The 72,089-nt window shown below is 42.1% G+C and overlaps 2 protein-coding genes and 1 pseudogene across 5 annotated transcripts in view; 2 read left to right on the top strand and 1 right to left on the bottom strand.

The window, feature by feature from the left end:
• Window positions 1–1,498, bottom strand: part of Ccdc73 (coiled-coil domain containing 73) — a 141,818-nt gene extending 140,320 nt beyond the window's left edge. For all 3 annotated transcript variants that reach the window (XM_063284942.1, XM_006234667.5, XM_063284943.1), the window contains exon 1: window positions 1,271–1,498. The gene's annotated coding sequence lies outside the window, so the exon portion shown is untranslated. The remainder of the gene's footprint in view (window positions 1–1,270) is intronic.
• Window positions 16,622–17,248, top strand: Rpl17-ps17 (ribosomal protein L17, pseudogene 17; annotated as a pseudogene).
• Prrg4 (proline rich and Gla domain 4) lies at window positions 41,064–69,761 on the top strand. 2 transcript variants are annotated; one of them, NM_001109203.1, is made up of 6 exons: window positions 41,064–41,360; window positions 41,714–41,834; window positions 49,994–50,157; window positions 51,587–51,635; window positions 54,652–54,784; window positions 64,583–65,696. In NM_001109203.1, the coding sequence occupies exons 2-6, from the start codon at window positions 41,732–41,734 to the stop codon at window positions 64,812–64,814; spliced, it is 681 nt and encodes a 226-aa protein (NP_001102673.1). In that variant the 5' UTR covers window positions 41,064–41,360; window positions 41,714–41,731; the 3' UTR covers window positions 64,815–65,696. The 2 variants fall into 2 exon arrangements, with proteins under 2 accessions (NP_001102673.1, XP_006234717.1); XM_006234655.4 differs by having other exon boundaries at window positions 41,111–41,515; window positions 64,583–69,761.
• Window positions 69,762–72,089: the final 2,328 nt, after the last annotated feature.

Genomic DNA, 72,089 nt, shown 5'->3' with positions numbered 1-72,089 from the left:
CAGCATCAGTCTGCTCATGAAGCGCTGAGCTCAAGAAACTGAAAACACCATGCTGCCGCCTGGTGGACGCTATGATTTAAAAACCAACACAGTAATTACACAGACTCTCGAGTCATGAAAACACACCTCAAAAGTCATCCAATTATATAATTGATTTTCCAAAAATACATTAACAACCTCAGACCAACCCATAAACCAAGGAGTATTGTCAATAGTCAAACTGGCTGAAGAGCTGTTATGGATTAGAGAGTATGTTCTACTATACAACACAATGTTTGCTGATTTTGAGGCTCATGTTTCTTTTCTCCTTAAGATATAAAGCAAAGGTAGTCATAGACATTTGTCACAACTATGACAAAAGAGGAAATAGTCAAATATTATCGAAGTCCAATCCCTCTCTATATGGATGACTCTTAATGGACTCCACATGGTCAAAACAGAAGGCAATTAATACGAGTTCCCTTAAACTCTTTGACAGTTCACTCACTTTTTCTTAAAAATTCAACGTAAGGTAGAAGATCGAGATAATGTATGAATAATTTAAACCCAAAATTCAATTTGGCATCATAGGGATTAAGAAAGCAGTTTTATTTGTTTGTTTGTTTTGTTTTGTTGTGACTTTTTTTTTGGTTTCGGGTTGGGGGGTGTTGTTTTTCTTTGTTGTTGTTTGAGATAGGATCTCTGGATAGCCTTGGCTGTCCTTGAACTACCCTGTAGACCAGGCCTCGAACATACATCTACCTGCCTTTGCCTCCTGAGCGCTGGGATTAAAGATGTGCGCCACCACTGCGGGGCCGAAGACAGAAATTTTATTCCCAGCAGATTTCCATTTAAATCTGTCTTTAAAAAGCACACGTGAAGAATGAATAATATTGTCAAATCCCTGCATTCCGAAGCTAAGCAGGAGGATAAAAGAGTTGGACGTCCTCCTGCACTACAAATCAAGACCTTGTCTGAAAACTCAAAATCTAACAGAATAAAATTACCAGAGGAATAATGGAAAATCTAAAAATTTCCTTGAATATTTACATACTTCCATGACTTGAAGTTATAATTTTTGCCCTATGCTCGAACTGTTCTGTAAATACCCACCAATTCACTGGGTTTTTTAAATGTGACAAAATTCTGACCAGCCGACTTCATTAAAACTTTTGACAAGTGTGTCCAACACTATAACGCTGTGTTCATAATGTAAAAATGGGTTCAAACAAAACCAAACACCCTAAAGCACACAACCCTATTAAGAAAACGCAAGAATCATATTACCAACCAGTAAACCTGATGGGTGGTGCGTCTCGTGGCGGAAGATTCTAGGAACACCTGACAGGAGACTCAAGGACGACCAGGCCCGGAGAAGTCAGCATGAGGATTTGGTGGGACACCTGAGCTCCAGGGCAACCTTTATAATAACACTGGGTGGAAGTGTTAGAGCGACTTCCTAAACAGCGCTCAGCACGGAAGTTGAGTTACCTCAGGGAAGACCGCTTAGTACTCAGCATTTCCGGGTCATCTTTTCCTACCCAAAGGTGCTTCCGGTTTTCAGTCTGCAATTGAGCCGCCACCTTTAAGGACTTGGAGAGGACTATATTAGCCCTTTGTTTGTTTGTTGTTTTTCTTTGTAGCCCTGTATCCCTGGCTGTTGTGGAACTCACTCTGTAAGCCAGGCTGCCCTCAAAAACAGAGATCTGCCTGCCTCTGCCTCCCGAGTACTGGGAATAAATTATGTGTCACAACTGCCCCCAGTATTATTTGGGGGCAGAGAACGGGGTAGGACAGTGTCTTACTATGTAGCCTTGGCTGGCCTGAAACTCACAGAGATGCTCCTACCTATCCCTGCATCCAAAGTGCTGGAATTAAATAACTATGCTGCCATGCCCTGCTATATCATTTTAAACAGTCTTCGGGACGATTTAAAAACAAACAAGCAAAAAACAGTTATTTATTAGGAACAATGAACGCTGTGAGAATAGGAAAGGGGTGCCTAGCCGTTTAATACCTTATGACTTGGGATGCTTTATGTGTTTGATGTGCATAAACGTGTTATTCCTCGAGAAGACAATGTTGTTTTTTATTTGTTTTTTAAGTGAAATACTAAATAGGAGGAGAAATGTAGGTAGCAACATGATGGCTTTGCGGGTGAAGTCACCTGCTGCCAGACCTGATGACCTCTTAGAAATCTATTACAAGTTGTCCTCTTACCTCTTCCTGTGCCTGGGAGAACAAGACAGGAAACAATGATGGGGAAGAAGAAAAGAAGGGATAAGAAAGGGAGAAAGAGAAGGAAGGAGGGAGGGAGGGACATAGATAATTTTTAACTTTAAAGAAAAAGAAATTCTAATCATACTGATGATTGCACCTCTTTTCTATTCTGAACCTAACAATATAATTCACTGTTGAGAATTTATTCCATACAACTATTAATAAAGTATGTTCCAGGCCTACAGAGCTTGTCCATTCTACCAAAATCTGAAAGAACTCTGATCTTAAATGTCTAACCATACTATTACTAAAACATATTTAGGAGTCAGAAAAAAATGACTCAGTGGTTAAGGGCACATACTACTTTTGCAGATCTGACTTCAATTCCACATGCAGTGGCTTGCAAGCAGCTGTAATTTGAGTGCCCGGGAGATTCCATGTTTCTGGCCTTCCCAGGCACTTGCCCTAATTTGCATACATATGCACACATAATTAAAAATAAAAACAAATATTGAAGCTGGAGTGTTGGCTCAGGTGGTTAAGAGCACTGTTGCTCTTGCAGAGAACCAGAGTTCAATTCCCAGCATCCACATAGCAGCCCAAAGTTGTCTGTTAACTCCTCCAATCCCAGGACATCCACACTTCTAACTTCAGTGGACATCAGACATGCACAGGGTACACAAATATATATACAGGTCAAAACACTCGTATACACAAAATAATGCCAAAAACACTAGGGCTAGAGTTACCGGTGGTTTAAGTCATCCAACATGGGCACTGGAAGTTGACCTTGAATCCTCTGGAAGGGTACGGCATTCTTTTTAATGCTAAGCCTTCTCTCTGGCCTATGAGATTATCTATCTTTAGTGGTAGCTCCCTGTTGGTATCTGGAGTTGGTTCCTTTCTGGTAACCTTGCAACACCCCCAAACTGAGCCAATTCCTCTGGGATAAACTCTGGATTTTTTCTCCTGCTTTGTAAAATTCTGTTTCATATTGCTATCAAATGTAGAAATGTCTGACTACTCCCATCGCTTCTAATAACTTCTATCCATGTTTCTCCAGACTATTTCCAAGATACCATGTCTGAGTGCTGTAAGCTAGCTTCCTGCTCTCCAAACTTTAAATTCTCAACTTATGACTATTTGTACTTGCCTTAAACCATGTTTGAATTTTTTCTTTTATATTCAATGAGTGAACACAGAAGACAGATGTCCTTATAGCTTCTCAGGGAATAACAAATCAAACTTAACAAGTTATAACATGGGATAAACTGTATTTTCTCAGTCAATAATTGTGACAAATGAGCACAATTATTCCTGCTGCAAAGAATATTTAAATAGCTTGATGTTAGCTTAGCAATGCCAACAAAGAAGCTTGCTAGTCTTTGTTATAACAATTCTGCTTTATTCTTGTTTGTATCTCATAAAACTATCCAAGTTGAGAGGCAAGCTAAAACTTCAATCAAATAACTCAAGGCTGAAGAGATGGCTCAGTGGTTAAGAGCACTCACTACTCTTTCAGAGGTCCTGAGTTCAAATCCCAGCAACCACATGGTGGCTCACAACCATCCATAACTCCAGTTCCAAGGATCCTCCTACCCCCTTGTCTTAGTAAGGGTTACTATTGCGATCATGAAACACCATGACCAAACATAAGTTGGGAAGAAAAGGGTGTATTTGACTTACACTTTTACATCATTGTTTACATTGAAGGAAGTCAGGGCAGGAACATATTTTTGGTGTCCACAAAGCCATCCAGATCAAAGCCTAATTAGGCTTGTTGGTACAAACCTATAATCCCAGCACTGAGAAGACTGAGTTAGAAGGATCTAGTCTGTATAGCAAGACCTTATTTCATAAAAAGAATCGAAGAGATAGGTGAGTTGTCTTATCAGGTAATGATCCCCTATCTAAAGGTAGGAGATAGCTTACTCCAAAAATCTGTTCTCTGATGTCTATATTGGGCTCACATATATATCAGTTATACACACACACACACACACACACACACACACACACCACTAAAATCTTCAAGACACAGCATCTTGCTATGTGTCTTGGCTGATGTATATAGATCACTATATAGATCAGGCTGGCCTCAAACTCACAGAGATCCACCTTCCTTTATCTCCTGAGTGTTGAGACTAAAGGCTATATGCCACTGTGCCCAGTTAATAAATACAAAATATTTTTAACTCTACCTAAACCCACATCCAGATGATGAGAGTTCTTCATCGTTTTGGTGTCCTTCCCTCTTTGTTTCCTGTCCTGTTTTACCTAATCAAATTAATGAAGTCTTACATATATGCAATTAAGAGCTTTCTTTTTTTTTTTTTTTTTTTTTTTTGGTTCTTTTTTTTTTTCGGAGCTGGGGACCGAACCCAGGGCTTTGCGCTTCCTAGGTAAGCGCTCTACCACTGAGCTAAATCCCCAGCCCCAATTAAGAGCTTTCTTAATGGCAAAATGGATTTTTTTTACAAATACAGAGTGAATATTGGTTATAATGCGGGCTTATTTTTGCACTTGGTATAGATTAAAGTCTCACACTACCTTAATCTAGTTCTTACCATAATTGTCAAAGGATGAAGTATGTTGCTTTTATTTGATGTAATAAAGGGAGTGATCATATTTATATGTCTCCCAAACTAGTTAGTCTCTCTCAGATCACAGTTTTCACATCCTACATAGTTAGAATGTGTTGTGAATAAACACAATGACTCCCTAAGAAAATAACAAGAGATAGTATCTATACAAAGTAAAGGAACAGGTTTCTACAGCCTACCTACACATGGCAGTGAAAACATGTACTGAAGCTTGTTACAATTACACAACTGTAACACCCTTCATTATAATTACTTATGTTTATGCTTGTAGACCAAGTTCAATTTTTCTCTCTCCTCTCTTTCTTTTTCTTTCTTTCTTTCTTTTCTTTGCTTTTCTTTTCTTTTTTTTTTCTTGGTAGAGTTGGGGATGGTCCTTGCATATTGTCAATAATAGAAATAAATACCTAGTTCCAATTAATCATCTTACCTCAGGCTCCTAAGTTGCTGCGACTATAGGCACACACCTCCAAGCCTGGCAATCAGAGATTGAGTCTCAGTAATTTTGTGTCTATAACACAGCCCAGTGCTTGACACATAACTCCTGTTTAATAAATACTTATAGATAAGGAACTGAAGTAAAAGTTACTTATAATTCACAACCTTTCATGTAACAACTAGTATCAACTGTGGTTGAAATCTCTCCAAAAATCAAAAAACTAAATTTGTTGACATTTCACTCTGATGTATCTAACATGTCATCATACCATGGAGATACCATGGAGGAATCTAAGACATTATCTAAATTATGAGCTATATATGAAAGAGGTTCTACTGTGAATGTATAATTTATTGATTACATATATATTATTCATGAAAAAAACATGAAAAGTGGGGCTAAAGATGCTTCAGCAGGTAAGAGCATCCATATTGGGTAGTCAACTACCACCTGTAATTCTAACACTCTGGCCTCCTTAGAAACCTGTATTTGTGTGCACATGCACACATGAATATGCACATAATTAAATTTTTTAACTCTCTTAAGAATATCAAAATGTGGTGGTGTGGATAAGAATGGACCCCTGTAGTCATATATTTGATTGTTTAGTTACCAAGGAGTGGAACTTGATTGAAAGGATTAGAAGGATTAGGAGGCGTGGCCTTGTTGGAGGACATAAGTCACTGGGTGTAGAATGATGTCATTATGCAGCAAGGAAGGTCCAGAATAAGGCAAAGCCTATCATTAGATGAGAAGGAAGGGTAGGCGGGAAAGTCTAGGAAGGAGAGAGGAGGAGGGAAAGAAAAAAAATCAAGATGGAGATGACAGAACAGGATGATCCAGATCCAGGTGGACTAGGTCAATTTTATCCTGTCTAGGTGGGTGGTTTCTATCTTTTTAATTGGCAGTGAATTTATTGTGTGGATGTATTGTGGATTGAGAATTTAACATATAAATCTAACTATTAAATTACAAGTTTCTAGAGCTTTGATTTTACTGGGCTACAGGGCATGTGAGCAAAGTTTCCAGCAGGCAGAGACAACCTGTCTCAGTTCTGGAAGCTGTGCTAGGCTATAGAATGCTAGCTAGAATGGCCCATGGAACACAACGTGTACGTCAGGCATGGTAACAACCGTCAAGGGGACAGTGTGTGAAAGCAGCAGGCAGAGAAACAGCTGAAGTGAGAACTCATGGGAACCAGTTCCACCATTTTTTTATTTTTATCGCAACAACTGGGGTAGGCTTTGAGGTTCCAAAAGTCCATACTAGATTCATGCCTGCTCTCTCTGCTTGTGGATCAGGACATAGCTCTCAGCTACTCCTCCAGTACTGTGTCTGCCTGCTGTCACGATGATATGGTGATGATGATGATGATGATGATGATGATGATGATGATGATGATGATGATGAGTTTCAGAGAAACTCCAAGAAAGCCCAGTTAAATGATTTCTTTTATAAGAGTTGCCTTGGCTATGTTGCCTCTTCATAGCAATAGAATAATGACTAAGACAGAATTGTTCTTCATATTACTTTACTCTTCTAGATCCTTCCTCAGACTTTGGCTTTTTCCCCTTAGCATAATGATCCATCTTTGTTGGTGTTCTATTTGCTTGAACTTCTAAGTCAAAGTTAACAAAGGAGCAACGAGAAGACTCACTGCATAAAGTGCCAGCCACCAACATTAACAACGGAAGTTTGATCCCAGGGACCCACATGATATAAGGCGGGAACTGACTTCTTCATGCACACACATACACTTCTACGAGCATACAGACACATACACACAAGAAACAAAGAAGTAAAGAGAATAAATTCTAATGAAAATTAACAAGTATATAGAAAAGTAGCAACAATTTTCTGAACTAAACCCTCATTCTGACTTCCTTACTGGTGTTTTAATAACAACATCAATCTTCCAGTTAACCAGAAAACGTCACAGTGATAAGACAGGTCTCTCTCTTAGGCATCCCCAAGTTTCAGGTCTTCCTCATAGATTTTGGATGGAGTAAGTAAAGGAAAGTGAAATAATGGGTTCTAAGATGGCTTGGTGGGGTTTCCATTTAATGAAGTAAAAAAAACTTTAATTCAACATTTTAGGGGTGAAATTTTAATTATTATTAGGGTGTTTTTGTCTTTACTACAGATAGCAGAAAAACTCTATCTAAGTTGAGTTAATCAATTAGGAAATATATTGCTTCAGGCCACAGGAAGGCAGACAGTAGACTCCAGATGTTGCATGTTTACATGCAGCAGAGCAGTCATACATGGAATAAATAAAAACTAAAGGTTAAAAATGATAATAATAATAATAATAATAATAATAATAAAATAATAAGAATCAGAAAATCGTAACTACCGGATATTGCCATGATGAAGCAGTGTACATGAATTAATCAGCCTAGGTAATATAATGAGGCATGATGCCATGGAGTTTTATATTTGAAAATTAAACAGCTAAACAAGACTGCCTCTCATAATTCTAATATGTGACCCTAAGCTTGTGGTCTTGTTGGATTAAAGACTGACATTTCCAGTACCTTTCCCTTTATGCTCAGGAGTTTTCTTTACTAATTAGAACTGGTTAGAACACCAGGGAAGGGCTGGAGAGATGGCTCAGTGGTTAAGAGCACTGGCTGCTCTTCCAGATGACCCAGCTTCTATTCCCAGCATCCACATGGCAATTTTCAGTCACTGTAACTACAGTTCCTGGGGGAGCTAACACCTTCTTCTGGTCTCTAAGGTTACCAGGCACACATGTGGCCCCCCAGACATATATTCAAACAAAGCACTCATATGCATGAAACAAAATAACAGTAGCAATATTGATGGTGATGATGATGGTGGTGGTGGTGGTGGTGGTGGTGGTGGTGATGATGATGATAATTTAAAAAGAAATACTAGGGAGGGCTGGGGGTTGGAATTAGCTCTATCTGCATTCACATCCTGTTGATCCTACCTTTTGCCTGGGTGTTCAAATACTGAATTATCATGCTGTTCACTTAGTTACAGATTTTCCCAGAAAGGGCACAGCTTGTACTGAACCTCCCATATTCTCTCCCTCTTTCCCTTCATCATACTTCAAATAAAGAGATAGACCACAACCTCAAAAGCAAGGCCTTTACTTGAGCCCTGTCTGAATATCTTTGATGAATGGAGTGAGGATATTCATTTCCTACTAGATACTTGCTTTCACACGAAAAAGAGCCTCCACTTAGACTAACGCATGCAACACTCATGGGTGCTCACCCCTGGCCAGATGATCTCTTCTTCCTTGAATATTAGTTACATAATGTAGATGAAGCACCTGATTGATTTAGGAGGCTCGCCCTCTCCCCATTGCTCCAACTGTTGAAGAGAGGAGTGGATACAGTAAAAAGCATCAAAGAACAAAACCACCCAGAAAAAAAAAAAGGCGGTTCTATCATTGGTATCGAGACACAGCAGTGCAAATATGCGGAAGCTTTTTTTTCCATTTTATTTTCTGTTGTTGGATGTTTTGCCTGCATGTATGCATGCACACGACATATACCTTTGGCACCCAGGAAGGCCAGAGGAGGGTATCAGCTCCCTTGAGAGGGACTGGAGTTATAGGTAGTTCTGTGCTGTCATGTGAGTGTTGGGAGTCAAACCCAGATCAAGGAAAGTGAGCAGTCAGTGCTCTTTTTTTTTTTTTTTTTTTCTTTTTCTTTTTTTCGGAGCTGGGGACCGAACCCAGGGCCTTGCGCTCTACCGCTGAGCTAAATCCCCAACCCCGCAGCCAGTGCTCTTAACCACCGAACCATCCATCTCTCCAGCCCCATACAGAGCCTTTTTTTTTTTTTTTTTTTTTTTAGTACTTTTTTTTCCCCGGAGCTGGGGACCGAACCCAGGGCCTTGCGCTTCCTAGGCAAGCGCTCTACCACTGAGCTAAATCCCCAGCCCCCATACAGAGCCTTTTATGGGGGAAAAAAAAAAGGTGATCCTCTTCCTCAGCCTGAGTAGAGTGAGGAAATATCTCCTCAACACTTTATTTGTTTGTCTTCGAATGATTTTAACTCCTACATGATGTTTATAAAAATGCAGTACCATTTTACAGCAAAGCACTACTCACCGACTGTTCAAGGACAGACTCTCTTTCAGCCACAATAAATCTCTGTGACATTAGTAGGAATTACACATGAGAAGGAAAAGGTTGAAAGACCCCTTAAAACTTACACTGCTCTAAAGTGCCTGGAATATTTGCCGGCTCCTCTGTTCCCGGGGTTCGGTAGGTCAAATCAGGTGCGGGAAACTAAATCCAAAGTGCGAGTCTCACTTAAGCACAACACATAAGTACAAAGCCACTGTGAGGTAGTTTATCAAGCCTGATTCATGTAGCATGCAAAATCAGATTCTAGCTGAATGGAATGTAAAACACCTGATGGGGACCCTGGAATGTCACCTAGAACACACGCTAGCACACACATGCACACAACCATATCACACAAACATACACACAATAACAGTAACAATAATTTAAAACACCCATCAGGAGTAAGTTAGCAGCTTCACTCCAGGACGTAGCAAGGAAGTCCTGGAACACAATGGAGAAAAACCATAGCATCGCTTCTCATTTCCCACCTTCTCGTACTTTCCACCTTACCCCTGGCTACCTGTGCCACCAAGTACCAATCGGTTGGAGTCAGGAGACCTGACCAGCGTCAGGCTCATGATCTGCACTCAACTGTAACACCAAAGATTTTAGAGTCAGAAGGAAACAAAATCTCAGTTCAAACTCCTATACCACAGCCAAAAGGGAGAATAAAGAATATAAACTCAGTGTATATAAGAAATACTCAAGTTAATAAAAAAAAAAAAAAAGAATATAAACTCAGAAGGTCACAATGTTCAAACACCCTTCCCAGAGTCAAATAAGCTCATTGGAAATGTACAACGTCCATCTGTGCTTGCTCACGGTTGGATTACTGATTAAACCTAACACAATAAATGTTCACATCATGTTGCCCTCTATAAATCCCCTGACTGCTGTGTATAGTATCCATGCTGTGAGGATGACATCAGAAAGAGTTTTTAAATGCAAGCTTATTTCTACAACTAATTGTAGATGTGTTTATTGCACTAAAACCTCTTAAAATAACATTTTGTTTCTGATCCGTTTGCTAACATAGAGGAGTAACAAGTAGAAACAAAAACCTCTAGTCTTCTAAGGAGACTTTTCCAAATTAATTAACTGCACAAAGTCCAAGTCACAGAGCTGCCCAGAAAGTCTGAAAAGTGAGTGAATTTCCTGGAGGTCACGGATAGGCCAACCAGAGCCCAAGAGGAACAGGTGTGAGGCTTGAGAATTCTCACGTGGTAGGTCTAGCATGGGAGGGTCCAGACAGGGAAAATTGTAAAAAGGCACCATTCAATCCTGGTACTTACCCCTGTAATAAAGAATGATATGCAAAGAAGAAAGTCTCCTTGGAGCTGGAGGAAGGACTATAACTGGTCAGCTCCCATTTCCTGTAACTCCAGCTCCAGGGGATGTGATGCCCTCTTCTGGCCTCTGCAGGAACCTACACTCACATGTACACACCCACACAAATATGCACATAGAGGCATAGAATGTAAAATAAAAATATAATATTTTTAAAAGAAAAATTGGGACTGGAAAGTTGGCTCAGTGGTTAAGAGCACTGACTGCTGCTTTTCCAGGCATCCCGAGTTCAATTCCCAGCAACCACATGGTGGCTTACAACCATCTGTAATGGATGCCCTCTTTTGGTGTATCTGAAGACAGCTACATAAAATAACTAAATATATCTCTAAGAGCAAGAGAGAACAAGTGTGTGTGTGTGTGTGTGTGTGTGTGTGTGTGTGAGAGAGAGAGAGAGAGAGAGAGAGAGAGAGAGAGAGAGAGAGAGAGAGAGAATTTCTCAGGCCGAAGATGCAGCTCAAAAGGCAGAGTTCTTGGGATGCACAAGCCCAGGTCCAATTCCCAATATTTTTTAAAGACAGGTATTTTGGTGCCTGCCTACAATCCTACCACTTAGGAGGTAAAAGCAGGTCATTTAAGGAGTTTAAGGTTATCCCCAGTTACATATGGAGTTCGAGGCTAATATATAAAAGCATTCTGAAGCTCAAGAATGAGAGACATCGAGGACAGGAGAAATTGGCTAGACTCTGCAGGGAAGTTCTGCATGGTCAGAAGCAGGAAATGTCCCTGCTTCTCTGGCCAGGAATGCCAGAGGGAGCTGTAATTTCTTCTCTCCTCCTGAATGAGTCCTAGAACTATAAATGAGGGTAGGACTGAAACTCAGCCCTGACACTGATCTTGTCTGATAAACAGCATTGAGATTATATCACTGGATTTTCAAGGTGGAGATGGATTATATCTATTCACTAGTTTCAGCCCATCTCCCAAATGATTTTAGAATCTCCATGCTTAGAGGAAAATGTTACAGTAGTCATACAGGGCATTGAGGTTATCAAGAATCTGTTGAGGATATTTCCTCTTGGTCAACTGAATGGAATCTACATTTGACCTTGGGTGGAGACTGGACATTCTGATCTGCCCTAAAGATTAGAACGTTTCCTGCTGTTGGTTCCTCCCTGAAGAGTTAATCAGGTTGAGCATGTCAATCACCTGGCCAAGAGACCACCCCTTAGGAAAGCTGATTCCTCTGAAGCCATGCAGAAGAATGGGAGGAATAATTATTCACTTAATGAGATAATGTACTTGTCCTTTTCAGAAACCCCAACCTTCCTTACAGCGCCTTTGCTACACAGCTAAGCCTGCTGGATGCTCTGAATTTCTCTTTCCTTCAGAAACTGGCCAGATGCAGCCTGAACCCGTTCTTTCTGACACTTTGGAAGTTTCTCCCAGTCCTGTGAGATAGCCCATGCCTATCTCAAAAGGCACTATTTTTTCTCTTCTCTGTCTCCCTCCTGATGGCTGTCAATGCTCTAACTTGCCTGTCCTGTTATTTTGGTTTTTGATTTGTTTTTGGCTTTGTTTTGTTTTGGTTTGGTTTGGTTTGTTTTGGTTTGGTTTGGTTTGGTTTGGTTTTTAACTCTAATAAAATTGCCCTTGAGCTTCCTCCTGGGTTCACTCTTAAATTATTTTATTAAAAAGACATGGAACCCACAGAGAGGTCCTCAATTTTCCCAGTAAACATGTAGAATCCCAAGTAGGGCTCCCCAGTTTTTGATAACAAACACACAGGAGGCAACAATGTTTTAGGTTTTTTTTTTATTATTTTTTTTAAAGATTTATTTTTATTTATTATATATCTAAGTACACCGTAGCTGTCTTCAGATACACCAGAAGAGGGCATCAGATCTCTTTACAGATGGTTGTGAGCCACCATGTGGTTGCTGGGAATTGAACTCATGACCTCTGGAAGAGCAGTTGGGTGCTCTTAACCACTGAGCCATCTCTCCAGCCCAATGTTTTAGGTTTTTGTTTGGGGGGGCTGTGTTTGTGAGATTTTGTTGTTTATTTTTGTTTTCTTTTGGGGGTGTGGTTGGTTTGTTTCATTTCGTTGTTTGTTTTTGCTTTGTTGGTTGGTGGTTTCTTTTCTTTCTAGTTCTTTTTTTCTAAAATAGGACTTTTTATTTGTCATATTAAACCCTAGACTTTAAACAGACTCTTGCACTGGTGGTTTTTATCTACCAGCTCCTTCAGCTGTCTCACCCGCAGGCGGTTTTCCACAGCTACTCCCTTCAGCATGGAGCTCCGTGAGTTTTCTGAGCCCTAACTTGGGTCTCTTCAGTATTTTTACTTTTCTACGGAAGATGTGGAGAGGACAAAGGGACTGGCAAACCTTTCCTCTCTCTCCTGGTGCTGTCTGAACTCAGTTCATCCACTTTCATCGGGTCCTTGGTCTACATTTCCAACATCCTCTCTGGGTTCTGGCGGACCTGCTAGTGCTGGGCATTGGGCATCTTCTGGATGTGATTGTTGTGGGTTTTTTTAGTGAAACCAACACAGAACAGACGGAGCAAAGAACCAGCAGCTGTCTTGACATCAGCATGAGCCTCAGTCACAATTGGCCAACTTTTAACTGTAGAACACATTTGGTCTGAGTAAGATCCATGTCATGGAAGTTATACAGACAGTATTTGGATTTTTTTTTTTTTTTGAGGTAATGTCTCTCTGTGATACTCAGGCTGGCCTGGAACTCTTGCCACAAGCAATTTCTTCTACTTTAAGGAGCAGGGACACTCCAGGTCAGGAAGTGAAACGATGTAAAAACCACCATGCTTGTCAACCTGATTCCCAGGAACCACATAGTGAATGGAGTGTGCATAATTCAATCCAATTTTGGCCCAGAAAAGCAAAAAAGAGATGTATTAAAAGAATATTGGGGGGCTGGGGATTTAGCTCAGTGGTAGAGCGCTTACCTAGGAAGCGCAAGGCCCTGGGTTCAGTCCCCAGCTCCGAAAAAAAGAACCAAAAAAAAAAAAAAAAAGATATTGGGAAATTCACAAAAATGATATGAAATCTGGAGGAGATTTAGAAAATGGCATAAGCCGAGGCAGCCTAAGAATCATGGCCAAAATCCAGAAGACCTTACCAGAAAGACAGATTGGAAGGGATAGGGACAGAGAGTGGGGTGATAGGATAGGTCATGCTGGAACATATGACAGACATGACAGACAGCACATAGCCCACACTGCTGTAGACTCTTGCTGCCTTTACCAGTACAAGTGATTCCTAAATCCTCTCTGTCTTGGAGCTGGGCTGGATGTCGAACCCTTAGCACCTAAGCACCTATGTTTAAGACAGCACTTTGGTTGCCTAAACCTGAAAGAAGTCACCTCTCCCTGGTTTAAGGTTCTACATTGTATTTAACAGGCAACTGCCCTTAGTAGGAGAGAAAACAAGGGGAGGATATATACTTCAGTGGCGTCCATCTTCACACTCACAAGAAATTGCTATAGTATCATGGCCTGATATTTCACTTTTTGGTTTTTTTGTTTGTTTGTTTGTTTTTTGTTTTTTGGTTTTTTTTCGGAGCTGGGGACCGAACCCAGGGCCTTGTGCTTCCTAGGCAAACGCTCTACCACTGAGCTAAATCCCCAACCCCTGATATTTCACTTTTTAAAATTATTTTATTATTACATTTTTATATATGTATCTGTGAGAGGGGAGCACGTGAGCACCATGGGGAATGAGTGGAGGTCAGAGGACAATTAAAAGACCTTCCGCCATGTGCTTTCCAGGGGACCAAACTTGCTGGCGAGTACCTTTACCTACTGAGCCATTTTGCTGGCTCCATTTTTTTTTTAAAGGTTTGGGGTTTTTTTTTTTTTTTGTTGTTGTTGTTGTTTTGTTTTGTTTTGGTTTTTTTTTTTTTTTTTGGTTCTTTTTTTTTTCGGAGCTGGGGACCGAACCCAGGGCCTTGCGCTTCCTAGGCAAGCGCTCTACCACTGAGCTAAATCCCCAACCCCTCCATTTTTTTTTTTCAGGGCAGGATTTCTCTGTGTAGCCCTGACTGTCTTGGAACTCACTCTATTGACCAGATCGGCCTTGAGCTCAGAGATCCAACTACCTCTGGCCTCTGAGTGCTGGGATTAAAGGTGTGTACCACCACGTTTTTTCAAGGCTCATGAAGCATAGGCTGACCTCAAGCTCTCTTAGTAGCTGAAAATGATCTTGAACTTCTGAGCCCCCTGCCTCCACCTCCCAAGTACTAGGAATACAGGTAGCACGACTACATTTGTTTTATGCAGTGCTGGGGATTGAACCCAGGGCTTCATGCTTGTGAGGTGAGCCCTCTACCATCTGATCTACGACTTCATTCCAATCATTTGTTAGGGTGGGGGGATGCATGCTCATGTGTGTACCTCAGTGTAGAAGCCAGAGGTCAACATTTCCTCAGTCTTCTTCCCCATATTTTTAAAGAGTCTCTCACTATATCTGGAGTCCTCCAATTTCAGGAGGTTGACTGGCCATAGAGCTTGAAGAGTTCACCTGTTTCTGTCTCCTCGGGGCTAGGATTATAGGCCTGGTTTTTGTTTGTTTGTTTGTTTGTTTGTTTGTTTTTGTTTTTTTATGTGGATGCCAGAGATTCTAATCCAGGTCCTTGTGTTTTCATGGCAAGCACTTTACCAACTAAGCCATCTCCCCTTCCTCCAATAGTTTAGCCTTTTAAATAATGAGAACCACACCGGCTTTGCTTAATATGTTTTGAAGATAAAATAACTTACTCTTTGTAAACTACAGCAAACAGTTTTGAAAAAGAAAGCATGATGGATACAATTTACACTAACTGGGGAGGCTTTAATTAGCAAAGATTGTAATGGTTGCTGTGCTTCAGACACAAGAAGTCACCAATACATTTTACGGAGTCAGACATCAGGAAAACTAAGAATATTTTGCCCTAAGTATGTTACTATGAAGCATGCTTGAGTTTTAAAATTTGGTTAATTTTCAGTTAACTTTTAAAACTTTGTTTATACAATGGAAGAGACTCAAATCTTTAGATTGGACCAAGAAGAAAGACTGGTTCAGTTGTTTGGATCTGTTACATTAATTTCTCAGTCTGTGAAGGGGTGGCTTGCTCCTCGAATGGTAATGGGAAATTAGTTTCTTTATTTCTTCATTAAGACCGTGGGAGGAAAATTAATACTGTCTCCAGCTTTTCCAAATTAATAGAATATATCTTTATTAAAATGATGAATGGATGTGACTTTTGGGGGATGGGGGTGTTGAGAGGCTTTTTAACACAGTGATGATTCAACTCCAAGCTGAGCCTTAGCAAGCATCATGTCTAAAAGCTCAAGTTCAGTGAGGCCTCCTTAGGTATTCAAGGTCAAATAATCAAGGACACAATCAAACAGGAGGCTGGGTCTGACTTTTTTTTTTTTTCATTTTTTTGTCTTTTGGGGTGTGTGTGTGTGTGTGTGTGTATGTGTGTGTGTGTGTGGTTTTTGCACATGCTTCTTTATGAGTACATGGGTGGGGAAAAGGCCAGAGGAGGACACTAGGTGTCCTGTTCTATCATTTTCTACCCTATTCCCTTGAGAAAGAGTCTCTCACTGGACCTGGAGCTGGACTGGCAGCCAGGAAACCCCAGCCATCCTCCTTCCTCCGCCTCCCACTGTCCTGGGGTTCCAGTCATGTGCAGCTTTTTATACGAATGCTAAGGATTCAACGTCAGGACCTCCCGTTTGTGCAGCAAACATTTTTTTTTAAGATTGTAATGATCTGATTATTTTTTATACTAGGCGGGGGCGGGGGGCACAAAGCAATCCTCTTTAATAATGTTATTAGTTTCAATTAGAAGATTTTAGTAATGCACATTTTTAAAAAGCAAATTGTTCTGCAATCCAAACATACAACAGCTTGGAAAATAACATTTAGAAAACTAAAGCCAATGTGAAAAAACAAATTAAAACAGCCACAACACTCTTCCTGTACGCGGCCAGAGGTGACCTGTGAAGATGGTTCGCTACTCCCTTGACCCAGAAAACCCCACAAAATCATGCAAATCAAGAGGCTCAAACCTTCGGGTTCACTTTAAGAACACCCGGGAAACTGCCCAGGCCATCAGGGGTATGCATATCCGCAAAGCCACCAAGTATCTGAAGGATGTCACTTTAAAGAAGCAGTGTGTGCCATTCCGGCGGTATAATGGTGGAGTCGGTAGGTGCGCCCAGGCCAAACAGTGGGGTTGGACACAGGGACGGTGGCCAAAAAAGAGTGCTGAATTTTTGCTGCACATGCTTAAAAATGCAGAGAGTAATGCTGAACTTAAGGGTTTAGACTTAGATTCTCTAGTCATTGAACACATCCAGGTGAACACGGCACCTAAGATGCGCAGACGAACCTACAGAGCTCACGGCCGGATTAACCCATACATGAGCTCCCCCTGCCACATCGAGATGATCCTCCCTGAGAAGGAACAGATTGTTCCAAAGCCAGAAGGGGAGGCTGCACAGAAGAAAAAGATATCCCAGAAGAAACTGAAGAAACAAAAACTCATGGCACGGGAATAAATTCAGCATAAATAAATGCGGATAAAGTAAAAAAAAAAAAAAAGCCACAACAATGAAGACTTGATATAGCTCAGATTTTCCAGCTTCCTTACTGCATTACTGCACCATCTACGTCAGAGATCTGTTCCTTCAGCTGGCTCCTTGCGCCATGTTTAAGGAAATACCTTTTCCCTTGGGTTCGTTTAGCCTTCTGAGTCCATCCAGTATTCTCTCCATCGGGACTAGAGCACGCACTCGTCCTCCTTCTCCCCTGCACCCTGAAGTGATTTACTTGTTTTCTTTCATGTAAATGAGTGTCCGGCCTGCATATATGTATGTACTCCATGAGTGTGTAGTGCCCACAAAGGCCAGAAAAACAATGAACAATCGTGTAGAACTGAAGTTACAGGTGACCGTGCCGCGGTCAGTGACTTGACTCCGGGCTGCAAATGGATACACCAAAACGTCTCTCTTTTTTTCTTCAGCATCAGCCCTCCTCTCTACCATAAACAATGCTAGCAAGAATGTCCCTGTGCCCATCTCCTGTGCGAGCATCCCAGCTGGACTTGACAGACAGTCTGACAGGGTGTCTTCAGTTTTTCAGTAATGCCAAGTTACATTCTGGGGATTTTTTTTTTTATTAACTTGAGTATTTCTTATTTACATTTCGAATGTTATTCCCTTTCCCGGTTTCCGGGCCAACATCCCCCTAATCCCTCCCCCTCCCCTTCCTTATGGGTGTTCCCCTCCCCATCCTCCCCCCATTGCCGCCCTCCCCCCAACAATCACGTTCACTGGGGGTTCAGTCTTAGCAGGACCCAGGGCTTCCCCTTACACTGGTGATCTTACTAGGATATTCATTGCTACCTATGAGGTCAGAGTTCAGGGTCAGTCCATGTATAGTCTTTAGGTAGTGGCTTAGTCCCTGGAAGCTCTGGTTGCTTGGCATTGTTGTTCATATGGGGTCTCGAGCCCCTTCAAGCTCTTCCAGTTCTTTCTCTGATTCCTTCAACGGGGGTCCTGTTCTCAGTTCAGTGCTTTGCTGCTGGCATTCGCCTCTGTATTTGCTGTATTCTGGCTGTGTCTCTCAGGAGAGATCTACATCCGACTCCTGTCAGCCTGCACTTCTTTGCTTCATTCATCTTGTCTAATTGGATGGCTGTATATGTATGGGCCACATGTGGGGCAGGCTCTGAATGGGTGTTCCTTCTGTTTCTGTTTTAATCTTTGCCTCTCTATTCCCTGCCAAGGGTATTCTTGTTCCCCTTTTAAAGAAGGAGTGAAGCATTCACATTTTGATCATCCGTCTTCAGTTTCATTTGTTCTAGGCATCTAGGGTAATTCAAGCATTTGGGCTAATAGCCACTTATCAATGAGTGCATACCATGTGTGTTTTTCTGTGATTGGGTTACCTCACTCAGGATGATATTTTCCAGTTCCAACCATTTGCCTATGAATTTCATAAAGTCATTGTTTTTGATAGCTGAGTAATATTCCATTGTGTAGATGTACCACATTCTCTGTATCCATTCCTCTGTTGAAGGGCATCTGGGTTCTTTCCATTTTCTGGCTATTATAAATAAGGCTGCTATGAACATAGTGGAGCACGTGTCTTTTTTATATGTTGGGGCATATTTTGGGTATATGCCCAAGAGAGGTATAGCTGGATCCTCAGGCTGTTCAATGTCCAATTTTCTGAGGAACCTCCAGACTAATTTCCAGGATGGTTGTACCAGTCTGTAATCTCTGGGGATATTTTTGCCAGCTTCCGACCACCTTGCAGTCGTCATCATCGTCGTTAGCTCCCTTTTATCCACATCTCTGAACACTTAAGAGCATAGGGCTTTCGATTCTTCCAGTTAGAAGGCTCATTTTACATCTATCCGATTAATCCTGGCTGACCGCGTTGTCATGCGTGTTCTCCCTGGCCAATCTAATTTGTCTGCCGACACTTTTTATTGAGTTACCTCTTTTTCTTAGCAATTTGTGAGAGTTCTTTTGTAACTATTTTTTTCTTTTGTGACCAATTTTCAATTTTTTCCACAGGTATTTTGCTGAAAAAAAAAGTATTTTATTGTTTATTTATTTTGAAACAGTCTCACTCTGTAGCCCTGGCTGTCCTGCAGTTTGCTGTGTAGATCAGGCTGGCCTCAATCTCAGGAGATTTTCCTGCCTCTGCAGCCTGAGCGTGAGATTCAAGGAGTTTGCCACCACGCCCAGCTATTTTCAACTATCTTTCCTTTTACTGCTCACACATAAGCCTTTAAACAGCCTAAAGTATATTCTCATATATTGTATGAGGATTAAAATATTTCCATGTAAAAAATGAATTGTCCACTATAATATCTGAAAATAGCCCTTTAAATCCTTAGGAGGTCAATGCCAAATCTATTGAAATGTGGTTTAAAGTCATGAGTCCTGCCTGTGTCTGTTTCCAGCCCTATATTCCATCCCATTAATTATGTCAGCCTATTATCCCACCAACTTAATCACTGTAGCTTTGTAAGTCACGTGATTATCTGATCCGGCGATTCCCCTTCCGCCATGTTTTCCTCTAACAGACTAACAGAGCCTTGGTTGTTTTTGATCTTCTGTTTCCCCAGATCGATTTTAGAATGGTTAATGTCAACTTTCCGCAAATGACCCATTGGAATTTTTCTTCTATCATATTGAATTGGACTATATTAGAAATAATCCAACCTTCCTGAGCTTGGACATGTTATTGCTCTGTATTTAGGGTGTTCCTTTTTTCCTTTCAGTGAAGTTCTCTAATTTTTCTCATGGAGTTTACATTGTATCTAACCCTGGTTACATTTATTTCTAGGGCGAATTCAGTACTTCTCGATCAAGTTATAATGGATGATTTTAATCAGGACCTTTGAACTCAATCATCTGCGGGGTTGGTATAAGGATATTTGTAGAACTGACAAGAAGGTTCAGCAAGTGGAGATGCCCACAGCCAAATCTGACAACCTGAGTTCAATCCGTGCCACCCGGGGACCTACATGGTTGGAGGAGAAAACCCCCACGAGGGTTTCTCTAATCTCCACATGAACAGGGCGGCACACAGTCTCGGTGGAACATAAAGTGCTGGTTAGGTTTTTATGTCAGGTTGGCAGAGCTAGAGTCATCTTGTAAGACAGAAATTGCCTCTATCAGGGTGAACTTTAGGCAAGTCTGTGGGCACCTTCTTGGTACATGCTGATGTGAGAGCACATAAGCTACTGTGGGCAGAGCCATCTCTGGGCAAGAATAAAGAAAGCAGGCTGAGTGAGCCATGAGGAGTCAGAAGCAGCATTGCTTCACAGCCTCTGCTTCAGCTCCTACCTCCAGGTTCCTGCCTCGCCTGAGTTTCTGCCCTGAATCCTCATCATGATGGCGTGTATGCTGAACAGTGAAAATAAACCCTTCCCTTCCCAAGCTGCATTGGTCGTGGTGTTCATCACAGCAATAGACACCAAGTTAATACAGCAGCGCAGGAGTAAGAGAGAAGTGTGTTGGAGGCCTCCACTTATCATTAAATAACTATTATTCTTCCGAGTGCCTCTGATATCTCAGGCTAGTGAGAGATATCCTGTGTAGGTTGCTAGTTTCAGTCAGCCACAAATGGTTTGGACACATAATGGAAAGTGAGGTGTGGCTTGCCCGGTGGCACAGCCTGTAACACCTGAGACACTGAGGCTAGAGAACAACATGTTCAAGGCCCTCCTGGGCTGCAGTGATTCAAGGCTAGCCTGGGTCACTTCCAAGACTGTATCTCAAAATGAAAAGATAAAAACAGGGCTGGGGGGCTGGAGAGATGGCTCAGTGGTTAAGAGCAGTGACTGTTCTTCCAGAGGTCCTGAGTTCAAATCCCAGCAACCACATGGTGGCTCACAACCATCTGTAATAAGATCTGATGCCCTCTTCTGGTGTGTCTGAAGACAGCTACATTGTACTCATATACATAAAATAAATAAATATTAAAAAAAAACAGGGCTGGGGCTAGGTATGTATGTATGTATGTGTGTATGTATGTATGTATGTATGTATGTATGTATGTATGTTTGTATAAAACTGAGCTTGGTAGTGCATGCCTATAATCCAGACATTTGAGAAGCTGGGACAGGAGAATGGTGAGGCTAGCCTGGCCTTGTCACAAGCCACAAAGAGTCTGTGCCTTGCACTGCCTGGCATCCATATGATCAATACTTCACTGCAGTTTCTAAAAAAGAGAGCCCAGGTTCTTCTACATCTCGCAGTCCTGCCAGCTCTACTCTTCAACACCATCCTCTCCATCACCCCTGTGTGAACCATCATCTCGGCATGAACGGTTCTGGGATACAGGAAGGGATTGACAACTGTATTCTGGTAAAGCCCAAAGAGTTCATACAGAGATGATCATAAATGAAGGCACAGAAACCTACCGTGGTCAGGTTGTCTGAGGAACGGCAAGTGGCTTACAGCAGGAGACGAGAGTGGAAAGAAGGTACCCGAGAGGTTCGATTCTCAGCACCATGTTGCAGCTTACAAATGCCTGAAACTCTGGTTCCAGGGGATCCTTCTGGCCTTTGGAGGCACCAGGCAACCACGTGGTGCAGAAACAAAACACCCATACACATAAAATCATGGAAATGGAAACTGCCTATTAACCCTAACATTTAAGGCAGGAGGATGGAAAGTTTAGAATCAGTTTAAGGAAACATGAGACCCTGCCTCAAGTTTTAAACAAAGAAGCAAACATATAAATGGAAATAAACAAAATGACTAGGAAGGAAAATTTGTTAATGAAACCGAAGTAAGTTCAGGTTGTAACAAATTGTCTTCAAATTTGCTTAACAAATCTCTCATTATTCATTTAGTTTTAGATTTTTCGAGACAAGAGCTCACTACCGCTACCACCCTCCTTTTCCTTCCTTTCTTCCTTTCTTCCTTTCTTCCTTCCTTCCTCCTTTCCTTTCTTTCTTTCCTAAAACAGAGCCTTATATATTCCAGGATAGCCTCAAACTTGCGATGTAGCAAAGGGTAGCCCACAAAGGTGCGCGCACGCGCACACGTGTGTGTGTGTGTGTGTGTGTGTACATGTCTGTATACAGATATGTGTTCGTATGAGTGAATGCGCACATGTATAAGCATGTGGAAGGGATCAGAGGTTTCTCAATAGGTCTCTACTCCTTCCTCCCTTAAGGTAGAGTCTCTCATTGTGACCTCAGAACTTGCCAACTCAGTTAGACTATCTGGCCACCAAGACTGAGTGATCCTCTGGGCCCTGCCTCCTCAGGGCTGAGATCACAGATGTATGCTGCTGCTCCTGACTTTTTTCACAAGTGTGGGGCATTGAAGATGGGTCCTCCTGCTTTCAGCACAAGCACTTTACCAACTGAACCATATCCCTGTCCCAGACTTTGAACTCTGAGTCTCCTGCCTTCACCTCTCAAACATAGGAATTTCAGTCATGCATCCCCATTCCAAGTATGCCTGTTTTGCTTTGCTTTGTTAAGCTTGTGGATGTTCCAAAGTGTTTTACAACCCCTTTCTTTTAATTTTATTGAGACAGTTTTACTACATGGCTTATGTCAGCCTTGAATTTATAAACCTTCTGCCGAAAACTCCTGAATGCTAAGGTTATAATAGGTGGATGGCCCTACACACTGACATTGTGTCATTTTTAAATAAATATTACATATTGTACAAATATTTATAACGATTTTCTCAAGTGAAACCAACTGTTTGTTTTCAAGACAGGGTTTCTCTGACAGAGCCGTCCTGGAACTTGCTCTGCAGACCAGACTGGCCTCAAACCTCCTGCCTGCCTCTGCCTCCCAAGAGCTAGGATTAAAGGCATATGCTACCATTGGAAACCAACTTTTTTTTTTCCTTTTCTTTTTTTCGGAGCTGGGGACCGAACCCAGGGCCTTGCGCTTGCTAGGCAAGTGCTCTACCACTGAGCTAAATCCCCAACTCCGGAAACCAACTTTTAAAAGAGTCCTGCTAAGACTAGACTCTGTGCAAAATCAAATGAAAGAAATTAAAATCCTTAAATTAAAAGAGATAAGGAGCCGGACAGTGGTGCATACCTTTAATCCCAGCACTTGGGAGGCAGAGGCAGGCAGATCTCTGAGAATTTGAAGCCAGCCTGCTCTACAGGGCGAGTTCCAGGACAGCCAGGGACTACAGAAGGAAGTGAAGATCAGAGAGGATTTGAGACCCACAATTGCTGCACTGCTAGCTCTATAAGCAAGCTAAACTCTACCTCCATCACTTTGTGGAGTCCTATTTATATCCTCCAAACATCATGTGTCCTCCACGTGCCTCAGCACAGGTCTTGCCTCAGCATCCAATCAGCCTGAGTTCGCTGAAGTGGCAACCAACTGCAGCTCAACTCTGCAGTGTAAGGTGGACCAATACATGCACGTTGTTAACAAGACTCCTTATCACACGTCCTTTCATGTGCTTGCTTTAGCAGAACATCCTGTCTCCTGTGTCTGTTTCAGCAAAATGATCCTTCATGAGTCTGCCTTAGCCTTTCACACCTATGTCCACTGTAATAAAACGTTCTGTCATGTGTTTGCCCCAGCAAAACACCATCCAACTGACTTTCCAAAGAACCCTTAAGTTTCTACTTCACATAAGCTTACATTTGTTTCTAATAGTGATATAATTAACATCTTTGGAGTGCCATCTGTGTTTATTTCCAGGATGATTCCTGTGACACAAATTTCTATACATTAAATTAAAAGGAACAGTTTTGGTTTGTTTGGTTGGCTGGATGGTCAGTTGGATGGATGAATGGATGGGTGGATGGATGGATGGGTGGATGGATGGATGGATGGATGGTTGGTTTGATGGCTGGTTGACTGGTTGGTTGGCTGGTTTTTGTTGCTGTCGAGACAGGTTCTGTAATGTGGGCTGGTCTTGAACTCACCATGTGGAACCCAAGCTGTCCTTGAATTTGTGACTGTGGTTCTACTTCAGCCTCCCAAATGATGGAATTACAGGTATCCGCCACCACATAGTACACATAGGCCACCACTCCTGACAGTAAAATCATTTTTAAGGCTTTGTGTACATGTTTCTAAGTTGTCCTTGGGAAAAGTTGAACCAAAGTATTACTAGCAGAATATTCTATAGGCTTTGACTTTTTCAAAACCTACTTTATTTAGGGTTCTTAAAAGCTTCAGCCTCCCTTCTAACCCACTGATCAGAGGTAGTGGTGAGAGAAGGTTAAAAGGAAAAGGGATCGTGGACCTGTTTAGTTCTTTGGGGCAACTCCACTCTTCATTGTCAAGATACCAGCAGTCCAGTTCAATATCAAACACCGAACACAAATCAGTAGCAGAGGCATGATCCAGCAGAAATCTCAAGGCTCCACCAAATCAGCAGAACTGGTCAGAATCAGCTGGAATACCACGAGAAGTTCTTTGGTGCATTTCTCTCTACGAAGTGAAGTCCAGAGAAGACCAGCAAGGAAGTGAAACCAGCAAAACATTGCACAGCATCACAATGCAAGAACAACCTCTCACTGTTTATGGAGTTCCATTTATATTCTTTCCAAAAATCATGCACCCTGTCCTCTCAAGCTTCCACTCCAGCAAAACATCACAGGCCCTCTCACATGCATGCTTCAGCAAAACATCCTCTCAAAAGACAGTTTCCAGAAAAACAACATGTGACACAACTGAGTTTCCAAAGAACTCAGAAATTTCCACTTCAATATTCAATATTCATTTCCTTATATTTACATTTTAACCTTTATCAAATTCACGGGGGAAAAAGGAACCCTCCAGACTGAAGCAATGGCTCAGTGGTTAAGAGCACTGACTGCTCTTCCAGAGGTCCTGAGTTCAATTCCCAGCAACCACATGGTGGCTCACAACCATCTGTAATGGGATCTGATGCCCTCTTCTGGTGTGTCTGAAGACAATAACTGTGTACTTATACACATTAAATAAATAAAAATTTGGGGTTGGGGATTTGGCTCAGTGGTAGAGCGCTTGCCTAGGAGGCATAAGGCCCTGGGTTCGGTCCCCAGCTCCGAAAAAAAGAAAAGAAAACAAAAATAAATTAAAAAAAATAAATAGGGGCTGGGGATTTAGCTCAGTGGTAGAGTGCTTACCTAGGAAGCGCAAAGCCCTGGGTTCGGTCCCCAGCTCCAAAAAAAGAACAAAAAAAATAATAAATAAATAAATAAATAAATAAATAAAAAATAAATTTTTTTTTAAAAAAGAGTAGTTCCTTGTTTTCATGGGGCTTTTCTTCAACCATTAATTATTGTTTAATGTTGCTCTGGATAGCTTTTTTTCCCTTGTTTTTAATCTTTCTCCATATCAGTTCCTCTTACATGCCCCCACCAGTTCCATATCACAGCTCCCGTGGTTTCAGGCCCCTGTTCAGAAAGCTTCAACTTACTGTCTGGGAACTGAGTGTGATCTCTGTGGCCTGTTGTGCAATACACTGCAGCAGGCCCCCTTGCCCATCTCTGACCTCACTTTCCTATACACACTATAGGACTCAGTCCAGGATCATCAGTGTCTTCTGGAGTATGACTCATAGTTTCTCATCTCTTTGTCATCAGCCAGTGATGAAAACACCACCAGCATGATGCATGGCCCTTCCCTCACCTATGGCAGACAATGCTAATTAACCGTCCCATCCTTTCCCCGCTGCAGGGATGCAGTGTCTCCATGGACAGCCACAGACTGCTCTAGGATGCAATGCGGTGAGCTCTTGAGGTGAAACTAACTTGCCAGCTTTCCACGGTCCTTTCACCTACTTGGCATTCGCCCTAGGTCCTCTTCTGGGATTTGTTGATCGAGATTCATTTCAAATGCTCCTGAGAGACCAGATCTTTTGGGTTCAAACTCCAGCTTAGAGAACCTGACCTAAGGTTGAACTCCAGTTAACCAACAGGCAAGTACCTGGCACCAGTTTCCAGGTTACCCCCAATAAGGCTTGCATCTAGCACCAGTTTCCAGGTTACCACCCACCTCCAGGTTACGTACCTGCCCCAGACACTTCACTTCTTAACAACCACCAATCAGGAGGAAAACAGAAGTTAAGTTTATGGTTTGGCTCTCAGCACAAGCCAATTATGTTAAAGGCCACAATGGCCCCCCAATCAGATGTGTGTGCCAGGCTAGACACCTCCTTCTTGCCTCTATCAATATTTCCCTAAAACTAAGCTTAAAGCTGTACCCTCCCGTTCTACTTTGTTAGAGATGGTAGTGTGGCCCAAGCTCGAGCTTGAATAAGGAGACCATAATTTGATCATATTGGTGGTCTCCTGGGATTCACAAACGCTTTCTGGAACAACACTTCCTGTTTTTCATAGTCCACTCACCACCTCCACTTCTCTAAACATACTACACAGCTCCTGTGTTTCTACGTCACTGTTCTTTTGAAAAAATGAAAACTGCGTGCTGTCTCATAGGTGTCTTAAAACAGTAAGAATAATAACATCTCAGGTTCTGGAGCAAACTACATGAGAGTGATGCTGGACCCATCATCCAACTGTGAGCTGTTGATGTAGCTCAGTATCTTTGATCATCAGAATCCTCTTCTAGACAATGATGGAAAAATGACACCGACTACAGAAAGTTGTGAGGAGTCAGTGAAAAAATGCAGGTCAAATGCTTACCCAAGTAACACACACACACACACACACACACTCACACACACTCACACACAAACACACACTCACACACACAAACACACACTCACACACACAAACACACACTCACACACACTCACACACAAACACAAACACACACTCACTCACACACTCACTCACACACACAAACACACTCACTCACTCACACACACTCACACACACACATTCACACACACACAAACACACTCACTCACTCACACACACTCACACACACACACAAACACACACACATACACACACACACACACACACACACACACACACACTAAACCTTGAAAAATGTTACCTCGAGAGACAGAGGCAGGCAGATCTCTGTGAATTCAAAGACCAGGCTAGTCTCCATAGCAAGTTCCAGTTCCAGGGCAACCAAGATTGTTTAGTGAAACCTATCTCAATGAAATAAAATATACAGCTTTGGAGCTAGAGGGGCTTATGAGTGTGTCCAGGACCTGAATTTGGTTCCTAGCACTTGTATTAATCAGCTCACAACCGCCTGGAGATCTGACACCCTCTTCTGACCACTGTAAGCGCCTACACTCATGTACACACACACATACACACAAACACAAACACACACACACACAAACACACACACAGACACACATGCACAAACACACAAACATACACACATACACACAAACACACACACAGACACACAGACACACAGACACACACACACACACACACACACACACACAGATGCTTAAAAATAAGGGCTAAGCATGGTGGCAGACACCTTTGATCCCAGCACTCTGGGAAGCAGAAACAGGTAGATCTCTGTGGGTTCCAGGCCAGCCTGGTCCACATAGCAAATTCCAGGCCAGTCAGAGCTGCATTATAGACATACTTTGTCTCAAAAAGATAGATAGATAGATAGATAGATAGATAGATAGATAGATAGATAGATAGATAGATAGATAGATAAAGGGCTGGAAAAATGGCTCTGAGGTTAAGAGCATTAGCTGTTCTTCCACAGAACCCAAGTTCAGTTTCCAGCAGCCATGAACCCAACACCCACATATGTCTCAAGAACTTAATCGAAGGATTACCATACAAACTAGCAACGAATTCTTAAATATACCAAGAAGAATTAAAATACAAGTTTGTGCAAAAACTTGTACATTATTGATAATAAAACAGCCCAAGTGTGCGTCAACTGGCTGACAGATAAAGTATCACAATCCAGCCATGCCAGAAAGCGGGACCGTAACAAGGAATGAGGGGTCGGGGGCGTAGCTCATATCATGCTTGAGGCCCCAGGTTCAATCCCCAGTACTAAAAAGGAAAATAGTGATACACACATGCTAGAGCATGAATGAGCTTTGCAAGGAAAGCCAAGCAAAATAAGTTACCAAGGCCACATATTACATGATTCCATTTATATGAAATAAACAGAAAAGGCAAATTCATACAGGAAAAAAGTAAACTCAGTCGTTGTCAGGAGCTGGCAAGAGGGGATAAGGAGTGGCTGGTTAATGGCTTTGGGGCTTCTCTTTAGGGAAATTGAAATGTTCTAGGTGATGTAGCATTGTGAATGGACCAAAACCTCTCGAATTGGGCAGTTAAAGTAATAAAATGGTGGTTTTCAACATGTAAATTTTGTACCTTATCACCATGTGCCGTAATTTCACATTAAGAGGCTGAGGTAAGAAGGAGTCGGAAGCTCTCCTGAGCTACATAACAGGGTCGATTCAAACAATCAAGGGGTGTGGATGTAGCTCAGTGCAGCACTAACCTAGCATGTATAACCCTGTGCTTGATTTTCTAACATCACAAAAAAAAGGAAAAAAAGTCAGGCCAGCCAAAGTAAATATCAAGACCTTGACTCAAACAACAACAACAACAACAACAACAACAAAAACAAAACAAAAAACCTAAATAAATAAATAAAATAAAAATTTTGAGGAAAAGGAAAAAAATGTCATTTATATTGCCATTCATCCTTATGCCCCACAGAATACCTAAGGAGCTTTCACTTTTTAAAAAGAAAGAATTTCAGAAGGGAACTATATTTAATATGGTCTTAAATGCAAAGATGAGAGTATTCGAGTAAGCCATCTAAATAATAGATTATAATTTGCACACACCAGGAAACGATAATTTATTTATTCCTCTACAGATATTCCAAGAAAAAACAAAACTCTGCTAAAACCGGAAGTGCAGTTATAAAAGCTAAAGATAGCACGATGCTCTCGCCTCGCACGTGCAAGGCGCTCGCAGTTTAGTCTCGGACCCCAGTCTTAGGAATGAAAGAGGTCAGGGAGTAAGTGTGGAATCACTGCAGCGGGGGGGGGGGGGGGGGGGGGGGGGGGACGCTGACGGAGAACTCAAAAGAGTACTACAGACAGACACTGAGTCTGTGTAAAACAATAAACAAACAAACAACAACAACAACACTGACAGCTCTTCTAGCAGTCATGAGTTCAATTCCCAGCAGCCACATGGTGGCTCCCAGCCATCTGTAATAGGATCTGATGCCCTCTTCTGGTGTGTCTTGGGACAGCTACAGTGTACTCATACATAAAATAAATAAATATGTCTTTTAAAGAGAGAGAGAGAGAGAGAGAGAGAGAGACTGCCATGTTCCAGGCCTTTGCGTTCATCCACAGCAAAGACCAAGTGGCTATTTAAACAAACATCTTTGATAATTTCACACGTACATATAGCATACTTTGATTATATTCCTTCCTTTTTCATTCTCCTCTTCCTCTCACCAAACCCCTCCCTCTTCCCAAGTTCTCCTACTTTCTTTTTCCCTCCCCCACCTTTCTCAATCTTCATGTCCCACAGGAGTACTTGCATGAACATGAATGGAGGACGTTTACATGAACAAAGGAGCTTTACTAGTGACTACGCCCCTGAGGACTGTGGTTTCTCTTCCTTGGCCATCATTAACAACTGCCTGCCACTGTTCAGGGATGGGTAGGGTAGCCAGAGAGGCTCCCGGTCTCAGTCCCAGGAGTGCTGGCTGGCTAGACTAGCTGCAATTGGTGAGCTCTGGATTCCAGAAGACACCTTGATTCAATAAAAATGAGAGAGATCTAGGAAGACATCTAGTGTTGACTTTGGTCCTCAGCATGCATGCACTCATACATGCCCATGCGCCCATGCAAACATATGCTTACACACATAGACCCACACACAAAAGTAAAGTGTCAATGTCTCACATTGACATGGAAAAATCATGCCTTCCTTTGTCATTTTTGTTGCATAAACATTTATAATGCTTTCTGGAGGTTAATTTGGGAATATGCAGAGTATATACACATATGTATATACACATATGACAAGGAAAAGGCCTAGAATGATCAAGTAGTGTTGTTAGACTTGACTCTTTTGATTCCCCCATCCTTGTATTTTTCTACGCTAAATGCAAATATTGCTTTTATAATAAAAAACGACAGATGTTTGTTTAGTTTTTGAGTTTTGGCATTTTTTTTTTTTTTGGTTCTTTTTTTCGGAGCTGGGGACCGAACCCAGGGCCTTGCGCTTCCTAGGTAAGCGCTCTACCACTGAGCTAAATCCCCAGCCCCGAGTTTTGGCATTTTAGAAGTAAGGTTTGTTTGTTTGTTTAATTAGAGGCAGGTCTGTAGCCCTAGCTGTTTGGAGTTTGCTATGTATGTGGATCATGCTAGCCTAGAAGTTGTCCCTTATAAATACTGGGATTTCAGCCTTTGCCACCAAACGGGGCTGATGAAAAATATTTAGTTCTTTGAAGACTCGTGTAGGCCAGGCTTGAGCTGAGGTCACTCTGCGATCTTTTCCTTCAATTCGTGAATAGAGTAGAACAATTTTGAGCTTGTGATCGTACGCTTAGAACGCGGCGAAGATGCAGAGTACAGGAGGAATTGAAGAGACACCGAGTCTGTAATTAAACCATGACTCATGAGCTGTCTATGGAGACCATCACGCAAGTGCAAAGGGCACGCTCACGGGAAAGGATGAGGCAATGCTGAGTGTCTCGGAGCAGAAGCCCCACAGCTGCTGAGGTGCAAAGCTGCTTTCTGAAGCGCTTGCACTAGCGGTGAACCGGGAGTGCCTGTAGCCACGCCCTTCCCAGCACTGAGGGCGCCACCTCTTTCCCTATGCCAATCAAAGCAGTAAACATGAATCTTAATGTTCCACTCCTTTGTTACTACAGGCTAAAAATTCCCTAAGATTATTGACTAGTTCTACTTATTCATTCATGAGTTTTCTACTTGTAAGCCTGCAACTTTCTACATAGACCAGGCTGACCTCAAACTCACAGCGACCCAACTGTCCCTGCCTCCTAAGGGATGGAATTAAAGGCATGCGTTAGAATGCCTGGCCTATATTTTTTGAGATTTATCTTATAATTTATTTATTCGTATGTATATGTCATTTGTGTGTGGGAGGGGAAGGGAGGGGGCCTATGGAGGCTAGAAAAGAGCATGACCGGGAGTTAAGAGTTATAAGCAGTTTTGAGCAGCTTAACATGGTGCCAGGAATGAACCTCTGGTCATCGGCAAAGCAGCAAGCTCTCTTCACCACTTGTTGATTTCTGTGCCTTAAAGAGCTTAACCCTTAATTTCTCATATATGATGCTAATATTTTTCTACTTGTCATTTGTTTCAATGGTTTACTATCAGACCTAACTAAGCATATTTGATTTTAATGAGGTAAAATCCATTATTGCTTTCCTTAATAATTTTCTTTTGCTTTTATTATCAGAATTCTTCTTCTCTCTACATGAAGGACAGTAGAGATTTGCATTTTTTAAATGTCTTTTTTTTAAAGACTTATTTATTTATTATGAGTACACTGTAACTGTCTTCAGACACACCAGAAGAGGGCATCAGATCTCATTACAGATGGTTGTGAGCCACCATGTGGTTTCTGGGAATTGAACTCAGAACCTCAGGAAGAGCAGTCAGTGCTCTTAACCCCTGAGCCCTCTCTCCAGCCTGAGATTTGCATTTTTTATGCTAAAATTCCTTCCCTGGGGGAGATGTAACAACATCTATCAAGTGCCATTCTACCTGAGTTTCCTCTGGGAAACCAATAAGTTCACCTGCAGAGTTTAGACTGGATGACTTACAAAGGTGTGCGTGCTCCTTTTCACAGGAGAGATGAGAGCTTCCTTGTGACTAGATAGATGGACACTGTCCCCTAGTCTGTCTGGCCTATCTTCTCTGCCACACCCTCAGGCTTCGTGCAGTTAAAGCAAAGTTACATAAAACAGGTGGCAGGGAGTGGCTGGATCCTCAAAGGAGAGTCTTGTGACCCTCCCCACCACCATTCTATAAGGGGATAACATCAACAGTCAACCAGCCCAGCCAGAATAATCCTTTTATAAGGGGGATACAACTAAACACCCCAAGAAGGTAATTTCTTGGCCCAGAAGATGGTCACATACACTTTTCTTCTAGTGTTTCATTTAATTGTTTTATTTTATTTCTTTATTAAATACTTAAAGCCTTCTAGAGTTTATTTTGAAGTGGCTACTAAAAATGTGTCTTTAAACACATTTAGAAGGGCTGGAGAGACAGCTCAGTAGCTAAGAGAACTGGCTATTCTTCCAGAGGACCTGGTTCAATTCCTAGCTCCTATATGACAGCTCATAACCATCCAAGGGATTCAACACCAAACACAAAGAGGTGCATAGACTTCCATGAAGACAAAACATCCACTCATACAATTGGATGAAAAAAGGAAATAAAAAGGGAAGGAGAGGACATGGGCTGGATAGTCAGGGCAGAGGGTGGAGCATACCCTGAAACAGGTAGAGACTGAGGGATGCTAGGAGAACCTGGAGGTCAGGGTCGATTTGATGTGTTAGATAGGCACCTCAGCCATTTGTCCCAGATTTGAAACCTAACAAAAATAAAATATTAAAACAAATGAATTGACATTTAGACCCTTTGGCATTGCAACAGATGCCATATAATCAAAAATAATTACAATATTAAGTGTCCAAGAGATAACAGAGCAAATTTTCCTATAACAACCATGCTAACCCTTCTTCAGCCAGGCCTGGTGAGGCATGCCTTTAATCCCAGCACTCAGGAGGCAGAGGCAGGCAGATCTCTGTGAGTCCCAGGCCAGCCAGGTCCTCAGAGTGAGTTCTAGGCCATCCAGAATTACATAATTAGATCTGTAATAAAACAAAACAAACAGGTTCTTCATTATAAATTGTGTGAGCTATGCAAAAAAACTCTTTTAGGGCTGGAGAGATGACTCAGCAGTTAAGAGCATTTGTTCTAGATGCCTAGAGTTCAATTCCCAATACTCACGTGATAGCTCAAAACCTCCCCATTCCAGTTCCACGAGGATCCAACACCCTCTGTGGACACTAGACATGCGTGTGGTACACATACATACACGCAGGCAAAACACCCACAGACCTAAAATCAATAAACCTAAACAGAGTGAGTTTTACGAAACTTAACTTTAATAGTTTTATCCTAGGAAGAGTATCCCTTAATACTCCTTCTAGATTATTTGATGTCTTTCAAAATGTACAGTTGCTTTGATATCAAAGTCTTGGGATTTTCTCTCTAAAATGAAAATATAAGGTATGTCCTTCATTGCTTGTGAGGGTGATGCCCGTGTCAGAGTTAGAGCTTAAATTTCACCTTTTTGTGACTGAAAGGGAACAAAAGCCTCTCTTCATGACTCATGGGGCATGAGTCACAAGAGCAGTTACTGAATGATTAAGTAGAATTCAAATGCCAAGGGGGTGAAGTCAAAATCCCACTGAAGTAGAAACCAGAAACCCCGGTTTCATTGCCCCTCCTAATTCACTTGCCCTATTTCCTTAAACTAATCCCTCACAACGTCTGCACCTGTTTGCCAATGCATTAAGCCAAGATCTCATTTGATTTGTTAGAAGCTCTGAGCTTTTGAGTCATCTGCTGTATTAAAGTACTAGAAGCATCTTGAAGTCAAAGTCTCCACAGACGGGGTCAGCAGTTCCAACCACCAGCAACTTGGGGGACTTCAATGTTTTCCTACCTAGGAAGTCTCTTTTTCAAGCCCCCGCCATTATTTCGATGCTTGAAAGTTCTGAGGCTCACAGAGGACAGCAGAATGCCAGACGAAATGGTTTAGGAATCACACACACACACACACACACACACACGAATCACAGATATGCTAAATTACTACTAATGGGACTAAAAATTAAAAACACTGTCTTTCTAATGCCTGTGATATGTAACGGCCTTTTATCTCTTTACTAATATTTCAGCTTCCGTGAGATGCTAATGTGTATATGTATGTATACAACTGCTCACAGAAAATGCATGTACGTAAGGTTGCTCACTGCCATTCAAGTATGTAGAGACTAACAGTGATGTAGGTAACCACAGACTATCCTGAGCCTTCCTATAGCATACCAAGGATAAGGATAATGGGATAGAGTAGTCAGCAAATGGACTCTCTCTGTGACTACAGGCTCATGCTTATAACCCCAGAATTCTGGAGGCAGAAAATCATGAGTCTGAGGACAGCCTGGAATAGTTGGCTGGGAAAAAAAAAAAAAAAGATTCTGCATTCACAGTTGATACAAAGTCCTCTAATTTTACCTCAGGAGAGGTTGGCTTAGTCTTTCACTCAGCAAATTTTGAGTGGGGAGAAAAACAACTAGGTTAAACTGTGTGAAATTACAAACGTTTGACTGTTGTATGGTTTTTACTTCCAATGTCAAAAAAAAGTTGGTAGTTTCAGGTGGCTCAACCTAAGAAAGTTGCAAAAATCCTTAGAAAGGGAAAGAATGCAAGAAAAAGAATTGAGACACTGGCGGTGCTTCTTTGTGGTAGAGCACATAAGTAGCATTCATGAAGCCCTGGAGTGGACCAAAACCAACAGGCAGGCAGGCAGGCAAGCGAAGAGAGAAAAAGATTACAATCATAGAATGTTTCTGAGGGCAACTTTGAAAAGATTCAAAGGAATGAAAGGAAAAAGAAAAAGTTAAAATTGGGAAGAAAAAAGAGGAATATACAAAACCAAAAAGAAGATGCTATTAAAAGCAACCATTTGGGATTGGAGACATAGTACAAAGGTTAAGAGCACTGACTGCTCGTCCAGAGGTCTTGAGTTCAAATCTCAACAACCACATGGTGGCTCACATTTATCTGTAATGGGATCTGATGCCCTCTTTTGGTGTGTCTGAAGACAGTGACAGTGTATGCAGATACATAAAGTAAATAAATTATTTTTTTTTTTTTGTTCTTTTTTTCGGAGCTGGGGACCGAACCCAGGGCCTTGCGCTTCCTAGGTAAGCGCTCTACCACTGAGCTAAATCCCCAGCCCCAAATAAATTATTTTTAAAAAAAAAAAGAGCACTGACTTTTTCTGGAGGATGTGAGTTCGATTCCCAGAACCCACATGGCAGCTCACAACTGTCTGTAACTCCTGTTCCTGGAGATCCAGACACCCTAATTTAGTATCTACAGACACCAGGCACATGTATGGTGCAAAGACATATATACAGGCAAAACACTCATAAACATAACATTTTTAAATTTAAGCCCGGTACACTCCTTTAGTCCTAGCACTCAGGAGGCAGAGGCAGGTCAAATCTTTGAGTTCGAAGCCAGCCTGGTTTACAACGTGAGTTCTAGGGTAGATGGCTAAACAGAGAAGCCCTGTCTCCAAAACGTTAAACCAATAAATAGGTGTGTCTTGTTTTGGTGTTTTGTTTTGTCTTGTTTTTGGGAGACAAGACCTCACTGTGTGGCCCCGACTGGCCTAGAACTAGATATGTAGACCAGGCTGCCCTTGAACTCAGAGAGACCTGCCTGCCTTTGCATCTCTAGTATTGACGTTAAAAGCCTACACTACCATGCCTGGCCCAAAGGTAATTTCTTTTTGAAGGATGGTTTTGTTTGTTTGTTTGTTTGTTTGTTTGTTTGTTTTTTTGTTGGTTTTTTTATTTGTTTGTTTGTTTTGAGACAGGGTTTCCCTGTGTATCCTTGACTGTCCTAGAACTCAGTCTGTAGACCAGGCTGGCCTCCAACTCAGAGCTCAGCTGCCTCTGCCTCCTGAGTGTTAGAACTAAAGGTGTGTGTCACCACTGCCCAAGTGACATTGTTCTTAAATGGACAAATCAATGTGCTCTGTGGTTTGAAATTCTAAGCTCCTAAAAGAAAAGATAAAAATTTTGTATAAAGGGAATATTAGAGAAGTAGAACAGCTAAAAAAAATAAAGAGTAGAAATTCTTAATTTTGCCAGATGTAGGGGTGCTTGCCTATAATCCTAACATTCATCCAGGGCAGGAAAATGACTTCAGCATTCAAGGCCAGTTTGGGGGACCCAGTAAAATCCTACGTCAAAAAGAAAGGAGAAAAGAAAGAAAGAAAGAAAGAAAGAAAGAGAGAGAGAGAGAGAGAGAGAGAGAAAGAAAGGAGAGGAGAGAAAAGAAAAGAAAAAGGAGAAAAAGAAAAAGCAACAACAACAACAAAAAAAAATCCCAAAATTAAAAAAAAAAAAATGTTGGCGATTCAAGGCTATCCAGACTGGGGAGAATAAAAATGACAGTCAGTATTTGAGAGCTTGGTGGCAGGATGTTAGATAATAGAGAACAAGGGGATCCTGTTTGCACACTTCCTGGGAGTACTGCTGTGTAACATGCATTTCTCTTCTCTCTCTGAGTGTGTGCACATGTGCAAGTGTGTATGAACGTGTCTTTAGTCAGCAGCAGCACTGTTATGCTGGGCAGCCATGTTGCCCAGGCTGGCTCCGAACTCATGATCCCTCTGCCTCAGTTTCAGGATTAGCTGAGATTACAGGTGCTTGCTGTGGTCTTTCTTCCTCATTTTACTGGTGCAGAGAGTGGAACCCAGTGCCTTTCAAAGGGTAGGCCAGTGCTCTACCAGTGAGCTGCACTCCTCACCCATGCTAGCACATCAACGGTGTCAGTTACAGGCAGAAATACACGATTTGTGTCATTTTTCTATAAGTGTCAGATATGAAAATCGTTTTGCATAAACTTAGCATGAAAAAATGAAAATTCATTTGGAATACTATGATTACCTGAGCATGCGTTTACAAAACAAGCCAGAAAAGTCATGTGGTGAACACCTGTAATACCAGTTCTGAGAGGGTAAGGCAGGAGGAACAGAATAGCAACGGAAGGCAGAGCAGGGCTGTACCCTGAGAGACCGTGAAAACAGTTAGCAGCCAACAAACAGCCGAAGGAAAGGAAATGGTGGGGCCGACCGGAAGGTTATGATAAGAAAAGAGGGATTGCGAAATGAACTGCTTACAGCTGTAAAAAGTGACAAGCTCTATGACAAACTGTGACAAAAGTCCTTGTCACAGGGACACCATTTCAAGTTCCTAGATGCCTTGAAAGGACTATAGGTTTTTTTTTTTTTGTTTTTGTTTTTTTTTTTGGCAGTTCTGCAACTTTATTTGACATGTTTGATGAATCCTCATCCTCATTACGCTTTCTGGACAAACGTACCCGGATGCGGTACAGAACGTTCCTTATTTCCTTGGCCCAGACAGCTTTATTGAGCCTGGTGTCAATGCTCACATCTGGAGTCCCCATCTCCTTCATGGCAAATATCCGAAATTTCTTTGAATGCCCGAAGAGCACGCTTCTTGAAGTCCACGCCATAGTTGCACTTGTGAATGTTGATGGTGTATTCCCGGGTCACCACCTCATTGATGGCAGAACGGCCCTTCTTCTCGACATGCGGGAGCCATCTAAACGCAGGCAACAGGGAGGTTCTAAGCAGGCAGTGGGAAAGCCCGGCTAAGGTGACCCCGGCAGGGCAGGGCGTCCTCCTGCCGCCCCAGACCGCAGAGAAATCCCACCAAGGCTGCCGACCCAGCGCCCTGAGCAGCTGGAGCCGGATTTCAGAGCCACCAGGAATTTTTTTTTTTTTATTAGAACATATAGTTCTCATCACAGCCCATGAAAGAAAATAGATTACATTTTTCAGGGCTCTTGATTTTATTGAAATATTTTGTTATTTATAACCACTGTTCTTCAATGGTGGAATTAAATCTAAACTCTGTCAAAAGTTTCCCAAGAGGGCGGCTGGCAAATGTTTCAAATAAAGTCTTTAACCTCTATGCAATAACTCTGAAGAATACCTTCACACGGATACATAATTAACATTGAGGAGTAGGAGTCCTTTCTTCTCTGCTTACTGATTTTACTGGGGTAAATTAAAACAGCAGCCAATTGCTGTTGAAATGTCAAGGCTAAATGTCACAGAAACGTAAGTTCAGTTGCTCTCCTATTCCAGAGCTGCAGTCAGCCATATGTCTCTAAGGACAGGATTGTGACCCTACATAGAAGAGCTTCATGACTACGACCTAAACACTTCCCCGTCACAGCCCTTGAGTCCATCCCCAGGCCCACACAGGGGATGACGGTTTCCATTTCATTCTTGAATTCACATAGGTAAGTGGGTGGGTGCGTATGAGCTCAAACCCAGAGATGCATCGACACACCATCCAAGTCCACTAACCTCATTGCTCTGTTCTTTTCTTTCTTTTTTTTTTATTTCCTTTAAAATTAATTCTTTACCCATTGCCCTTCACTGCTTAATAATTAGACAGTACTGGAAAGACTCAAGAACCTGGCTGCCAACCACTCACTTCTCCATGCGTCAATATCCCTCTGCGAAATGAGAGTTAGAGCATCTGGCCCAACTCCACAGATGGCCAGAGAAATGCTATGTAGAAGGGAGTTTAAAATAGAACTTAAAAAGAGAACTTTAGGGTAAATAAAACTGTAAAGATATTGTGATTATAAAAAAAAAAATAGTAATAGGGCTGGAGAGAGGTCCTGAGTTCAATTCCCAGCAACCACATGGTGGCTTGCAACTATCCCGATGCCCTCTTCGCTTGTGTCTGAAGACAGTGACAGTGTACTCACATACATAAAATAAATAAATCATAATAGTAAAATAAGAAATCAAATGCAGAAAGTAAATGACAGAACACATCAAGAGTCTGCTACTAGCTCTCTCCCTCTCCCTCCCCTTCTCCTCCCTTCTCCACCACCCCACCTCCAACCTCAGAATATCTTTCAGTTCCATGGTGGTTGTGTATGTGTCCTGCCAAATGCTATGCCATTCTTAGTACCCGTATCTAAAGGAAACATGTAGCTTGTGATTCACCGCTGAGAAACAATCTTGCCGGTTCTGACTCCCCTTACAGCTAGCTAGTCTATAAGTGCTGATATTTGATGTGAGCACAGAGCCTCCTTTGTTCCAGCCCAAATTCCCAGCGAAGTGGGTAGACTCGTTCTACCGAGGAATGCTATCAGATTCCTGTCTGCTGACTTCATAGCAGGGAGCTTCTCACTATTCGCCTCTCCCTAAAACAGTGTGAAGCTGACAGCAAGCACAGGGCCAGGAAAACCCCTACTCTCAGGAGTTGTCAGACAACGGAAACTGGATTAGATTGGGGGCAGGGCTCAAAGTTGGGTGGGTGGAGAGGTGAGGATAGGTATGGGATGAGTTGGGGGAGGAGAGGTGAATATGATCAAATTCTCAAAGAATTAATAAAATGCTATTTTTAAAAACAGTGTGGCTGAGTGGTGTTGCTGCCTTTAATTCCAGTACTCTGGAGGCAGAGGCAAGCAGATTTCTGAGTTAGAGGTCAACCTGGTCAAAATGGTGAGTTTCAGAACAGCCAGGGCTATACAGAGAAACCCTATCTTGAACACACACACACACACACACACACTCACACACACAATCAATAAATAAATCAATAAAAGTGTGAGGCAGTGCTACCTGACTAGCAACCCATCAAAATGCACTGAATATAATGACTAGGAGGGGTCTCTTCTGACTACTGGGAAGGAAGTAATGAAATCTGCCCTTGCCCTAGTAGAACTTGACAGTTCTACATTCTTAGATACAGACCTCAGAAAGATCCAGTTCTCCCAAAAGCAAAATGGTATTTATCTCTCTCTTCCCAGGGCTTCCAGCTAAATGAGTGAGCGGGAGAATGGGTCTTCTGAGAAAGCTATTTCTGATTCTTATGCTCAACCAAAAGGTATTTCTAGTTCCTCCACGGTCTGATCTCCACTGCTTAAACAAGGTGAAAGAGCAGACTGTTATCCAGACTGCTCAAACTTCTAGGGCAGGGGGCACACATAGTGTTTGGAAGGAAACAAAAGCTATGTCTGCAAAATATCTGGAAATTTTTACTTGACTCCGTGAATCAGAATAAAAGAGACAATAGCCTTTCAGGGAAGAAAACAAATCTGGTGAAACGTGAATTAGCCGAAGCCTAGGAAAGAGTGCAAATGGTATTTCATTTTGCTCTGTTTCAGCCTGATGAAGTTCCAGGCTACTCTGGCCAGGGAGCAAAATTTAAATATTATTCCCAAGAGGAAGAGAGCATGTTGGTGTGGGGGTACACCGTCCCCCATCTTCTCACACTGTCAACTCCAGGCCTCTTGAATTATTTCTAATTATATCTCTCACACAACATTTTTAAATAGAGAAATTTTCAAAATTTAACTTCATCTCATGATAATGAAGTGTGCTTATTGGTCTTGCTGTTTCTGGGGGTGTAGAAAGAAAGAAAGAAAGAAAGAAAGAAAGAAAGAAAGAAAGAAAGAAAGAAAGAAAGAAAGAAAGAAAGAAGAAAAAGAAAAAGAACTCAACTAAAAGTTCAAGATCTAAGATTACTTGTTCAAGAAGGATGAACTTAAGTGTCCGAGTAGCTATGGCCAAAGATTCTTAATAAAAGCAGAAATATTCTGAGAACAAACATAATTTGTCACTTTTGCTTAAATTTACATACCGACACTAACCTAGTAGTATGAAGATACTAGACATCACTAGTACTCATCAACTGGAGTTTTATTCGTTAGCAGAGTGATGATATCATTACATGTCAAATAGCTTCTGGAAATTTCCACTGTAAACCCGAGGGGGAAAAATTGAAAGTAAAAGAGGTGAAATCTTACATTGTTATCGTAGAAACAACTTGGAATCGGAGACATTAAGTATTTTGTAGACAACCCAGACCTGGTGAAACACATCTGAGAACTGTGATTGTTTTAATTAATTTTTTGGTCACGTGACAATGCAAATGAGGAACAAAGTATATTTTCTCGGATGAATACTGTGTTCTCACCCCTGGACCACCCTGCGAGAACAGCCAACCTCAGGTAACCTCGGGAGCCCAAGCTTTGGGTCTAAGTTCAAAACTCCTGTTGAGCCTTGGGTTCTCTGTTAGTCAGCCAACTGTGAGCGTCCCATTTGCATAGGGCTGGGGACTACGCAGGAGAGCCGCAGGAGGAGCGCTGTCAAGTGGCCCGCCTCTCCTCCTTGTCCCGCAGGGATGGGAGTGGCCCCAGTACACAAGCTGGGCCCGGTGCGGCGCACGTTCCCGGAGCGCCCCTGCGCGGATCCTAGGCGCCTCCTCCGCGCGCCAGTGTCGCCTTGGAGCCTGAAAGGGCTAGGCTCCGACTGTCTCCGAGAGCCAGACGCGTACGCGACACAGGGACCAAACCACCTTGGGGACAAGCAGATAATTAGACTCCCGCCCAGGGGCTGCTGGAACATGTGCCCGGGGACACAGGTGCGGCGCCGGGAGGCGAGGGGAGGAGTGGGAGAGTCACCCGGAGAGGAGACGGTGTCTCAACGGTGGCATTCCAGCACCTAGCTGCCTGTCAGCGCTGGCGAGAGTTGCGTCTACCTGGGCCAGTGTCCGGATCTCTCCTCCGCAGATTCCGGGTAACAGCTTTTGTTCCCAGGCGCTCCGGGGAGCCACCTGCCCGGGCGCCTTGGATCCGATAGATAAAAAAAACAGCGCGTGGGGTACAACAGGTCGTTGACTCAGTTCCAACTAAAACCCAACCAGTTGAGACTTGGGCTGCTTCATTTCTTTTTCTTTTACTTCTTTTTAATGTGTCTTTGTCACTTTTGTTTTAGTTTGACAGTTGCTAGACTATGTTTCCACTTCTGATCGTACTCAGCCAGCTGCCCAGACTTACCCTCGCATTTCCTCTTTGTACCAGAAGCCTAAAGGATTCAGAACATGCCCCAGAAGAAGGTAAGTAAGCATGCTGCGGATTGGGGGAAAATCCTTCTGGAAACCAGAAGTAGTTTACTGTATAGATCTCAAGCCAAAGTGTGGCAGGGGGAATTACACGCCTTCGTGAACCACAGAGCAACAGCGTGTCCTTTGTTTTAATTTGTGGCTTTCTTGTTTAGAGTTGTGGGTTTTTAACTATAATATGTACAAACTTATCTCCCCTAGTAAACAGATGTTTAACACCTGGTTTGTGGTTAACTCAATTGAAAGCCTATTTCGAAGTCCAAAAATCGGTGAAACTCTGTGTTACAAAGAGCAAAAGGGTGCTTCTTGGAAAGATTGGCAGAGAGGCCAGACTCTTGTCAGGACTTGTTTGTGCACCGCTGGGAGTCCCCATATAGACAAGCGCTCTGCCGCTGAGCCACATCCTGTCCCCTAGTCTGGATTTGTGAGATTCCAAGCAAGTAACTCTACTCCCTTAGTCTTGACCGACTTCCTTGGTAGAAAGGCAGGATGACCCTTCTGGTCGTTCCAAACGTTGTCTAGATAAAGACAGATGCTTGAGAGATTAAGTCTAGCTTGCTGGCCCAGAATTTTCGGTTACAGGTCACAAATTGGTTCCTGCTTCCATTTTAAAAGCCTAACCTAGCAAAACCAGAAGTGAGAAGCTAAAAAAAAAAAAGCTTAGGCTTTCCACATCCTTCTCCCTACTTAGTCACTGGGTTTTGCCACCAGCACCAACCAGCACTTTGGATTCACTCAGCTCACGCATTCCTGCCCCTTATTATATTCCTTATCCCTTTTTATCAGATCAGTTCTCAGTTCGTTTTCACTTGAATAGGATCTGTTACTAATACTCCTGATAGACTCATTCATGATTGATGAAGTGTGCTCCCCTCACTCTGTGTGTGTGTGTGTGTGTGTGTGTGTGTGTGTGTGTGTGTGTGTGTTAGGAAAGGACAATACTTTGGCCTAAAGGAATCACATTCCTTGGCAAAGTTCTGGGCAGTTAGATAGACAAATTTGAAACAGAGAGAGGTTGTTAGAATGAAAGGGATCCTTGTACTTCCCAAGCCTACCACCTTCCGTAAGTCCACCCGTAGTAATGGTCCACGCTCGGGGAAGACACCATGCTCTCCGGGATGGTTGTGAGTACGTTCATCCACATGAACACACAGGCACATCCAGGCATTGGAGTTACTGTCAGAAACATCATAAAATAATCCAGAGGTCAGAGCCGAGTGCAAAGGGCTACAGCTGTTTGCAGGAAATGAAAATGAGTCAGAGGCCATATATAAGCACACATTGTGTGTCAGGCCCTCTGCTGGCTGCTAGAGACGGAGAAAGGACTGTCATTCAGGCCTTGGAGGAGCTTTCACTCTGCCGGTGGAGGCAGGGTAAACAGATACTCTCAGTAACTCAGTAACAGAAGAACAGACAGAGGACCCTGAAAGAAACGGAAAGAGTAAGCAGCAGCAGCTGCTTGTGTTGGCTGCTGACGCTGGGAGAGCTGTGTGAGACACAGGGAGCGCTTCAGAGCTTCCCATCTGCAAGTGAGAGAAGATAACATGGGGATGGTTGGGCTTTTTTTTAAAGATGTATTTATTATGTATACAGCATTCTACCTGCATGTATGCCTGCAGGCCAGAAGAGGGCGCTGAGATCTCATTATAGATGGTTGTGAGCTACCATGTGGTTTCTGGGAATTGAACTTGGGATCTCTGGGAGCGCAAACAGTGCTCTTAACCTCTGAGCCATCTCTCCAGCCCTTTACACAGGAATGTTAAAGGCACACTGTCCCTCCACTTACCTTCAATTGGTGCATTTCAATCACCATCACCTACTCTCCCACCCCTACCCTCCCACTCCCCAACTCCCACCCCTCCACCCCCACAGATGCCTGAAACCTCAGATAGTACTGAAATCTGTAGATAAACCTGGCATATTACCAGATGTGGTCTGTTCAAAATGGCTAACGGACAGGTAGTGCACACACTGTGAATGCTGTGAACAAGCGGTTGAGTCAGATTCTGGACAGAACTGAATAAAAGGGCAGGGCTTCTTATCATGTTACTCAGGATGCTGTGTGATTCTTCCACTCCATAGTTTTAGGCATTGGTTGGTCTGGGGTAAACTATACAAAGTGAGATTGTGAATCTGGAAGTAATTATTACTGAAACTGAGGGTGGGGAAGGGAGCCCCCAGAGAGGTCTGCTAAAACTCTTAGGACACTGTTGAAACAGAAGGATCTCATTTAGGAAACAGAAGAGAAGAATGGAATATTTTAGTAGTGAATTTGTAACAATGGACTGTGTGGACAGGCAACCTCTTAGGGAAATTCAGGACAAGAGAAACATAGGATTAAAAGCCATGCACCCTCCCCCACTCCACACAGCGGTCAAAGGGAGGGAAGGTAGCAGCCCTCACTGGGGGCCCTGGACATTCCAGAGACGTTTGCTGCTTTCCAAATAGAAGCAAATTTGACAGTGTTTCTCCTGAGAGCATGAGGAAAGCAGGAGGAAACAGAGCTGGCCTTGAAGGTTATGTATAAGGTTGGCCACTGACAGAGCCAATGACTTCAACTAGAAGTGGCTCACTGCAGATCCAGGAAGGCACATTTAGGTGAAGGTCATGACTAATCTCATAGGTTGTACTTATGACGTTATCATAAATATTTCAGGAAAAGTAAAAATGTTTATAGATTTTTTCTTTTGTTTTCTAATTAAACGTGGTTTTAATAGCCTGGTGCGGTAGCATGCAACTGTAATCCCAGCACTCGGGGGAATCTTTATAGGTTCAAAGGCAGTCCTGGGTACATAGTAAATTCCAGGCCAGCTTAGGACACAGAGAAACTCCCTATCCAGAAAGAAAAGTAACTTTGCTGGGTCTCAGGGTAGAGTGTGTGATGGGTCTTCCTAAGTCAGAGGATAGACTACCTATGAGAGAGTTGACAGTGGTTCTTTTTACTTTGTTTTTGTTTGTTTGTTTTGTTTTTTGTTTGTTTGTTTTTTTCGGAGCTGAGGATTTACTTTGTTTTATTTTGAAAAGTAAGATATGCTCTCATTTTATAACCCAGGCTATCCCACACGCATGGTAGCCCATCCCTGCCTCAGCCTTCCGAGTGTGGAGATTGGAGTACAGCCACCATGCCTGGTTGGCACTGTCTCTTTAGCTAGTAATTGTAAAAATCTCAGCCTCTGTGAGAAGTAGGAACACACAGCAGGCTCATGTGGCTGGGCAGGCTCTGAGCCACTTCCTCACAGGTTTCATCTTTAACCCTCTGCTGAGTTGAGTCACACAGGCTTTCCCTAGGAACTGCCTCTACCTGTAGAATTTAGGTCCAAGTGTAAGAGCTAGAAAGATGGTTAAGAGCGCTTACTGAACAATCATGAGGACCTGAGTTTAGATCCTAACACGCACATAACAAGCCAGTAACTCTACACAAGGCTGTAACCAGAGCTCTCAGTTGGGAAGACAGGAGGACACCTGAAGAAGCCTTCTGGCTTTAGGCCTAGCAGAGAAAATAAAAGTCCCCTGGGTTCAGGACAAAACCCTGTTTCAAGGGAATAGGCTAAGAGACAGAAAGGACACCAGATGTCTTAGTCAGGGTTTCTAGTCCTGCACAAACATCATGACCAAGAAGCAAGTTGGGGAGGAAAGGGTTTATTCAGCTTACATTTCCATGCTGCTGTTCATCACCAAAGGAAGTCAGGACTGGAACTCAAGCAGGCCAGGAAGCAGGAGCTGACGCAGAGGCCATGGAGGGATGTTTCTTACTGGCTTGCTTCCCCTGGCTTGCTCAGCTTGCTCTCTTATAGAACCTAATACTACCAACCCACAATGGGCTGGGCCCTCCCAACTTGATCACTAGTTGAGAAAATGTTTTACAGCTGGGTCTCATGGTGGCATTTCCTCAACTGAGGCTCCTTTCTCTGTGATAACTCAGGCTTGTGTCAAGTCAACACAGAAAACCAATCAGTGCACCAGATGCCCCTTTCTGGCATCTGCACATTTGTATTCATACACATTGTTGTGCATTCTTGTTCTCTCTCTCTCTCCCTCCCTCCTTCTCCCTCACTCCCCACTAAATGGACAGGTACATAGAAAGAAGTGAGAGAGAGAGAGAGAGGGAGAGAGAGAGAGAGAGAGAGAGAGAGAGAGGTATAAAGGAATATAGATCCAAGAAGAGCGCTTTCCCATAGTTAGTTAAGAAAGGTAATTTTGTTCACACTAAGATTTTTTGGCCTCTCATGTGCCAGCAACTAGCATCTCCCTTTTTGTGGATCCTTCCCACTAATGTAGTAAATGTACTTGTTGCTCTTGTACAGGTATCTGGTTTGGTTTCCTGTACCTACATGGGATGTCAAAACTGTAATTCTAGTTCTGGCAGCCTCTAGCCTCTGTAGGCACCTACACATACACAGAGCACATAGACTCACCTAGGCACACATAATTAACTTTTAGAAACATTAAAGAGAGAACATTATGCTAACAGATAAGCACATGAGAAGTAGGTTGGGGCTAAGTGCTGTGGGGGACAGGGGAAGCAGAGCTCGGCTAAATATGGTGACAGATAGGCCAGCGGTCAGATTAACACTGAGCTCCATCCCAGGAAGATGAAAGCAAACTAAGGAACACGGTAGGACCCAGTGTGGGGCGCGCGCGCACAGCAAGCTGCAGCTGAACACAGGCGGAGGAGCGGAAGGAGCCCCGCCCAGAAAGGCAGGGGCCGCAAAGAGGAGGGATTTGGACTTTTTTTTTTTAAGATTTACTTCATGTATGTGAGTACACTGTAGCTGTGTTCAGACACACCAGAAGAGGGCATCAGATCCCATTACAGATGGTTGTGAGCCACCATGTGGTTGCTGGGAATTGAACTCAGGACCTCTCTGGAAGAGCAGTCGGTGCTCTTAACCACTGAGCCATCTCTCCCCCCTTTTTAATTTATTCACTTTACAACCCAATATCAGCCCTTCCTTTCCTTCCAGTACCCCCTCACACAAGTCTTCCCCCTATCCTGTCTTCCCCTTTTCTTTTGAGGAGGGGAAGCCTTCCTCTGTGTGTTGCCTCCCTCACTAGCTTCTCCCCTCCCCCAACACAGGATCTTTCTAAGGGCTTTGGCTTCATTTGTAGGAAGTAGGACTGCCTTTAGGGGGCTGGAAAGATGACTCAGAGGTCAAGAGCACTGTCTGTTCTTCCAGAGGTCCTGAGTTCAAATCCTAGCAACCACATGGTAGCTCACAACCGTCTGTAATGAGATCTGGTGCCCTCTTCTGGCCTGCAGGCAGACATGCAAGTAGAACGCTGTATACATAATAAATCTTTTTTGTTTTTTTCTTTTTTTCAAAGGATTGCCATTAGGAGGTTTGGGTTATTGGATTTTTTCTTTTTTATGTAATATTTTTATTACTTTTAGAGAATGCTATTAGAAATTTTTCGAAAAGGCAAAGTAGGAAAAAGGGAATTTGTCGTCGTTGTTGTTTTAATCTTTTTACTATTTTTCAGATAGGGTCTCCCTGTGTAGCTCTGATTGGCCTGGAACTTGTCATGTAGACCAGGCTGACCTCAAACTCATAGAGATTCACTTGCCCATGCTTTCTGAGTGCTAGGATTAAAGTTCACCATACCCAAAAAAGTTGTTAATATATAAATATATCTACATATATAATATCATATATAATATGTACATATGTATAAATATCTATATGTGTACTATCATATGATATACACATATATGTACATATGTATATCTATAGATAGATAGATAGATAGATAGATAGATAGATAGATAATAGATAGATAGATAGAGATTTTGAGACAAGATCTCTCTGTGTGGCCCTGGATATCCTAGAACTTGCCATATAGACTCCTGTATATTGTCCTCTGACATCCATGAGCATGCCACAGCATGGGCATACCCACATATACATACACTTACTCATGAACATACATTGCACACACATGCACACAGGTATTCAAAACTCTTTCATTTATGTATTTGTTTATTTTATTTTTGAGACCATGTCTCTCTACATTTCCCTGACTGTCTTGAAACTCTCAGAGATCTGTCTGCCTCTGTCTCCTGAGTGCTGGAACTAAAGGTGTGCACCACCACTTCTAGCTTAAACGTTTCTTAGAGTCTCTTTGGCTATTGTGTTAGCATCAAGGTGTAAAGGAACCAGGACACCACTTACAAGCTACTGCAAGAATGCCCATGAGGGGTGACAGGGGCTTCAGAAAGTTGCCATTCCTCATTTGACAAAGCAAGGAACTCCAAGAGGACAGGGGAGAAAGAACAAGTGTTCAGGCCTCCTGGTCTCTGCCTTGTGAGATAAAGCAACTATTGTTAGGACCCCTTGGTTCCAACAGCCTGTGCTGTTATAACAGAAAACCTGGTACTAGGACTGGGTCTGAGGCTCCATGATAGAGTGCTGGCCCAGCCCATGTGACTCCCTGGCTGCCATCTCCAGTACTGCCAGGAAAAAAAGAGGAGGAAATTAACTCTCTGGAATAATAATAATAATAATAATAATAATAATAATAATAATAATAGAAATAGAAATATTATGTGAATCACAGAAATTATTTTTGCTAATAGTCATAATTTAAAAAAACAAAAAGAAGTCAGGCATGGAGGCGTGCACCTTTGACCCCAGCAGTACTGCTATATATTTCTATAAGTTGAAGACCAGCCTGATCTGCATAAAGTTCCAGGCCAGTCAGAGCTACATAGGGAGACCCTGCATCAAAAGTAATTAATTAATTAAATCAAAAAAAAGAAAGAAAGTAACAAGCAAAAATAAATAGGTGAAATAGATTTTAATAATTTTTTTAATTTTACTTAATATCCATAATGCTTTTGCAAACTATACACAATGTGAAACTTGCCTGTGCTCTTTCACATACTTTCCAATATGAAATTTAAAATTCTCTGTCTTTTAGGTCTGTTAGACTAGACACTTTTCTAGTACTTAGTAGTCGGATATGGACGGGGACTCCTGAATTGGTCAAGAGCAATCTAGAAAATTCTAACCTTCTTAGATGGTTAGTGTATAGAAAGAAATCTCTGGCAGAACCTGAGGAGTCTTAAGACATAATAATGGCCAACCTGAGAACACAAAACACGGGAATGGTATTGTTATCCCCTCCCTCATTTTTTGCTGTCAGCCTTGCTGTGTAGCCCAGGCTGGCTTCCAGGTCAAGGTCCCCTGCCTCACCCTCTCACAAGCTCCACCCTATTAAGTTCTCAAATGTGAAAGAGAGTCTACAAAGTACTGTGGGCATTTACCTAGAGTGGGATGAATGGCTGTGAGTTCATCTCCTAATTAGCATATAATTTTATACACTTAGGAATATAAAATTCTATATTTTAGTCTAAGCTTGTATAAAACCCTCAACACATAAATGTTAATTTGGGACTGGGGAGGCAGCTGAATGGGTAAGAGCTCTTGTTATGAAACCCTGACAACTTCAGCCTTGGTCCACATCACTCATTAAAAAGCCAAGAATGGCCATTCACGCATCTGTAAACCCAGCACAGGTGGATTCTGGGAGTTTGCTGACCAGCCAGAATAACCAGAGTTGCCAGTTTTAGGTTCAGCGAGAGATTCTGCCTCAAAGAGTAAACTGGAGAGAGAACAGGGCACCTAACATTCTCTTCTGGCCTCCAAATGGGAAGGTGTACCAACAAATGAGAACATGCATCTCACACGCAAATACACATACATGCACATAGAAATACACACATGCACACATACACACACACACTCAAACACATACTCACACACAGTTAAAAAAAATAGCCCCTCAGTTGGATCCTAGCACTATAAAGAAAAAAAGGAGGGAAGGAAAATCAATAAGGGAACCAACCTTTGGAAGTAAAGTAGTCTCATCTGCTATTTACCAGGGAAAAAGATCATCTGGAAGGATAGTCATCCATTAATAGTTTTAAGTTAATGATTTGGAGCAAACACACCTCAAACACTGTCTGGAATTGCCAACATTTTCAAGGAGCCATTTTTACGGATGCTACTTGTGGAGGCCAATCTGAAAGTCATCCAGGAGAGGCTGCTACAGTTCACCCATGTCAAGAGAATGATACCCTTTTCCTCCAGTTAAAACAGGAAGTTTCTGCATTATCTTGATTGCATCTGAAACCTTTTCTTTTTCTTTTTCAGTCTTTGCATCAAAAGAAGCAGCGAGCATCTTCATGCACCGCCGTCTCCTGTACAATAGGTTTGATTTAGAACTCTTCACTCCTGGGGACCTGGAGAGAGAGTGCTATGAGGAGTTTTGCAGTTATGAAGAAGCCAGAGAGATTTTGGGGGATGATGAAAATACGGTAATTTGTCTAGTGATATCAATTATCTGAAAAGTTACTTCATTATACTTTAAGAAAGTGGCACTAAATACATTATAGACCTGTGTCTTTTATTTTTAAAAAGATTTATTTTTATTTTATTTATATGAGCACAGTGTAGCTGTCTTCAGACACACCAGAAGAGGGCATCAGATCTCATTACAGATGGTTGTGAGCCACCATGTGGTTGCTGGGAATTGAACTCAGGACCTCTGGAAGAATAGTTGGTGCTCTTAACCACAGAGTCATCTCTCCAATCCTATGTAATTTAAGGCAGATTTTTTTTTTTTTTTTTTTGCATTGGAAGTCTCAGTAAGTGGAGATCCTCCTGCCTCTGCCTCCTGAATGCTGGAATTAGAAATCCATACCTAGCCTAAGGAAGAAAAGAAGATGATTCTGAAGATGAATTCCCCTTTAATGTGTGTGAGTGTCTGTCTGCATGTGTATCTGCGCATTACATGTTTGCTGGTGCCTGAGGTCAGATGAAGACTTCCCAGTCCCCTGGAACTGGAGTTATGGATGGTTGTGAGCCATTGTGTGATTACTGGGAACTGATCCTGGGTCCTCTGCAAGAGCAACAAGTGCTCTTAATCCACCAGCCATCTCTTCAACTCCCAGTGTTTAAAGTTCTCCTAAAATATAATTAAAGCCTGCTTTAACCTAGGTAATATGGAAAGCAGAGAGGTAACATGGTGGAATCTTCTGGAGAAATGTTAAGTGCTTTGCTTTCTCTGTATGTAAATCGTGCCAGGGCTGCTCTCCTTTCTCTCTTTGCTCTGTACTGAATAAGAAGCTCCCCGGGGATCCTTCCATTGCACAGTGAGGTGCCCTAGTTATTTATTCTTCCATAATCCTTGCCTGCCACTCATTTCCTACAAATATTTCCTAAATGTACAGAGGTGGGAAAACAAAGAATATTCTCTCTAGCCATGCCTGGACTCTAATGATGTTTTTCATAATTAAGAAAAATATATTTTCTAATTTAATTATGGTTCCTCAAAAATGAAACTTTTTGTATTCTTTCGAAGCACACAGAATCTAAACTGACTCAGAGATGACTTTGCAAGTCCGCAAAGTCAACTATCCCAGCAGACGAGCAGAAAATCGCCCTCAACTCCCATCTGGTACCCTTGTCTCCTCTCAGATGGGACCGTCCCACTGTCTCGGAAAGAGCCCAGCTGGGTGAGGGGAGAGGCCAACAGGGCTTGGTAACAGAGAGAGAGCTGAAACAACCCCTTCACCAATTAACCAGGCAGCAGAAAGGGCAGAATGAGTCACTCCCTTTACTCGCAAGAACTGGTGTCCTACCTGTGTCACATGCTGAGAGCTCACCACCTCCAATCTAGGTCACCAGAAACAAAAGAAACAATGATAAATTACATAAACTTAAATTTTCATCTTTTCTTCCCAGATCACATTTTGGCAGGATTATTCAGTTAAAGGGCCAACCACAGGATCAGGTAAGGCGAAGAACCACAGACAGTAATGCTTTCCTCGCCTCGCCTCATGCTAATCCTCTTTAGTTTTAATGTTTGAGTTTGGCTATTGCTCAACACGCATACCGATCGAGGACGGTTTCCCAATTATATGCTGGGCTGTGTGAGACAGAAGGCTCCCTTCGTCTCTTTGCACACTGAAAATCAAGTTTGGTGAGATAGTCGGGAAATGAGCTAATGGGCACAAAGGTGTTTTAAGCAGCTAGGCAACGTTAAAACTTGCACAAAAGTAAAGCTCTGTTAGTTCTTATAATCTTCTGTTACTATTACAAGCGAATAGAATACCTATGGCAGGTAAGTGAGATTGCTGGGTAAGGTTAAAGATAGGGAAGGGGCTGCAGCTTCAGTTATGGAGTGTTTACCTAGCAAGCTCATGCCCGTAGGCTTGATCCCCAATAACACACATACACACACACACACACACACACACACACACACACACCACATACATACACACACAAACACACACACCATATACCTACACACACAAACACACACACCACATACATACACACACAAACACACACACCACATACATACACACACAAACACACACACCACATACATACACACACAAACACACACACCACATACATACACACACAAACACACACACCATATACATACACCCACAAACACACACACCACATACATACACACACACCACATACATACACACACACACATACATACATACACATACACACATGCACCATACACACACATGCACACTTACACATACACACACCATATACATACATACACACACCACACACATGCACACACATACACACACACATACATACATACATACACATACACATACACACACATACAGACACACACACACACACACACACACACACACAGCTGGTACAGTGCTTGCCTGAAGCCTCAGGTTTGAGCTTCAAAATGACATAAAACTGGATATGGTAGTATACACCTGTAATCTCATTGGTTGCCTTCCTTAGTTACATAGTGAAGCCTGTAATCTCATTGGTCGCCTTCAAAGTGAACCCTGGGTTCTAGAATACCCCACCGACCCCCCCACCCCGGGAGCAGGAGGAAGAGGATGACCAAAGATCTATCTCAGCAATAGGATATATGTCTAGCATGTACAAAAGTCGAGGTTCAGTCTTTGGTACTAAAAAGAAAAAGAAGGGCTGTAGAGATGTGGTGAAGAGCACTGATTACTCTTCCAGAGGTCCTGAGTTCAATTCTCACATGGTGGTTCACAACCATCTGTAAGGAGATCTGGTGTGCATGAAGACAGTGACAGTGTACTTATATATAATAAATAAATCATTTTTTTAGAAAAAGAAAAAACAGGAGGGGAGTGTTAGAACTGAGTAACTTCGGGAGAAGGGAAAGACTTCATCTTATCTGTATTGGTCATCTCAAGATGCTTTGTTTTCTTTTTAATGATTTGACTTAGGGCTGGAGAGATGGCTCAGCAGTTGAGAGCACTAGCTGCTCTCCCAGAGGTCCTGAGTTCAATTCCCAGCAACCACATGGTAGCTCACAACCATCTGTAATGAGGTCTGATGCCCTCTTCTGATGTGTCCAAAGAGAGTGACAGTGTATTGGCATACATAAAATAAATAAATCTTTAAAAAGAAATTTGATACATCATAATTGTACCTATTTATGGAATACAGTGTGGTATTTTAACACACATATACAATGTTCAGTAATCAAATCAGGGCAATTAGCATAAGTATCACATCAAACTTTTATCATTTATTTGAGGTGACAATACTCAAAATCTTCTACTTTTGAAATCTCTAATAAGTTATCAGCAAGATCTACCCCACCACGCTTAACATTAGAACTTCCTGGTCCTATCTGATTATCATTTTGTTCTTGCTACCCAGGTGGTTTTTTTTTTTAATGCCTTCCTCCCAAGTCCCCTTCTAGCCTCATTTTGATCATTTATTTAATTAATCTCGCACTTGATTCTTTCATTTGTTTTAGATAGGCTCCTCCTGTAGGAGACTGTTACAAGGTTGCCTCATAAATGTACCAAAATGTATTTAACTGAGCAAAGTACATGTTTACCCCTCTCACTGTTAGCTATTATTCATATAACATGACCTGTTTAAGTAAACAAAAGAATTGGGTGTCTAAGAAATACCATTTAAGAGCTGGCAAGACGGCTCGGTGGGTAGAGACTCTTGCCGTGAAACCTGAATTCAACTCTCAGAACTTCCATGGTAGGAGGAGGAAAAGACAACTCTCAAAAAGTGTTCTCTGACATCCACACGTGTGCCATGACACGCCCCCAACACACCCACACACACACACACACACAACACACACACACACCCACACACACACACACACAACACACACACACACACAACACACACACACCCACACACACACACACACAACACACACACACACAACACACACACACACAACACACACACACACACACGCCCCCAACACACCCACACACACACACACACACACACGCCCCCAACACACCCACACACACACACACACACACACACACGTCCCCAACACACACACACACACACACACACACACACACACACAGAGTAAATAAAAGGACAAATGCCATTTACACTTTTTCAGGCAGATTCTCTAACAGTCTAACACAAAGACTTTAAGGTAAATCAGCATGGCCTTTAATCCTAACACTTGGGTTTGAGTTTGAGGCCGGCCTTATCTACAGAGCTGGTTCCAGAACAGCTAGGGCTACACAGAGAAAACGATGTCTTAAAAAAAGAAAGAAAGGAAGAGAGAGAGGGAGGGAGGGAGGGAGGGAGGGAGAGAGGGAGGGAGAGAGAGAGAGAGAGAAAAGAAAACAGAAAATGAAAAGAAAGAAAAAATAAAGATAAATTAGTTATCAATGCTGAGAATCTTCTCAATAATGTGCTAAATGTATTGAGATTGTGGAAGATGTTTTTCAATCATGCCATTAATTGTATGTTTTTTACTGTTTTTTTTAAAGATGTTAACAAAGAGAAATTCGATGTTATGAGCCTTCTGACTGGGTTGACTGTCGCTGGCGTGTTCCTAGTTGTTTTCGGCTTACTTGGCTACTATCTATGTATCACCAAGTGTAACAGGCGGCCATATCCGAGGTAAGTCAAAATATTAAACTCATTAGTATGCATTCCGCATTGTTATTTTTAAGTAGATCAAACCGATAACTCTTTGTTTTTAGGTCTTTACAATAATCTTAGATAATCAAGAAGACTGGGGGTTGGGGATTTAGCTCAGTGGTAGAGCGCTTGCCTAGGAAGCACAAGGCCCTGGGTTCAGTCCCCAGCTCCGAAAAAAAAGAAGACTGTAAAGGCAGTACAGAGACTTTTCGTATACCCTTTGCTCAGTTTCTCCCGTTATTTCCAAATATGTTGCCATAGTCCAGCTGTCAAAAATAAGCAAACTGTGCCAGAGATATGGCTCAGTCAGTAAAGTCCATTCTGCACGAGCATAAGACCTGAGTTCAGATTACCAGCAACTAGAAAACCCTAGTGCGGCAGCATGAGCCTGTCATCCGAGCTTCAGGGAGATGGGGACAGAGACTCGCTAGGGCTTGCCAGTCTGGCTTAATCAGCAAGTGGCACTTCAGAGAGAGACCCTGTCTCAAAAAATACAGTGGAGAGTAACTGAGAAAAACACTGATGCTGACTTCTGACCTACACACACATACATAAAACATTGTAACATCATCACTAACTAAACTAAATTTCTATTTTGCCAGTTTCTCTGTTACTGTCCTCTCTACTCCAGGGCCAGTTAAAGCCCCACACTACACATAATGATGTCTTCCCAAACTCTAGGCTGACAGATGTTTGGTGTTTTAACATCCATATTAACAACCTGATGATATTATTACGGGATTTTTTTTAAGTGTATTTATTTATTTAGTGTGTATGTTGGCACCAGTGAGTCATCACAAACATATGCTAATGATGCTATTTCTAAGACCCTTCAAAAGAACACAAGATCTAGGTGAAGCTGCTCATAGCTACAATCCCGACACTTGAGAGGCAGGGGAAAGGATTCAAGCTCAAGACCGGTCTAAACTACATGCAGAGACCTGTCTCAGATCCCAAGACTGGAGCTTTGCCTCAGCAGAAGAGAGCTTGCCTACTAGCACATGTAGGCCACTCCTTTCCACACCACCGCCCCAATATTTTCAGAAACAGAAAGTCCTAATGTAACAAATCTGTGTGGCAGAAACAAATTAATTCAGGGACTAGAGGTGTGATTCAGTTGGAAGAGGGTTTGCCTAGTGTGCAAGAAATCCTGGGTTCCATCTCCAGCCCCACATACACCTGGTGTGGTGGCACAAGCCTACACATTACCAACACGGGTGGCAGGGGTGGGGGTGGGGAGGATTGGGGAGATGGGGAGGTGGGGGAGGGGTAGGCAGGAGGATCAGAAGTTCAAGATAATCCTTGGCTATGTAACAAATTGGATGCCAGTCTGGGACACATGACACCTTGTTTTAAGGGTAAGGGGTGGGAGGGAACCTGACTTTAAACTATTATTGATACCTCAAAATTAGTAAAAAACAAAATTATTACCAACTAAGGATAGGTAGTACGTTAACAGAGATTGATAGGGATTCATAGGAATCATAATTATTTGCACGACACTCTTGGTTAGGATTTCTTCTGCTGGGATAACACACCATGACCAAAAGCAACTTGAGGAGAATAGGGTGTATTTGGCTTACAAATCCTGGGTCACAGTCTCTTTAGGGAAGCCAAGGCAGGAACTGAAGCAGAGGCCATGGAAGGATCAGGGTTTGCTCAGCCTGCTTTCTTCTAGCATCCAAGACTATCTACCCAGGACTGGCCCCTACAGTGTGCTGGGCCCTCCCCTCCTGTATCAACCATTAGTCAAGAAAACGCCCCACAGACTTGCCTGTTTACTGATCAGTCTGATAGGGGCATTTTCTCAGTCGAGCTTCCGTCTCCTCTCAGATGACTGTAGCTTGCGTTGAGGTAGCAACCAGCATAGTTGCTGGTCATCTTAATGATTCAGTGTGAAGACATTTTTTAGAAGGAATACCAGGTGCTAATGGAGCTGCTGATATTGATACTTGTAGATTCCTGCTTACACTTCTAAAGTCAGCGAAGAGCTCGCATTGAGGACCACGTATCCTTCTCCCACTGCTAGGGATTGAAACCAGGCCTCATTCCACTACTGACAACCTCATCCCTAACCAGTTACAGATGGAAGGCTTTCGTCCACTTTAAAAGACGATTATACAATTCAGGTCTAAATATAGACTAATACAAAACCAGAAAACTTTAATTACACTGTTTAAATTTATGGAATAAGACTGTCCTTGATTATTTCATATCGAATGGAATAATGTGTAGAAGAAGGATATTCAATTAGAAATTAGAAGGCAAAGGTTTGGACATTAATTCTGCTACCGTTTAATAGCGGACCTTAAAGCAAATCCTTCCCCCTCACTTGTTGTTTGAGACATTATCTCACTAGATAACCTGTGTTGGCCTCAAACTCTGTATGTATCCCATGTGGGCCTTGAATTAATAAACCCTGAATTCTGGAATTACAGACATACCTCTAAGCCCCACCAAATTCTACTAAATTAGTTTTGTTTTTGTGTACGTGCTTACTTGAATTTATGTGTACCACATGTGTGCAAGTGCCTGGGAATGCCCAAGGACACTGGATCCCGGGAGCTGGAGTTATAAGCAGCTGTGGGCCATCTGATGTGAGTGTTGGGAACCAAACCCCAGAACTCTGCAGGAGCAGTGTGCTCTCTTAATGGCTGAGCCATCTCTCCTGCCCCTTTTGTGAAGTCGATGGTCTCCTCCTACCATTGCATAGGACTCGTGGGTTAGATTTATGTCCTTAGGTTTTTATGGCTCATGTTTATCAGATGGTCATCCCACTGGTCTGGTCAGGAATGATTACTGATTGACTGATTGATTGATTGAGACAGAGACTCAGGGGGATTTTTTTTTCTTAACTCTGAAATGAACGAGAAAAAAAAAAAACCTCGATTCCTCTTAAATTTTCATAATATCTTTAGTCTTTTGTCAGTTTTCTGACTTTGGTTGTTTGTCAGAATTATCACTTTAAAAGTTACTCATTGGAGCTGGAGAGATAGCTCAGTGATTAACAGCACTGGCTGCTCCCAGCACCCATATGATAGTTCACAACCATCTGTAACTCCAGTTCCAGAAGATCCGATGTCCTCATCTGATTTCTGAGGGTACTAAGCACATACATGGTAAACATATGTGCACACACATACACTAAATAACATTTTAAAACTGTAACAAGGTAAAAATTAAAATAAGCAAATAAAAATTCTGGAGTACACTCCTTTAATCCTAGTACTTGGGAGGCAGAGACAAGTGTGTCTCTGTGAATTCAAGGCTAGCCTGGTCTACATAGTGAATTCCAGCCTATCCATGGCTACATAGTGAGTCTCTGCCTCAGTCAATTAATCAATAAATCAATCAATCACTCCTGACCAGATCAGGAAGATGGCCATCTAATAAGCCTATGTTACAAAAGCTTGAAGACATAAACCTATGTAAAGGTAGAAAGACCATCAACTTCACAAAGGTCTTCTCCGATCTCCACATGCAAGCCGTGTGACATGTGTGCCCACCAACTTCATACACTCCTACACCTCATCATCCCATCATCATCAAATTTTAATTAAAATTAAATAAAAATAGCAGTACAGCTGGGCAGTAGTGAGTGGCACAGCTTTAACCCAGCACTGTGGAGGCAGATGCAGGTGGGTCTTTTCATTCGAGGCCAGCCTGGTCTACCAAGTGAGTTTCAGGAAAGCCAGGGCTATATAGTGAGACCGAATCACAAATAAGTAAATAAGTAAAAACCTTTAAAAAAAAAAACAAACCTCACAATTTATGTTTTAGAAATAACCACTGGACTGGAGAGAGAGTCAGTAGCGTGTTTGTTACAAAAGCGCGAGTGTCTAACTTGGACCCCTGGCACCCTGGTAAAAGCCCAGTGTTGCCACAAGCTTTTCCACCCACGCCCCAGTTCCCAAAGAGTGACTTGGAGGCTTATTATCTATTAATAAATGCCTAGGCCTTAAGCTGGGCTTGTTCCCTGACCAGCTTGCAGCTCAGTTATGCTGTTTGTACTCTTCTATGTCTGCCACATGGCTGGTTACCGCTCCTCAGTCTCATACATCTGACTTCCTCTGGATGGCAAAGCTCCCGCTCCTGACTCTTTCCCAGAGTTCCTCTCTCTGCCAGATGTACCACCTGCTAATCCTGCCTCAGTTTATTGGCCATTAGATTTTTATTTTGACCAATCTGAAGCTGCCGAGGAAAGACAGAGAGACTTGTCTTAAATAAGCCAAAATGTCCCAAAATGGATGGCTCCAGAGAAACAACATCCAAAGTTGTCCTCTGGATTCCACACATACATGCACACATGTACATGCACACACACACACACACACACACACACACACACACACACACAAAGAGAAGAAAGGAAAAAAGAAATTGTTATTTCAGATTTGGTGTGCATACTCTATGTTCTCATTTGCAACTTAATTTTGTGATTTAAAATAGTAAAATTTAAATGCATTTCCATAATAGTACTGTACATAAAAGAAAATCTCTCCTCTTTATTTGCAAGTAGGTTGTTCAGGTCCAGAATTCATCTCACTCACAAGACTTTATAGTCATCTCCAGCTCCATAGCTGAGAACCCAGGCACTCCTTCTCTCCTGTCAAGCCCCCAGGCCATGCTCAGCGCCATCCTGCCTTCCGCCTCTGTGAAGTTTACTCCTGTGACCTCGCACAAGTGGGATCACACAGTATTAGTCTGACTGGTTATTCTGGCGCAGTGCTCTAAGATGTGATTCCTTCCTAGAACAACAGCAGTCGCAGACCAGCGTCTGTTTCAGAAAGAGACCAACATGTATCCTTCCAGCCCTAGACAGGATGTAAACGCACAGGTGCTGGAATGCCAGTGTTCAGATATTGATCAAGTACACAGTTGACTAGACTTTTGTCCCTGGACATGTCACCTACACTGTGCTGTATGGCTCCACTAGAGCAGCAGTTACACAAACACATGCGAACACATTCGGTATTGGCCGGATCATTGGCACATAGTATTAGCTATTGCTAGTACCAGTCATTTGCAAACTCAAGTTGTTCCAAAAGTTTAAGCAACAGTGTTCCTACCTTCTCAAGTGGTATTTGTGCTGCTTTTTTTTTTAAAGATTTTATTTATTTATTATATATAAGTACACTGTAGCTCTCTTCAGACACACAAGAAGAGACATCAGATCCCATTACAGATGGTTGTGAGCCGCTATATGGTTGCTGGGATTTGAACTCAGGACCCCTGGAAGAGCAGTCAGTGCTCTTAACCACTGAGCCAACTCTTCCAGACCAGGTGTATGCTTAATGGTAGCACACCTGGATAATACACTTGAGCCCGGGTTCAATTGCTAGCATATAAATAAGCAAGTAGGTAAATAAATAAAAAGTGCTTAAAGCCCCGAGTTCAATTCCCAGCACCACAGAACAACCAAACAGAAAACCAGTTCAGAGATTGGACTGACTGTAGATTTACCCAGCTCTCATAGGTTCATGTGAAGTTAAAATTGAGATGTATCATAAATAAATTCCTTTTAGACTCAGCAGATTATAAAATACTGACTAATGACTCTGCGTCAGTCCCTGTGCAACTAACTTCAGCCCTGCTGGTCATGAGCTGGGTTGCCATCACCAGTGTGCGCCTCTTATCAATGCATTCTGTAGTTTTTGAAAGGGAAGGGGAGCTGTTCAAAGGAGACATGGGGGGATTACTATTTGGTTAGGACAGAGACAGGGAAGGAGGGAGGGAGGGAAGGAGGGAGGGAGGGAGGGAGGGAGGGAGGGAGGGAGGGAGGGAGGGAGGGACGGAGAGGCCACATTTAAACACATGAAAGTACTGGGTAATTTCAGCTTGGGGAAGATGGTGACAGGTGAAACCTCCGTGAAGCAAGAGGAATTTAAAAAAGGCTTCTTTTTTGACAACTGTTCTTGAGAAAGCAGTAATCTGTTGCATCCTGGGAGCGCAGTGCTTGAATAATACACGGTGGAGCAGGAAGAACCTGTAGGGTAGAGGAGCGTCCGTCCATCGTCCATCGAGATGCCAGCGTAGGACTCCCAGGGGAGGTCAGGAGTCTGGACTTGTCTGTGAGGGAAAAGAAGCTGTGAGACTTGGTAGCCAGTAGAAAGCTGGAGATGTGAGCTCTGTATTAACTTCTGGCTGAAGAACCATACACGAAGACTCAGGGGGAAAATGAAATTCAGATTTGGCAGAATAAAATAATATTTTATATCAAAGAGGGTGTGAGGAGATGGCTCAGCAGTGAAGAGCACTGGCTGCTCATGTAAAACAAAACAGTTAAAAAAAGATAAATACAGGAAGAGCGGAACAACAAATGGCTACCTGTAAAAAGACACTTGAGCTGGTTCTCCAAAGGGGACAGACAAACATGACATAGAGCATGTTGGGATTGCACATGCCTGTGCTACTGCGCCTGGCTTTTACATAGGTCTGGGAATCCAAACCCGGGTTATCAGTGTTTCAAGATGAACTGACACTAACAAAGCCAACTCCCAGACCTAAGTTAACCGTCCCTTAGTGGGAAAAATACTATAGGCAGGGACTAGAGGTTAGTCAGAATTGACTCTGAGCCTTAATTCTTTTATTACCCTTAACTATAGGGTGTTAATTTATGCATTGATACTGTCTAGTCAGCCAACTTCACAGTCTAAACAGCTCGGTTTTCTAAATTTGAATTGTAGTTTGCAGACAAGCAAGATGGCTCAGTAGGTAAAAGCACTTGCCACTAATTCCGACAGCCCGAGTTCAGTTCCTGAGACTTACATGTTAGAAGAGAACTGAATGAGAAAGTTGTCCTCGGGTTTGCACGCGCACGTGTGTGTGTGTGTGTATGTGTGTATGTGTGTATGTGTGTGTATGTGTGTGTGTTTGCACATGCATGTACACGTGTCTGTATACATATGTAGACACACAAACCAATGGATTTTTTTAAAAATGTTAATGTCGTTTGCAGTTCACAGGACAGAATGGGAACCCACACATTGAAAACTTCAGACCCACATGAGATTGTAGCCTTCACTAGCTGATAAGGTGTTATGAAATGATTTGTTGGGTGTAGTGGTATAAATCAGCAATTCTAGAACTGGGCAGGATTGCCAGTTTAAGATGTGACACAATAGTGAGTTCAAGGCCAGCTCAGCAACCTGGAACAAAGACCCTGTCCCCCCAAAATTTTAAAATGGCATAGTACTTGTCTAGTATCATACCCAAAACTCTGGCAATCCCAATATGATGAGAAGATAAAAGAAGAGAAGGGTTAGACTTGGACAAAGCCTTTTTTCAGTGCTGAGATTCGAACCCAGATCTTCACACACACTAGGCTACTGTTTTACCATGTACTTGGCCAAGAAGTACAGAATGACAGCATTTTCACAATGGAACAGTGCTAGTCAAAAGCACAGAGAGGCAGACTGGGGGTGTGGCTCAGCTGATAGATCTCTTGCCTAAGCATTCACAAAGGCACTTGTTCAAACCCTGGGACTGCATGATTAGAGCATGGTCGTACATGCCTGTAATCTCAATGCCCAGGAGGTAGAGGCAGGAGTTCAAGGTCATCCTTAACACAGAGTGAGTTTGAGGCCAACTTGGGCTACATTAGACTCTGTTTCAGGAAAAGGAACAGGAAGGAGGAGAGAGGAGACTAAAAGAAAAGAAGAGAGAAAAAAGGAGACAGAGAATTCTACTTAGCCAAGAAGAAAGGTATGAAAAATACAGTGAGACCAGAATAAAGGAGTTTCAAGAGTTCCATAACCATGGAAAGCAAGGCATTTCTAGACTGCAAGACGAAAATACTGCTTGGGAAGAGCTAAAGGCCAACCGGGCAACAGGGCTGCAGAGACTGCCTCTGTGGCATCTGTCTCCTTGGCTTGGTGTCAGGCCACCTCACAAAGCTCAGATTTGATTTCAGGAGCAAGGAAAAACAGGATTCACTCTGCCGGCAGCCTGACTTCAAACATCCTACTCAGTCCACCCAACTCTGTGGAGGTAGCGTTATTATCCCCATTTTAGAGAGAAGGAAACTGAGTCAGGGAGTGTGACTTTGATCAGGGATGACAGAATATAGTTTCAGTACCACATTGAGCCAAGACTTCAAAGCTCTTAGCGCTTCTATGATAGTAGAAAGACTACTTTGAGCTTCCGCATGTAAAGTTAACCTGTTGTTTCATTAATAAATGAATTGGGTTTTAAATTTATCAAAACTAGTTGGGTTTTTTTGGTTGGTTGGTTTGGGGTATTTTGTTTTTGATTTTTGTTTTGTTTTGTTTTGTTTTGAAGACAGGGTTACTCTGTGTTACTCACTTGTAGGCTGACCTCAAACTCAGAGATCCTCCTGCCTCTGCCTTCCAAGTGCTGGGATTAAAAGTTTTTACCACCATGCCCAGCTGGATTTTTTTTTTTAATAAGATGAGGCCTCATGCATACCAGGCTGGACTTGAATTTGCTATGTAGACAAGGATGGCCCCAGCTTCTATCTCCCAAGTGTTACAATTTTAGAAATGGGCCACTATGCCCAGTTTAGAATTTGAATCCCCTCCACCCCAACAGCACAGTGTGTGTGTGTGTGTGTGTGTGTGTGTGTGTGTGTAGGTGTGTGTGTGTGTAGGTGTGTGTGTGTGTTTAGGTGTGTGTGTATGTGTGTGAGTGTATGTTGCGTGTTTGTGTGTGTGTCTGTGTGTGTCTGTGTGTTTATGTGTGTGTGTATGTGTGTGTGTTTATGTGTGTATGTGTATGTGTGTGTGTGCATGTGTGTGTGTTTATGTGTATGTGTGTGTGAGTGTGTGTGTGAGTGTATGTTATGGATACATGCACATGCGTGTTGGTTCACTCTGTGTGTGAAGGCCAGAGGTCAGTGTCAGATGTCTTTCTCAATGCTTCTCAGCCTTATTCTTTAACACAAGATCTCTTGTTAAAAATGGACTGTAGAGAGACTTGTCTCAAACAATCAAACAAAAAATTCTAAATTGGGACTGGGAAGATGGGTCAGGGGAGGCAGTGTCTGCTATGAAAGCACATGCACCCACTGTCACACATACATACATGCAGGCAAGGCAGTCATACCCATGAAATAAATATAAATAAATGTATTTAAAAGTTGAGCACGGGGCTGGAGAGATGGCTCAGCGGTTAAGAGCACTGACTGCTCTTCCAGGGGTCCTGAGTTCAAATCCCAGCAACCACATGGTGGCTCACAGCCATCTGTAATGTAACCTGATGCCCTCTTCTGGTGTGTCTGAAGACAGCTACAGTGTACTCACATACATTAAATAAATAAATCTTAAAAAAAAAAAAAAGTTGAGCACGGTAGTGCATGTTTGTGACTGTGCTGAAGAGGTAGAGACACTTAGATCCTGGGTACAGTCAGGCTGAAGTGTTGAATTTCCTTTTCCTTTTCTTTTAATTTGAGACAGGGTTTCTCTGTGTGGTCCTGGTACCCTGGAACTCTGTAGACCAGGCTGGCCTGGAACTCACAGAGATACGTCTGCCTCTCCCTCTGTCTGCAAAGGTGTGCCTGGTGAAGTTTAGAATATTTATTGTTTATTTGTTTATTTATGCTTCCCAGACAAGGCTTCTCTGTGTAACTCTGGCTGTCCTAGAACTCACCCTATACACTAGGCTGGCCTTGAACTCAAAGATCCAACTACCTCTGCCTCCTAAGTGCTGGGATTAAAGGCATCTAGATGCTTCTAGAAGCATGGCTTCTAGAATTTTTTTAATATTATGTTAACCGAGAAACTCACCTCTCATAGATCTAAATGTCATCTCTCTGTTTAGTTCTTCAGCCATCTACACAAGAACAGCCAGACACACGCCCTCCATCATTTTCAGAAGCCCTGAGGAAACTGTCTTGTCTCTGTCGCCATCTTCAGAGGATGCAGGGCTACCTTCCTATGAACAGGCAGTGGCACTGACCAGAAAGCACAGCATCTCGCCACCACCTCCCTATCCTGGGCCTGCAAAAGGATTTAGGGTATTTAAAAAGTCTATGTCACTCCCATCTCACTAATCCTACCTGGCTGCCTCGCTGGAAGACATTCGTTCATATGGTTGAATAATTTATTCTCCCTGAAGTAAAAAAGGTCTGCTTGTTCAGCTTTTTATGACGCACGGAAAGGAATTAAGGAATGATACACAGAGCAGAATTCACCACAGCTCTGCTTTCGTCTCGGACCTGAACTGGATTGCTGGCATCTTGGTAAGAAACTTCATCTCCATTACCTTGAAGTTAAGAAGAAAGTGCCTTTTGCAGCATATACTACTGTACTGGTTCAAAACCCTTTGCTGTAGTTGGATAATGTGGTATGAGCCTACAAACACTCAGGAGGCTTAGAGAGATGAGAGCTCACCCTGTCTCAAAACACAGTTTGCTATTGGTAGAATAATTAGAATTAGCCAAAAGGAACTGTCAGTCTTAGATCATGAGATTGGTCTTCTCTTCCTTAGGATTTCTTTTTTGACTGAAAATAATCATACAATTTGATGCTTGCTGTAAATCTGTTCTAATTAGTGCAGAGCATTCATCAAATTTGCAGGTCTTATTTTTCACTATCAATCACAGTTCCATGGAGTCAAGAGGTTTCGTTTGTTTTTGTTTTTTTTAAAAAAAATAGTATTCATGGGCTAAGAAGATGCCTCACTTGGAAAGTGCTTGTCATGCAAATATGAGGACCTGAGTTCAATCCTCAATACTCGTTCATGTTTGAAGCAAACAAACAACAACAACAAACAAAAGAAGCAAACAAACAAACAAATTGGAGTCCTTGGGTGCACACCTGAAATCTCGGCACTGTAGGAGGGGACTCAGGAGAACCTCTGGGGCTGGTGGCTAGCCACACGAGCTGAATCAGGAACCTCCAAGTTCAGTGAAAGACTCTGTCTCAAAAATTAGGTAGAGCTAGTAAGGTAGGTGAATGCCTTTAATCCCAGCTCAAGAGGCAGAGATCTCTGTGAGTGAGTTCAAGGCCAGTCTTCTACATTGTGAGTTCCAGGACAACTACAAAGTCTGCCTCAAAAAAAAAAAAAAAAAAAACCAAGACGGGGAAGTAGTGGTACATGCCTTTGATCACAGCACTCAGAAGGCAGAGGCAGAAAGATGTCTGTGAGTTCGAGGCCAGCTTCGTCACAGAGCTAGTTCTAGGACAGCTAGGGCTACACAAAGAAACCCTGTCTCAAAAACCATTAAAAAAAAAAAAAAAGGTGGAAAGCAATTGAAGAAGATACCAGTATCAACTTCTGACCTCTACATGCACAAGCTCACATGCGTGTACATACATGCACATAATATTGAGCTAGAAGTTTAGTAATAGAATGGAATGGTAGAGGCAAGTGGTTGAACATTTGCTTCATATGCATGAGGTCCCGGGTTTGAAGTCCCTAGCAGTATCAACTAAAGTCACCAGAAAACCTTTGCATCTTATGTGCACAGGTGAGGTTTTGTTGTTGCTGTTGCTATTGCTGTTGTTGCTGTTGTTGTTGTTGTTGTTGATCTGTTTGTTGGTGTCTATGTGTGTATTTGTGTGTGTGTCTGCCACGCACACATATGATTGAACCAAAACATATATGCTAAACACACGCTGTACAACTAAGCCAAACTCTCAGTCTCCTTGTTTCTCCTAGTACATCTTAACACACAGAAAACACATCACAGTCTTAACGGATACTTATCATAATCATAAAAATGGTCAACTCTTCCTTAAGACTGTAGAAGAGCTCAGTGGAAAAACCCATGCTTAGCATATGTGCAAGAACCTGGGTCAGATCCCCAGCACCAAAACAAAACAAAAACGTAGCAGAGTATTGTGGGACCGTGAAAGGTGGCGTGGTCCCCGGTTTATAAAGTTAGATTTCAATCCTGCTCGTATTTGATGAGTACACCCTAGTTAAGTATCTAGAAAGTCCACATCGTATTGCAGTGTGTGCGGATGTGAGCGTACGAGTCTTTTATGGCATTGTAATCTGCGGGACCTGGTATAACATAGCAGCAGTCTCAATGCTTAGGAGGCAGAGGCATAAGGATCACAAGTTCGAGGCCAGCCTAGGCTACACACTTGGTTCAAGGGTCACCTGGAATAATCAGTGAGATTTTGTCTCAGATAAAACAGAACACAAGACAGCATCATCTTCATGAAGACAGATAAAAGGAAGACATTAGTTGTCAGAGACTGGCAAAGCTTTATCCTTTTACATTTTCAGGCTCGTTGGCTGCTTGTCACAAATAGATCATCTACCAACACTTCTATGTAATTAGAAGTGTGTTTAAGCCTCCCATATTACCCCTGAAGTTCTTCTGTTCTTCATGACTTCAGTCCACCGCACCTTTTCCATTATAACTGCGTATATGCTTTGCAAGTATTTTAATTCTCTTTTCAAAAGGTTACTAGGACTGACCGCTCGCTTTGTAATAATCAGAGTTACAGCATAACTTGTCTGAACTCCATTTGGTTGGTAAGAGCTGGGTTTGACATGAGTGAGTCCATGTGTCTAGTCCCATCGCATACTTTACAGAATTATACTTAGGACAAGTAGAGATTTAAAAAGGTAGGAGGGGTGGAGAGATTTTTTTTTTCCTGTGGTTAAAAAGCATATGCTGCTCTTCTAAGGGGCCCGTTTGTACCCAAGGACTCACATTGGGCTCCTCACAACCAACTATAACTCCATCTCCAGGGGGATCCAGTGCCTTCTTCCGGTCTTTGCAGGCACCTACACTCATGTGGCACACACATACACACACACACACACACACACACACACACACACACCCATTAAGAATATAGTTTTTTAATTTTTGTTTTATTTTGGTTTTTTAAAGCAGGGTTTCTCCACACACCTATGGCTGTCCTGGAACTCACTATGTAAATCAGGTTGGCCTCAAACTCAAAGATCCACCTGTCTTGCCTCCCAAGTGCTAATATTAAAGATATAAGGTATGCACCACCACCCCTGGCTTTAAATATATATATGTAAAGTGTGTCTTCTTTTAAATTTACAGTGCTGGAGATCAGAGCTAGGGCCTTGCTCATGTTGGAAAAAGCCCTACCCCTGAGCTACACACACTTCCATATCCCATATCTTTTACCGAATCCTAATTTGAAATGTTGTATTGACTCTATGAGTCTAACCACAAAGTTAGCTTCAGGACCTGTGACAACCTCACGTTGTCCCACTAGCAACCTTACCTTGGTCAACTACCCTAACTTGAAGGGATCTCAAACTGTGAAGTCACTGGTCGGCACCAGTGTTGGTGTCCTGATACTTTGAACACAAGAAGAAAAATGTAACAGAACCGTTGTTAACAAGCACCTGGAGACTGAAGGGAAATTTCTCAATGTAAAGGCGCTGGTGCGGATCCTGTTTCGCTAACCTCCTTCTTTCCTGTGGTGTTTTGGGTGTTGAGTTGTCCCACGTGATTACTGTAGGGCTTTTTAGTTTGTTGTTTTGTTTTTGCTTCTCTGGGGGATGGATTGGTGCTAAACATCAAATCTGTTTTCATGTAGGTTTTATACATGACTAGACCAGTTTTTCTTTCCATTACAATTGGGACATGAATGGAATATGGCTCTAATTAGATTTTAAAGAAAAAAGGCACTGTTATAAAACTCTGCATTTGGTAGGGCAAAAAAGAGCACAGGCTTCGGCTATGGGAGTTTGGCATCTGTTAATAATATGCTCCTGAGGAAGGAGAGTGGGGAGGGAAGCACTAAGAACAATTCAAAGCTGCAGAGGAACATGGTCTTCTCTTCACCCTCAGACTTTTTCCTTTTGTGTGATGGTGTTGGTGTTGGGCAACAAACCCAAGGTCTTGTCCATGCCAGACAAGCACTCGAGCAGGGGTTTGTATTAATATCCTCTTCTCCTTGCATTAGTCTCCAAATTCTAATCAGATTTCTTTTTCTATTTCTCAGATCATTTATTTGTGTGTATACTCCTCCTAAGTGTAAAAGAGAATTTTAATGCTTAGCCAAAGCTCGTGTTACTCATGGCATCTTTGTTTTAATTAAATGTGAGTTAAATTCTACTGGTCATTTGATCTGAAATGTTATGTATGACACATATGCTATTAGAGGGTATTTCCATATTTTTTTTAAAAACTAGATTGTTGGAGACAGGCATGGTAATGTAGGCCCAGAATACCAGTACTTGAGAAACCAAGACAAGAAGATTGATACAGATTAAAGGCCAGCCTTGGTACAGAATAAGACTTCATCTAAGAAAGGGAGGAAGAAAGAAAGAAAGAAAGAAAGAAAGAAAGAAAGAAAGAAAGAAAGAAAGAGAGAGAGAGAGAGAGAGAAAGAAAGAAAGAAAGAGAGAAAGAGAGAAAGAGAGAAAGAGAAGGGAAGGAAGGAATTGAGGGAGGGAAGGAAAGAAAGGAACAAAGAAAGAAAACCAAAGCCAACAAACAAAATATTATATTGGGTTGAACCATGGCTAAATGTATCCTTAGCTTACACAGACACCTGGGTTTTATCCCCAACACCAAGTGAAAAGTTTAAGCTGAAGAGATGGTTCAGTGAGTAAAGACATTTTCCGCCATAGTTGAAGGAACAAACTTATTCCTGCAAACTAGTCTCTGGTGACTTTGACATGCATGCAGGGACACATCTACCTTCACCACTTTCCAATAAGTAAATAAATGCAATTGTTTTTTTAATTAAAATAAGATAAAATAAAAGTTATTACCTTTTGTAGGTACTGTCTCTGGTCATCTAAAACATGTATGCTATATGTTGATGCCTTCGGTCTGATGGATTGTATTTCTTCCATGTTTTGGGTTTACAAACATTTCCTTACAGTTTGAAGATAACCAGTACAAATGTATCAGTATTTGTATTATTTGCAAACAACAACCCATTTTTTAATGCATAGCTTTCCTAAAATATAACTGTGTTTCTATTTTAATGAACTTCTTGTTACATTTGCCTTTTATACACGTGAATAAACTTTATATTAAGTAATATTTATTGCTTGTTTTATAATGACTCATATAATATTATGCAGGTTAAGCCCGATCAACTACTTGCATGTTTTCAAAATAATGTTTATAGCATATGTATCTTTCTTCTGGTTAGGCCAGCAACCTATTTAAACAACTGAGCTATAGTTGTTTGGGTGTTATTGTTTAATAAAGTTTTAATATATAATATGTAATTTGAGGCAAACATATTATTTCTTCGAACTAAATGTATGTGTGCTGGGATGTAGCCTATCATGTGTGAAATCTTACATTTGACCTTTAGCTCAGCTCCAAACCAAAACACACTTCTTCCTCTCTGTATGGCTTAATAGTCAGTTCACCACTAAATAACATTCCATCTTTGTTAGGGTTTTATTGCTGTGAAGAGACACCTTGACCAAGGCAACTCTTATAAATGGAAACATTTAATTGGGACTGGATATCAGTTTCAGAGATTCAATCCATTGTCGTCATGGCAGGAGGCAAGGCAGTGTGTAAGCAGACAAGGTGCTGGAGGAGCCATGGGTTCTACATCTTGATCTGAAGGCAACCAGGAAACTATCTTCTGCATTGCCTGAGTATAGAAGTCATCAAAATCAACCCCCACAGTGATGCACTTCCTCCAACAAAGCCACCCCTTCTAATAGTGCCATCCCCTATGGCCAACCACTGAAACACATGAATCTATGGAGGCAAAACCTATTCAAACCACCACACATTCCCTTGTCCAGATGGACCACAGTATATCCATTAACCCTCTCAAAAACATCATGTTTGCTTTCAAGTTTGGCAATTGTGAATAAAAACACTTTAAAAGGGAAACATAACAACAGAAACTGAGGAAATTAAAAAAATTATCAGATCCTACTACAAAAGCCTATACTCAACAAAGCTAGAAAATCTGGAGGGAACAGACAATCTTGTAGACAGATACAAGGTACTAAAGTTAAATCAGGATCAGAAAAAAACATCTAAACAGTACCATAACCCCTAAAAAAATAGAAGCAATCATTAAAAGTGTCCCAACCAAAAAAATCCCAGGACTAGATGGGTTTAGTGCAGAATTCTATCAGACCTTCAAAGAAGACCTAATACCAATACTCTTCAAACTATTCCACAAAATAGAAACAGAAGGAGTATTACCCAATTCATTCTTTGAAGCCACAATTATGCTTATACCTAAATCCCACAAAGACCCAACAAAGAAAGAGTACTTCAGACCAATTTCCCTCATGAATATCGATGCAAAAATACTCAATAAAATTCTCACAAATAGCATCCAAGCACACATCAAAACAATCATTCGCTATGATCAAGTAGGCTTCATCCCAGGAATGCAAGGATGGTTCAATATATGGAAATCCATCAATATAATCCACTATATAAACAAACTCAAGAAAAAAAAACAAAACACACGATCATCTCATTAGATTCTGAGAAAGCATTTGACAAAATTCAACACCCCTTAGGAATTCAAGGCCCATACCTAAACGTAGTAAAAACAATATACAGTAGCCAACATCAAACTAAATGGAGAGAAACTTGAAGCAATCCTACTAAAATCAGGGACTAGATAAGGCTGCCCACTCTCTCTCTACCTATTAAGTATAGTACTTGAAGTCCTAGCCAGAGCAATAAGACAACAAAAAGAGATCAAATGGATACAATTGGAAAGGAAGAAGTCAAAATATCACTATTTGCAGATGATATCATAGTACACTTAAATGACCCCAAAAGTTCCACCAGAGAACTACTAAGCCTGATAAACAACTTAAGCAAAGTGACTGGGTATAAAATTAACTCCAACAAATCAGTAGCCTTCCTCTACTCAAAGGATAAAGAAGCTGAGAAAGAAATTAGGGAAATGACACCCTTCACAATAGTCCCAAATAATATAAAATATCTTGGTGTGACTTTAACCAAGCAAGTGAAAAATCTATATGACAAGATCTCTTTCAAGTCTCTGAAGAAAGAAATTGAAGATCTCAGAAGATGGAAAGGCCTCCCATGCTCATGGATTGGCAGGATTGATACAGTAAAAATGACCATATTGCTGAAAGCAATCTACAGATTCAATGCAATCCCCATCAAAATTCTAACTCAATTCTTCATAGAGTTAGAAAGAGCAATTTGGTGGTTGGGGATTTAGCTCAGTGGTAGAGCGCTTGCCTAGCAAGCACAAGGCCCTGGGTTCGGTCCCCAGCTCTGAAAAAAAGAAAAGAAAAGAAAAAAAAAAAAGAAAGAAAGAAAGAGCAATTTGCAAATTCATTTAGAATAACAAAACAAAACAAAACAAAAAAAAAAAACAGGCTAGCCAAAACTATTCTGAAC

This window comes from Rattus norvegicus, chromosome 3, assembly GCF_036323735.1.
Source record: "Rattus norvegicus strain BN/NHsdMcwi chromosome 3, GRCr8, whole genome shotgun sequence".
NCBI lineage: Eukaryota > Metazoa > Chordata > Mammalia > Rodentia > Muridae > Rattus > Rattus norvegicus.
The sequence above is the reverse complement of the archived record's forward strand: the minus strand, read 5'-3'. Positions and strand labels throughout refer to the sequence as shown.

Coding starts and splice junctions, on each gene's coding strand:
- Prrg4 (XM_006234655.4), top strand. CDS start 41,732: ATGTTTCCACTTCTGATCGTACTCAGCCAGCTGCCCAGACTTACCCTC. Junction 41,835..49,993: donor AGAACATGCCCCAGAAGAAG/GTAAGTAAGCAT, acceptor TTTCTTTTTCAG/TCTTTGCATCAAAAGAAGCA. Junction 50,158..51,586: donor TGGGGGATGATGAAAATACG/GTAATTTGTCTA, acceptor TTTTCTTCCCAG/ATCACATTTTGGCAGGATTA.